The 72,089-nt window shown below is 33.1% G+C and overlaps 5 protein-coding genes and 1 non-coding gene across 9 annotated transcripts; 2 read left to right on the top strand and 4 right to left on the bottom strand.

Annotated features, from left to right (window-relative positions):
- Nucleotides 1-3,463: 3,463 nt before the first annotated feature.
- Nucleotides 3,464-7,518, top strand: LOC115712277 (MACPF domain-containing protein NSL1). The gene is made up of 7 exons (XM_030640541.2): nt 3,464-3,999; nt 4,579-4,817; nt 5,362-5,557; nt 5,893-5,973; nt 6,063-6,246; nt 6,428-6,594; nt 6,701-7,518. Exons 1-7 carry the CDS (start codon nt 3,745-3,747, stop codon nt 7,391-7,393), a joined length of 1,815 nt encoding a protein of 604 aa, XP_030496401.2. The 5' UTR covers nt 3,464-3,744; the 3' UTR covers nt 7,394-7,518.
- A 2,376-nt stretch (nt 7,519-9,894) lies between these two features.
- LOC115712297 (cleavage stimulating factor 64) lies at nt 9,895-15,046 on the bottom strand. 3 transcript variants are annotated; one of them, XM_030640566.2, is made up of 11 exons: nt 14,390-15,046; nt 14,152-14,230; nt 13,511-13,685; nt 13,249-13,282; nt 12,927-13,138; nt 12,763-12,840; nt 12,222-12,257; nt 11,869-12,132; nt 11,614-11,751; nt 10,865-11,209; nt 9,895-10,496 (listed from the first exon to the last, which is right to left on the bottom strand). In XM_030640566.2, exons 1-11 carry the CDS (start codon nt 14,421-14,423, stop codon nt 10,344-10,346), a joined length of 1,548 nt encoding a protein of 515 aa, XP_030496426.2. In that variant the 5' UTR covers nt 14,424-15,046; the 3' UTR covers nt 9,895-10,343. The 3 variants fall into 3 exon arrangements, with proteins under 3 accessions (XP_030496426.2, XP_030496420.2, XP_060962450.1); XM_030640560.2 differs by having other exon boundaries at nt 11,614-12,132; XM_061106467.1 differs by lacking the exon at nt 9,895-10,496 and having other exon boundaries at nt 10,957-11,187; nt 11,614-12,132.
- An 8,155-nt stretch (nt 15,047-23,201) lies between these two features.
- Nucleotides 23,202-27,006, bottom strand: LOC115712310 (NAC domain-containing protein 17). 2 transcript variants are annotated; one of them, XM_030640574.2, is made up of 5 exons: nt 26,365-27,006; nt 25,659-25,936; nt 25,248-25,562; nt 24,141-24,909; nt 23,202-23,858 (listed from the first exon to the last, which is right to left on the bottom strand). In XM_030640574.2, exons 1-5 carry the CDS (start codon nt 26,528-26,530, stop codon nt 23,473-23,475), a joined length of 1,914 nt encoding a protein of 637 aa, XP_030496434.1. In that variant the 5' UTR covers nt 26,531-27,006; the 3' UTR covers nt 23,202-23,472. The 2 variants fall into 2 exon arrangements, with proteins under 2 accessions (XP_030496434.1, XP_030496441.1); XM_030640581.2 differs by having other exon boundaries at nt 24,141-24,906.
- Nucleotides 27,007-33,810: 6,804 nt separating this feature from the next.
- LOC115712327 (uncharacterized) lies at nt 33,811-40,845 on the bottom strand. The gene is made up of 3 exons (XM_061106466.1): nt 37,881-40,845; nt 36,967-37,454; nt 33,811-36,861 (listed from the first exon to the last, which is right to left on the bottom strand). Exon 3 carries the CDS (start codon nt 35,096-35,098, stop codon nt 34,256-34,258), a length of 843 nt encoding a protein of 280 aa, XP_060962449.1. The 5' UTR covers nt 35,099-36,861; nt 36,967-37,454; nt 37,881-40,845; the 3' UTR covers nt 33,811-34,255.
- LOC115703445 (small nucleolar RNA R71) lies at nt 34,419-34,525 on the top strand. Its single transcript, XR_004009208.1, has one exon. It is a non-coding gene; the product is annotated as a small nucleolar RNA R71 (small nucleolar RNA).
- A 151-nt stretch (nt 40,846-40,996) lies between the features above and the next one.
- On the bottom strand, nt 40,997-44,519 carry LOC115712323 (NAC domain-containing protein 17). Its single transcript, XM_030640596.2, has 5 exons — nt 44,196-44,519; nt 43,519-43,796; nt 43,112-43,426; nt 41,951-42,716; nt 40,997-41,649 (listed from the first exon to the last, which is right to left on the bottom strand). Exons 1-5 carry the CDS (start codon nt 44,359-44,361, stop codon nt 41,267-41,269), a joined length of 1,908 nt encoding a protein of 635 aa, XP_030496456.1. The 5' UTR covers nt 44,362-44,519; the 3' UTR covers nt 40,997-41,266.
- Between the last annotated feature and the right edge of the window lie 27,570 nt (nt 44,520-72,089).

Raw genomic sequence — 72,089 nt, 5'->3', positions numbered from 1 at the left:
CTGGTTGATGATGCCACGTGTCGCGGGCTGATGCATTGGTACCGAGTATGTCAGAGAATATGGCGTTAGACAAGAAGGTGGTTGCCTTATAGTGGGGCATCACTCCACAGGCCTAATGTGAGAGACAAACCCCTGACATGGTGGGACCCTGTGTCTCTTTAATTTCCCGTGTCTGGATTACCCATTGAGAGCATCCAGGTAAATCTTGATGGACACTTCGCCTTCTACCATACAATCTTTCCCGAAGTTGTGCCTTGACTTCATAAGTGGGTGGACTTATTGACTTAACTGGGCCCAGGAATGGACTTGTTGTGGCTGATATTGGCCTTTGAAAAATACACACACCATTTATCTAGTAACGCAGATAACATTTACCCCCAAGCCTTCACGGCTCAAGAGTCGTGAAGGCTTGCAACCTCCTCCCAAATTCATTGTTGGATGCAGAACTATGAACAGGTGCAAACTCTAGAGATTCCAAAGTAGTAAGTGGCAGAAGCTTGCAATCCATTCATCTTCCTAGAATAAAGTACACATGTCATGGATCTTTTAGTCCGTGCATACCATGTGCCTTGAAAAAGTGCATGAAGCTTATGGATGCGAGATGACAGCGGGTTCATGTCCATAGAGTTTTCAAGGAGAATATCATCATTAGACGACCTAGATCCTGCACACGGCCTTAAATGCAACCCTTTTGTATTCTCGGACCGTTGGATCTTTTTTGTGTTTTATAAGATTTAATTTAGGCTATCAGATTAAAAGCACATGGACCACCATCTTGGGTATGAATGGAGCAAGCATCGACTAGTTACCATTATCTCCACTTTGAATTTTTGAGTTCAAAATTTCCAGAGAGAAAAAATCGCCCAAGAAAGGAAAAAACCCTACATCAATTTTGACATGTGCCAAATTTAGATCACATTATACATTACTATTGGAGTTAAATTTTATGAACATGAGCTAAAAAATACATATACACAATATTTATAGCACTCTATTTGAAATGCTCTAAGTTTAAGTGGACATATAACTACGAGAAATGCTAAAAGGTAACAGTAATGCCTACTGCCTAGTACCTTCCAAAGTGTAATATTATTATTGGTACAATTAATTAGCGAGTTCAATATAATTTATTATAATAACTTTTATAGTGTATCACTAATCAATCACAAGGCGCTATTAGTGCCTAATAGCAATGCTCATATAGCTACCATTGGATAACAAAAATAAACTTCCTTCCTAAATCCAACGACTAAAATAGTTACAGTTACATTATTTTCCTATCAAGGAATCCATCTACCCTTACTTTCAGTGGACATATAACTACGAGAAATGCTAAAAGCTACCAGTGGTACTACACCTTTTCAAGTTACAATATCACTATTTGTAAAATAGTATTGTAAGTTCGTGTGTGTTGTGTTGGCTCGACCCATATTTAATAGTGCTTTTTAAAAAACAGGTCGGGTCGTGCAGTGCCACAAAAAAATATGAGTCGTGCCAATATTCTTAAAGGGTAGGCCCAACACGATCTGTAGGCTTGGTATTTTTTGTGTTGTGCTCGGATTCGTGTCATGCTTTGTTCTTGTCGGTCCGTATTTCTTAAATAGGTCAGTCTCTTTTCATATCTGAGTTTAAATTTGTGCTTTACTTTTTCATATTTTTTAGGTAAATTACCCTATATACTAATTTTAACTTTTTTGTTTTAAAAAAATTACAGTTTGTGTTGCTCAAGTAGTTTCTATGTGAGTTGTTATGTGAATTTTGGTTGCAATTTAAGTTGCTCCGTTGATTGCTATGTGTATTTCCGTAAAAAATATAAAAAAAAATCGCTTTGAAATGTAAAAGTAAAAAAATTTCATTTTTTTACAATTACTAATATTAATATATTTCAAAAATTTAGTTATATTTATATAATTTTTATAATATTTTACAGATAATCATATAAAAAAATTATTAAGATCATTAGAATTTAAATATTTATTTATAAATACTTAAATTTTTATATCACACCCTATAAATAAATTGACATAATTTTTTTTTTCATGTTTTAATAGTTTTAATTATAAAATTATAATATTCAATATTATTTTTAAGTTGTATTATTATTTTAATTTAGTTTTAATTGATAAAATTCATATTTTATTATTATTAATAATAAATTATATGGTTTTTTAATATGTCGTCTTGTGTTTTTTAGCTTTGTCACGTGTCGTGTTTTTCGGTCTAGTTTATTTGTACTTTTTCTGCTTCTCGTGTCGTATCGTATTTAATGATATATTTTTCGTATCGTATTGTGCTAATTATTAATATCATGTTGTGTCGTGCTCAAATTTATATTATTTTTCGTACCTAATTATACTCGCACTTTCTGAACTCGTACCGTATAAAAAAGTTCAATCTGTATTTACAACACTAATCATAGCTTATATAAAATATTCCTCACCAATCAAGCCTTGTGCTAGGCATTAGTCAAACATTGGATAACAAAAATAAATTTTCTTCCTAAATCCAAGGACTAAAATACGGTTGACTTACTTGTTAAACCCAATATAATTTGCCATTCAATTATATATCATAATTTGGTACTAAGTAATGCTAAATACTTTTTATAGGTAACATTTAATATTTCTTAAAAACTATAGGAGAAATACTAAAAGACATTCTTACGTGTCAATATCGTTATTAGTCTAATTAAGTATCGGTATGGTCGACCTTAAACGTAAGCGAGCTAGGCATGCGTCTCAGGCCCCCGTGCCTGAAATTATGAAAAAAAATTATCAATATAGATGAAATATTAAATAAAAAAAAAAATATAACAAAAATTATTTAGTATAGTAATAAGGATTTTACTTTAAACTACAAAGATCAAAGAATCAATTCTTAATTTCTACTTTCCTATTTTCATTTTGATAATAGTTAGTTATATATAGATTAATTAGGATTTTTGTCCCCTAAATTTTGACATGTACAAAACTATGTCTCCTGAATTATTCTAGTGGTTAAAAATTCTGCCTGAACTATTGGGATTATCAAATTCAAAGACTTTTGTCTAATTTCTTTCAATTTTAGTAATTTAATGATTATTTATGTATTAAATCATGCTCCTCAGACTTTAATATTTATCAAATTATATCCATCGTAGTTTGACATGTGCCCTCCGTGAACTTTCATCTATGTTAGACTTTTCTTATTAAAATTACACAAAAAAATTTCAATCCAATAATCTCAATAGTTCAGAAGAATTTTTAACGACCAGAAAAATTCAGGAGTCATGAATCCTAATTAGCCTTTTATATATAGGCTTTAAGATCGGTCTTTAAGAATCAGCTTCCATATTACTCCAAGATAATATGTTCAGAAAATACTAGACACTACTCATACCAATATGAATACTGAGTTATACGAGACTAATACTTAAAAAAAAATAAATAAATAAATAAATAAAAAAATACAAAACATAGGTACCTTTTAACATTTATGAATAAATACAAAAGAAAAGCAAAACCGGCACTAGTCTTCTTCTTGGGGTTGGGTAGGTTGAGTGAGTCAGTCTCAGTCTCAGTCACACATTTGAATATTTAAAGCTTAAAGCTTTTTCATGGAAGGAGACGACCAGACCATTTCAAATCCAATGGGTCTTCGCTATCATTATTTATTACATTATTTCAAATCCAATGGCTCTTCACTTTCACTTTCACTTTCACTTTCACTTTCAGTAAGAACAACAACAACAAGAAGAAGAATAATATGGCCTTTACTCCACAATCAGCTGCCGAGAAAGCTGTTTCCGTTATAGGCTCCGGCTACGATATCTCTACCGATATCAAATTCTCTTCTTGTAAATTGGGTCCTTCCGGCTCCAGATTGATCGACCTCGACCTAACCCACACAAGAGACCTCCTTGTTCCTTCTGGGATTCTTCTTCCCCATGTTCCCACCTCCATCAGCTGTGATAAAGGGGAACGCACCAGATTTTGTTCCCATGTTCTTTCTTTTAATCAGGTCATTTTCCTATTATCTTTCCTAAATTTCATGTTTGTCAAATTATGTTAGGCAGATGAAGAAGAATGATCATATTGTTGTTTTTCATAGCAAATTTTGATTAAAAAAACCTTTGATCTTTCTGTGCAAAAACCAACTTGTTACATGTATTTTCACATTAGCTTAAGCAACTTTTGAAAAATTGATTGAATTGTTGGTTTGTTCTATTGTTCATTTTCTTCTTCAGATCATTTTTTATATTATTGCTTCAAATGAGAGAGAGTGAATATTGTGTTGCCCATATACAAGTAGTAAAGTTTACAATTCATTCTCACTTGGTCAAACAATATATAATTTTAAGAGTACTTTTATCACTACCACAACATGTCTATTACACCAATTCAAAATTAAAATGTTATGATCTTGTTAATAGAAGGATGATACAAGGAGTCTTGTTACTTATATGAGAGGATGCAAATGTTATATTTTTGTTTATAACAGTTCTGTTAAAACTAAACAAAAAGTGTTAGATAAACACTTATATAATAGGTAAGATATATATTGTTTAACAATCCATGTTTTATATGTTTTATGTTTCAGATGTCAGAGCAAATGAATAAGGAGTTGTCTTTACCTGGAAAAATTCCTTGTGGGATGTTTAATGCTGCATTTGGCTTCAGGGGATGCTGGGAAAAGGATGCAGCCTCCGCAAAGAGTCTTGCTTTCGATGGTTGGTTCTACTCTCTTTACAATATTGAGCTAGCAAGGTCCAACATTGCACTATCGAAACAAATCAAACAAGAAGTACCCAGTTCTTGGGACCCTGCCGCCCTTGCTGAGTAAGAGATTTTAACTGAAAGAATGGATTTTTTTTTTATGTGTTATGATAAAATGCAGTTTGTTCATGTTAATTACTAAATGATCATCATTGAATGTGAATGTGAATGCCAATGCCATTTCTTATGCTTAAAGTGGAATTTGTGCATGTAAATCTCTAACACTGAGGTGTAGACTCTTTAAGTTAAGAACAAGTCTCGGAAACATGTTCTGGAAAGCTTTGTAATCATTCATTTCAAATTTCACCAACGGAGAACTAGAGATTATTATGGATTAGAAAGAAGCTCGTAAAAAAAGATTAAATTTTTAGTGAAAACCGAAACCATGTGAAACATGATAGCTTTGTTAATGATAAGTGGATATAAACTATTATGGAACGGACGTTGTTGTGTGTTTAGTTGCCTATTTTGTTTCCTTATCTCACATTGTCCGACAACCACCGTGATTTATAATCAATTTTACCTTTGAAAGCACAGGCTCTTATTTGTAGATGCTACCAGAATTTTCTAGTTTTTGTTAACTTTTGATGACGATATGTTTTTCTAGGTTCATTGAAAAGTACGGTACTCATGTTGTTGTTGGGGTAAAGATGGGAGGCAAGGATGTAGTTCATGTAAAACAACTACAAAACTCACAACTTCAGACCAATGAAGTGCAGAAATTGTTGAAAGAATTAGCCGATGAAAGGTTTTCTGAAAATGTGGATAAACAGCCGGCTAATGAACTATCCGGAAAAATTAAGGTAATTAGAATCTCAAAATCTGCTTCACCAACACTAGTGGGTAAAATCATCACATAATAGTTCTTGACTCTTACAAAATTTTGGTTGGTTTCTAACAGAAGTTCAGAATTTTCGTTTATTAAGTTATTTCTTGTCATGAACTTGTGTCTTCACTGTTTAGGCTCAATAATTTACCTCAATATTGAATGTCATGATGCTAAAATCTGAGTAGAGCCTTCTTAACCCTTTTCCTTTTCTTCCCCATACTGTTCTGCGTGTTTCCATGAAACGGGAAGCGTTCGAAAATAGTGAGGGCAAAGGCTATATTTTTAAAAGTTTATTATTCAACATTTCAGGAAGAGTGGTCGATGCCGTTGGATTTTCACAACTCATTTGCTGCCTCATTTAGGCCACCTGCCATCACATCAATAAAAGATGTAAGCTCTTTGCCAAATCCCTTTGTGATGTTTTTGATAATGCAGTTTATGTTGAACGGATTAAGACTTATTTACTCAATTTCATGCAGGACATAATGAGCATAAGTATTCGAAAGGGAGGCATTGACGTCGGTCAAGATCATAAAACATGGCTTTCAACTGTATCACAATCACCTAATGTAATATCAATGACTTTTGTGCCAATAACTTCACTCCTAGGTGGCGTTCCGGGAAATGGATTTCTAAGCCACGCAGTTAATCTATATCTTAGATGTCAGTATTCAACCTGCAAACTTTCGGTTTGGTTCTTTATTACTGAACTTGCTAGTGATTAAGTTTTGTGTTTTTACAATGAGAATCCTTTATTGTATTAAAATTGGGGTACTTCATGAGTATTTACTATTGGGTACTCATAAGAATCTTACTCTTTTGTATGTTTTGATGCATAATGCAGATAAGCCACCAATAGAGGAACTGCATCAATTCTTGGAATTTCAGTTACCGCGTCAATGGGCACCTGTGTATGGCGATTTGCCTCTCACTCTTAGGCACAGAAAACTTGCATCCCCATCTCTTCAATTCACTTTTATGGGCCCCAAGCTTTATGTTAACACTATGAAGGTAATATCTAAATTCAGCACATCAATTTTTCGGTTCTCTTTCTGTTTAGATTCCAGACTCTACAGGAGGCCTGCAGTTTTAAATATTAGTTTTCACGAATTTTAAGGTTGATTCAAGAAGACGACCAGTCACAGGACTCCGGTTATACTTAGAAGGTAAGAAAAGTGACCATCTAGCAATCCACCTCCAGCATCTCTGTACACTTCCCGATAACCTCCATATCTCAGACGATCATGGTTACGAGTCCACCAATGAACCTGTGGAGCGAGGATACTATGAACCTGTTAAGTGGAGCATTTTCTCACATGTTTGCACTGCCCCGATACAATGTAATGGCGCCTGTATTGACGAGTCTGCTTCAATTGTTACAAAAGCTTGGTTTGCAGTTAAAGTTGTTGGAATGAAGAAAGTCTTGTTCCTGAGGCTTGGATTTTCAACAGTGGCATCGGCCAAAATTCGTCGATCAGAATGGGAAGGGTCTTCAAACTCATCCAGAAGATCAGGATTTCTCTCACAGCTGATTAGCACAAGATTCAGTTCTGCATTAAATACACCCGAGAAGCCGGTGAGAGTGGACTTAAGTTTAGCTGTGTATCCTGATGGTCCTCCTAAACCTGCTAAGGCACCCAAAATGGCAAACTTTGTAGATACTAAGGAAATGGTGAGAGGTCCAAATGACCCACCTGGATATTGGGTTATCACTGGAGCAAAGCTGTGTGTTGAGGGTGGTAGGATTTCAATCAAAGTAAAGTACTCATTATTGACCATACTATCAGAGGACTCAATGTTGTTTATGTAAAACAAAACCAAATTCTATTGTTCCTGTAAATTTTATGGTGTACATTTACATTATTTAAATTCATTTACAGATATATAAATTGGCTCAAGAAGACTTGTAACTTTGAAATCTAGTTTTTTTTTTTTTAATTCTTTCTCATATAATCTGATATGAAGATTTACTCTTTAACCTCAGCCACTATAAACAAATAGGGACAATAATTTAGGTCATGATACGATAATACGACATGAATTTAATAAGAATTATTACAGGTTTAGTGTACTCCCATATCGAATGGTGTTGTGAAAGTATAAGCAAAACAAATTCACAAACACAATGTGATCTTACAAAGATTTCGATTCAGAAATCTCTAAAAACTAGATGATGAAAAATAGCACAATAGATCAAACAGATCTACTTTATTGATCAATCTCAAATCTCAATATCACAACAACCTCTCTTTGAAAAAGAATGAAAATTGATGTATAACTAAGCCTAAATTAGAGGAAACAAAACATGTCATCATGTCATACTTTTTTTAATTCACTTATATATTTCGTGTCAAATGTGTTAGATGTATCAACCTGTTTTTGACCTACATTTAATTTTCTCAATACTAATACAACCCGTAGGATTTGTGTTGACTCATTTTGATTTGTTTTACTATAACTGAAATTAAAGTTATAGAGTGATAGATTTAGAGTTATATTATAAAAGTTATATATATCTATGTATATGTAATTTTTTTTACAATAAATATCAATTTCAGCTCCTAAACTTTTAACAATATTGATTTTGCCCTAAAAAATATACAGCTTGTCAAAAAAATTTCCTGAACTTTTATATTTACATAAATTTAATCTTTATATTAGGTTCAATCTCATTAAATGCTAATGCATCTTTGTAAATTAACAATTTTGTCTCTTAAATTTTGACAACTATCAAATTGTACCCTCTCAAAATAAAAATGAGAAAAATTTAATATTTTTTTAAGTAAATCCTAAAAAATTAATTTAGATCTTTTAAAAAAAATTATTTTGAATAATTAAGAAAATTAAAAAAGAAATTTAAATTTTATAACTAATTAAGCGATTTAAAAATTATTTATTTTTTATTAAAAAAATGCATATAGTTATAAAAAAAAATATATTAAAAATTTAATTTTTGTAAAAATTAAATTTTACAAGAACAAGTTTGAGTCTATTTTTTTTTTATCTCCAAACATTTAAATTTATTTAAGTAAACATAATATTTTTTTAGTTTAATTTCTAATTTTTTTAAAAAATTATATTTATATATATTTATTGAAATTTTAATTATTTTTCTTTATCTTGATTTTTTTTTCAAAAAATTTTAGTTTGTTTAAATTATTTATTGAATTTTCAATAATTTTAATTTGTTTTTAAGTTAATGTTTATAAATAAAATAAAATTATTTTTTTTTAAGAATAATTTAGATTTTTTTAAGTAAACTTAAATTTTTTTAATTAATTTAATATTTTTATCAGGTTTTTTAATAATTTTATTAATTTCTTTTTAGAATATTATAATTTTTAAAATTACTTTTTTTTAATAAATAGGGGCAAAATATTGTATTAGTCAAAGTTCAGGGGATAAAAATATCAAATTTTAACAGTAAAAAATAAAATCTAACAGAAAATACATAATTATGTAACTTTTTTATTTTAGGGAGCAGGTAGTGTCAAAAATTTAGAAAATAAAAATATTAATTATTCTTTTTTAATGTTTATTTTGTTTATTTATAGTGAAAATAAAATATAAATTTGCAATAATATTTAATTACTCATTATTTTAATTTTCGTCCCACTAATATATTATGTGTTTATGTGCAATTAAAATATCATTGTCCCTTCAAGCTTTTAGAGAAATGATAGCAAGTTTCTATAACAAATTGCATGCTACTAATGATGACAATAGATTGCAGTCTAGTACAAAGATTTCACAACTATGATTGCTTTTACTATTAGAATTCTCGCTCAAATGATTTCCCTAATCTGTGATGCTCATGGATTAGTTGTACATGCTCTTTGAATGAATAAATAACTTGTTTAGCTAGATATGAATATCCTTATTTTTTGTTGGGTGTATAGTATTATATTGATTATCCTAGTAAAAATAATATTAATTTAAACATAAGATGTATAGTATTCATAACTAGTCTCTATGACGTTATTATATTTGTAATGAATTTATTCATTGCAAAAGAAAAAAAAAAAATTAATTTTCTTAAAATATTTTTAATTTCTTTTCAAGAAAAATTAAATATAATTTCTTTTTTAACTCGAATGATTAAATATATAATTATATTATTATAATTAATATTTTTTTTTAAAAAAAAAAAAAACACATCAAATTGGTGTTAAGCGAGTTATGTAAGCCATGTGCCTAAACTCTTTCTATATGTATACTTGATTGAGTAGTTACACGTTGCTAAAACAGGAAGTCTGTTATTGGACAATTATTCATTAAAAGACAAACAAAAATAAATAAATAACACATAACTAGACATTTCAGACTTTAATTATTCATTTTGTCTCATTCAATAACACACAAAGAGTCCAACAAACAAAAAAAAGAAAAAAAACACAAAGTAAAACTAAAACTTGGAAATCAAACTATGAGAAAATAAAATTTCAAAGAACTGACAACTAGAGATTACACAAAAATTTTCCTATTCCTCTTTAAAAACAAAAAATAAAAACTATCCAGAAACTATGTTAATCACAAGCTTCTTTCTCTTTCTCTAACCAACATAATAATCAATTGGCATTTTAGATTATGAAATTTATCTCTGCTACTATTAATTTTACAAGAAACTGGAGTGGGATTTAATCAACTACAAAGCTTTATTACCTCCAGTAAATGAATTGAGGCCTCCTCTATTTGTTTACCATCATCATAATCATCGTCGATAATCAACAAATGTTGTTTATTTTTCTAATTGAATCCTGCTAAGACGGCTGTAATTGTTGGCGCCGTAGCAATTCTTGTAGCTGAACCACTTGTTGTTGCTGTTCTGGCGGTAATGAAAGCAACTGCTCGGGCGTGATGTTCAGAACTTGTTGTAATAAGGCAGCCTCTTCCCCTGATGGAAGCTGCTGCGGCTAAAGAAGAAGAAAAACAAAAGTTATGATGTCAGATCTGACCATATAACACAATCTTATAACCAACTCCTATGCCTCTTAAAATCTGTTTCGGTACAAAATCCATCTACATTTATCTTCTAACACCAACGATAAATAATGTTATTGTTATGTTCTATAATCTATCCCATTTCGAAAAGGAATGCCTATGAAACTCTTAAGACACTTTAAGCAAAATCAGAATTCCAAATGGGATATTAGAGAGGAAAAACAATAACAGAACAACACATTATTTAATGGTGTTTTGAGACCCATCAAATTAACAGCACAGAAAAGTAGAACAAAACGCGGGATGACTAAATTAGTGACAGACTAAAAGGAGAGATTACCTGAGATATTTGTTTTCCTAAGTGCTGAGCATCGTCTGAAATAGGAACAGCATTTGCAAGTATTGAAGCAGCTGCTGAAACTTGGGATGGTGTAGATCCATTGACATTTTTATTCGAATTCAAGTTTGTAAATGGTACAGTCCCATCATCTAGTTTCCTAATTTTTGAAGGGTGGTTTATCAAGTCCATTGGCTCGGAAGGCATACTCCTTTTTTCCACTATCCCCAGAGGCAAATTTTGATTAATATTACCTCTGCGGGCCCAAGTTGCATCGGCGGAAACTTGAGCAGACCTATCAACATTACTAATCGGCTGTGAAATACCTGATGATATTGAGGGTCCAGGCTGTTAACATAGAGGAAGTCAGATTACACTTATATTAGTTATAATTAAAATAACTAGAGAATTTTAACCACCCAAGAACTGAAAGGCCGTAGCTCCTTGCCATCACTACTAGTATGCCGTATTTGTTTAGCCAATACCAAATATAATTCTCACTATAAACAAAATACTAGATAACACCGAGAATATAAAAAACAATGGAAGCAGACTCAGCTCAACTAGCTCTCGACATTCTACCAAACAATGCAAATAGGTCCTTCTCCCGTTGCCACCCACAAAGCCCGCCAAAATGAAAAATGAAAATGCAACTAGACAATAGTTTGAAGATAAAGTAGCTTCCAACGAAATAAATTAATCATTTCATTATTTACATGCAAATAATAAGGAAAAGTAGCAAAATAAAGCACCTGATAGCCTCCATCCGGTAATGATTGACGTGGTAGAAGCGATGGCTGTATGTTAGCAATTGACTGAACCATTTGAATATTCTGCCCCAAATTTGAAGTTACAACTTGTCCTGGATTTTTAAGAGAATGCCGCTGCATCTGTGGATTCAAAGAGGAGCTTGTAACCTGAATTGTTGGTCGAATAGAAAGACTACTTGAAGAGCGGGATTGAAGAGGAGGAAAAGGTGAAACTAATGATTGCCCAGGCAATACGACCTGTTGAAAAGCCTGCTCGTTTGTATTCTGGGGAAGCTGGACTCGATGCTGTATAGGAAGTAGTGGAGGTCCAGAAAACTGGCTATGAATTGAAGTTTGAAGCCCTGCGGAAACTTGACCTTGAACTTTAGGCATCAAATTAGAGTGCATATTATTCATCGCTATAGGGGGTAACAGCGAGTGAGGTTGAACGGCTGGTAGTTGACCAGCCTGGCTATCTTGAAAAGGTGTCTGCGAAACTTGCCTGAGATTTGGTGCCTGCAACTGCAAATTTAAAATGAAACATCATTTCTTACATACTTACAGTTAATGACTGAACATGCTAAGAAAATAATTTAGGGCTTGAAACAAACCATTTGTGTCGTCACCATTCCTAGGATGATCTGGGCCTGCAAAGAAAGAAAATGATTTATTTTTTAAGTTTGTACATTGTGAATAATAGACATAACAAGAAAAAACAGCTTGAATCTGCAAAATCATTTTCATATAACTAACATCACCATGACACTTTATCAAGAAATCATTAATAAATAATTAACAAAAAAGGAAACAGCTACCGCCCCAAGTGTAAATTGTTATCGTTTAACATAGATTAATGAAATGGGAGCAATAAATATATTCAGAGTATACCTTTGGAGGGGAACTTTTGGAAATTAAATTTCAATTTCCTTGACACCCAAGCCATTGCTAATCATTCGTTCTATAATTCCTAAATCATACTACTAACAAACTCTCCTCAAAGAAAAAAAATAACTAAAAAGGAAGAACAAACAACCATAACCATAAGGACTTTAAAGTGAGAGTTTTATCAAAGAGTGAGACGAAACAATATCTTATTAACCATCCTATTAGACAAGAAAGTAATCAATTCATTAGAAAACAAAAAACAAGTACCTGGAATAGAGCTTTTGCCAGCTGTGGTCTTGCAATCAACAGCTGATGAGCTAATTCCTTGTTTTGTGTAGCCATTAACTGCCAAAAACATGAGCAATTTTTTCTTTAGGAAAAAAAAAACAGAGATTAGACATTAGAGATTAAGACTTTGCTCAGATGCCAACCTTCATATCAGATATAATTTCATACAGCTGACTCCTTGACATTTTAGCCAGGTGAAGACTTAAGGGGTCATTAGCCAATGCCAACTGGCCTTGTGAACCACCTAGCACTCCCGCCATAACAGATGCAGCGGATATAGCTAAATGGAGACCGATTGGTTGATGTTGAACAGAGTCCCCTTGAATTGAGGGACCCCCGACTGGTTTCGGAAGATCTTTTATTTATCCATAAGAAAAAAACATAGCATTGTTTCAGGGTATTGGTAACACAATAACTCAAATCAATAACAGAAAAGGAAAAAAAAGATAAACATATAAAACTAACCGGCGCTAGGAGCCAGTCCAGGTCCTCCACGACCCTGCAGTGAAAAACATTGGTTCAAGTTTACAACAAGACAACATTTAAACAAATCTAAAAAGTACAGTATCTGTAGCATTCAAGATTAAGTTAGGCACAAAAGAGATTAATCAAATGTGGTATATCATGTAGATTGTCCAGATATAGGAGCAGGAGTAGCAAGCAAGTGACATCAAGAATTTGAAGGCAAAGAAGACAGAGTTTGCAGCTAGGACAGTTCACACTTCACCTGTTCTCGGGTTCTGTCAGTGCCTTTGTCGTTTTCAGCAAAATCAACTCGCAACTGACGGCCGTTGATCTCATAACCCTGAAGATTACGCCGAGCACTCAAAGCTGTCTCTTCATCCTTGTACTCACAAAACCCATAACCCTTCGGCTTTCCAGTCTCTCTATCAATAACTAATCTGAATCAAAAGGAGACAAAGGAAAAATTCAGACAAAGTAAGACCCTCAAATCTATGGGTTTGAAACTAGTACCCAGATTGGTTGGACTTCTAAAAGATACTTTTGGACTTTAGAAGCTCCGAAAGCCTTACTATTGCTGGTTGGGTAGCTATGTGAGTTTCAGCTTTTAGTTGTAAAAAGCTCTTTAACGCTTTGGTAGCTTTATCAGGAATGAACCCGAGCCAAACAAGGTCTTAAACTTGATCATATAAGAAAAACTATTTTGAAACATTCAATGGAAATCAATAAACAAACAAAAGAACTCCCAATTCCCAATCTCAATTTCCTTAATTCATATAAACAAGTGAAATTTTCGTGGCAATTATGGTTCAAATAAAACATAAGATGCTAAACCTATAGTAGCTATAATCAAACAATTCAAAACCTAGGGTTCTCGAAGCATAGTTTGAGTACTGAAAAACACACCTGAAAGACACAACAGGTCCAACCTCCTGACAAATTTCTATAAGCTGCTCCTCGGTCGCATCATAAGGTATATTACCCACTGTAATCACACAAAACACGTATCCCTAAAATCAGAACCAAACAACCAAAAACGGAAAAACTCTAGAAATTTCAAAAACCTAAAATCAAACTCATTATATTATGAATCCTCTACATTTGTGGAGAAACAAACAGAAGCATAAATCGAGAGAGAAAGTACCGAAAACGCAGCGATGCTGAGAAGAAGAAGCCATGAATCAAGAGGAGATGATGATGATGATGAAGAAGAAGGTGAAGCAGTGCTTCATCTTCTTCCTCCTAAGCATGCCAGTCCCAAGTCCAAGTGGAAACGTGTGGTTTGTGGAATGAAATGAGAGAAAAGGTATTTGGTTGAGTATCCGTTAATGGAGTTTGGAGTTAGAGAAAATCGAAAGTGAGAGAGAGAGAAAGGGTTCCTTCCTTCTTCTTCGTAAGGTTAAAGAGAAAAAGAGAGAAAGAGAGTTGCCTCTTGTTTTAAGCCACTAATTCAATCCAAATGCCTAAATTTTTCTTAGGCCAACCCAACAACTCCAACGGCAAACCCAATTTCAGTGTTAGTTTAGTTTTTCTTTTTCTTGAAAAATGCGTTTATAAATATAATAGTAGATATTTCTACTATGCCCGTAATATTGTTGGCAAACGCCCATTTGGCCATATTATAGACCGTATAATTACAGTTTCTAGCTATACAAGAAAAATTACAATTAGTCATAAAATTAGAGAGGAGCTTGCAATGACGCACATAGTTCTCAATCCCCAAATAGAGTCATCCCCTTTTCAATACCAAAGGAGAAATGCTAAAAGGGACATGGTGTCTAGTATCTTTTTATGTTTTAATATTGTTATTAGTGCAAATAAATATCGGACATATATAGTTTAATATAATATTCTAAGACAACATATTTAGAGACACTACTGTGTCCAATAGTACTGCTCAATAAGGGTATTATTTAAGAGTGTCAATGGAGCGGGTCAAATCTAATCCGGCTATGATTCGACCTGATCCGAACCATGTAATAATCCGCTCCGCCCAGCCCTGCCCCGCCTTGATGCACCAGTTACTCGAATCGAATCGAATCAAATCCGACCCGCCTTATACGGATCGGATCTGATCCGACTCCTCTTCTTTTAAAAAAAGAAATAATAATTTTATATCTAAATTTATAATTTTTCTTTCCTAAATTTATTTTTTAAGAACTAATAATGCATCATTTTTTATATATATATATTTATTTTATTTCTCTAAATCAATAAAAAAAAATATCAATTTTTTATCGCATAAAATATAAAAATGAAAAAACCTCTTGTTTATTTTAAAAATTTTGTATAAACTCACAATCAACTCTCATTTAAAAAAAAAATAATAATTTTAACATCAAAATTTTTCAAAATCCAAACTAAATAATTTTTTTTTTCCAGATTTTTCTTCATAGAGTACTAGTTAGTGAATTTAATATAATTTAGAAAATCCGAATAATATCAAGCTATTTTATTGTTAAGTGACGGTTTCAAGTTTCAACTTGCAAGAAATAATTCTAGGCTCTATAGTCTATATATTCCTATTTTTGTTTTTTCATAATACAAAACAAATAAATAAAAAAAAAAACATAACATTTTCCAAGCTAATACAAAAGGAGCCTACGGAAGAGACTCCTTTTGTATTAAGTCATCTCCCTCTTTTATTAATTGTAATTTTTTTAATGTTAACAGAACTTGTAATTTTTTTAATATTAACAGAACTTGTAATTTTATTGCCCATAATGTGGCTAAATAGGGTTTTTCCCACCAGTTGTACGGTTCCATTTTGATCTCCTCCGTACCAAAAGAATTTTTTTGTAATGACCGAAAGGATTAACAGTTTCCTGAATATGCTTATTTAAAAAAAAAATAGTAAATATATAAAAAGATTATCAGAACTTAATAAGAAAATTAGCAAGAGAAAGGAAAATTTAATTGGAATTTGGCTTGTTTGGGAATTACTTTAGGACAAGAGCTTTAATCTTTCTTTTAAAATATATTAGAAACGATTTTATAAAAAATATATATATTCAAAACAAATCGGGTCAGATCCGATCCATGAAAAAATTAAGCAGGGCAGAGTGAATTTGATCCAAGATCCAATAAGTATCCGAAGGTTTCGGATCAGATCACTGATCCAACCCGAATAATTGGATCTTTTTGCCATGCCTAGTATTATTTTGAGCATTGTTATTGGGCATCAGTAGTGCCTAGCACCTTCTAAACGTGTTGGTTTACGATTGGCTAGTGATACTCATTGAAATTTATTACATTAAACTATATAGGACTCGATACTTAGTTAGACCAATAGCAATATTGACATGTAGGAGGGTGTTAGACATCAAGGGTCCCTTTTAGCAATTTTCTTATCTCCAATAGTAAAACTCATATTTAGTGTTAAATCAACACATTATATTGTATAGTATTATATCGAATTATATTTTCAAATAAATAATGCTTTAAGCTAATTTTGCTAATTATTATTATTTATATAATCATGCCTATATATTAATAAGCATACAATATAACAAAAGAGAATTATGTGTATATATAATTAAATTGAGATAATACATATATATTTTGTGATATATGAGTATTATTTTTTTAAAAAAAAAAAAAACGTCTATTCCCTTTTAGTGTTAGAAATAATATTAAATTTTAAAAATAATACTATTATATCATTAATTAAAAAGTAAGACTAAAAATAATTTTTTAATATCAATAACTAATAACTATATTTTTGAAATCCTTTAAAAAATACAAAAATTATTTTGTAATCTTTAACATCACATTCAATTAATAATTAATAATTAATAATTCTTTTTTGTACAAAATAACTTAATTGTGTAATTTTAAATAATTACTTTTTAAAAATAATTAAATATTTTTCTAGCAACAAATAATCAAATAATATTTTAATTTCTAAAAAATAATTTATCTATAATTTATAAAAAAATAAAGACTTAGAATAGTCACAATAAAAAAAATCTCATGTATTGAGGCTGCAACTTAAGAAAGTCACAGTGCGACCTTCTATATTTTGTGATAAAGTAAATTGTAAGTTGTGACAACATTCTCAACTGTTGGGTTTTATGCCCTAAATAAAACTCATTTCATATAATCAGATTTACTTATTAATAAAGATCAGAAATAACATTTTATGTTGCATGGTTCACATAATTTATTTCATGATTATGTGTATATAATGTATGAATTTTTTTTAAGTCCAGAACATATGAGTTGGTTAAAGATTATAGTGTTGTCAGCACAGTGGAATATAATCTTTATTATATGTTCAAAAGTTTATTCCCTGATTTGTCAGAACACTGGATTTAGACTGACGTGGTATAATCAGCGATAGGTATTCTTACACCTTGGAAAAGTGTTATGTCCTTTCTAGGACATTTGCAAAGTTTACCAGTATCGGATGTATGGAGTATACATCGGAAGGGACCGATATTGAACTTTGATTAGATATGTTAAAATTTACCGTAATATCTATTCAATTCAATATCACCTGTTGATCCTAGATCAAATGATCTCAATCCTGATATGGTTAGGTTCAATCTCAAGAGTGTTATTCGTATTCTTTGATTTGTTAAGTTAAGCCTACTTTTGGGTTAGGGTGATACTTACATTTTGGGAGCACGGTAGTGCAATTGAGTGGGAGCGCTAACATAAATATGGAATCTATAGCTTCTATTTGGCAAATAGAAGTAAAGGATGATTTCCTTCGAGCTTAACCAAACGAAAATAAATGGTGGAGATCTCATTTCACTTAGTTGAAATATCATTTATACAGGGTTAAGTGTTTTAAGGATAAAATACATTGTAGGGTGTTACGGTAATTTAATCCCTTTACAGTGTAAATCATCTATATAGAGGATCATTGATCACATTAGGGTTATAACAATGGATAACTAATGACGTGTCTATATCGTGGAACATATAGAGCGTTCTATATGACTGAAAGTGCAATTCCAAGTTCTAAGTGTGGATTCAATGAGGAATTAATAAGTTAGGGAATTTACTTGGTAAATTCGGTTCGACTTATTGGAAGCTCGGTCATATAGACCCATGGTCCCTATACTAGTTGAGACCATACTACTTGTAAGACTCAGTTAATTGATTTTAATTAATCAATTATAATTCTAAAAGTTAGACTATGTCTACTTTATGAATTCTCACAGTTTAAGGATGAAATCGTAAAGAAAAGGGTTTCTAGGTTTAATTATTAATTAAGAGACTTTGTATGTCTAATTAATATTTATTTTAAATGACAATATTATTTAATAATCTATTTTAGTTATTAAATAATTAGTTTTGGCATTTAAATGATTAGAATTGGAAAAATGGCATTTTTGGAGAAATAGAAATAAAATTGAGGAAACTGCAAAATCCAAGTGAGGCCCATATCACCCTATGGACGGCCACCTATTTGTGATTTTCCCAATTATTATTTTCATTTTTAATTGCCATGTAATTGCTAATCAAAACCTAGCAATAATAGGAAAGTGGTGGATCACACTAAATAAGGCAGTTAATTGATTACACAGTAAAAGAGGAAACTGTTTTATTTGGAAAGTTGTGCTCTCCCTTCTCCCTATATATAGCAGCCTTTGTTCTCTTCTCTTGCATATCATTGTATGCTAAAAGCCACGAAATTCAAGAGAGAAAAAGAGAGAAAATTTCAAAATCCTTGTGAGATGAGTAGTGCCCACACACATCAAGTGGTATCTCAATCATAGTATGTAAGACTATGGAATTTCTGCATCAAAGAAGGGGAAAAGAAGATCCAGGTTCAGATCTTGGTGATGCTCGGCTACAGAAAGGAATCAAGGGCTAGAGATCTGAACGGAAGGAGTCATATTATTCTGCTGCACCCACTGTAAGGTTTTCTAACTTTATATGTGTTTATTTTCATTGTTTTAGAATTCATATTAGGTTGTTAATCCAACATACTTGTTAGTAAATCTAGATCCTGGTAAAATAATTTCCAACATCAACATGATTTTCAAATTTTAAATATAATAATAAAGAGAAATTTTAAAAAAGATTTAGTGTTATTATTTCTAAAAACAACTTATAATATGTTTTCTGGAGATAAAAATTTAGAATGATATAGATAATTAATCATCAACATTTAAGTTATTTCTTCTTTTTTAACTATATTCAAACCACAATATTAAAAGTTACAAAAAAATATATTCTTTATTATTATTTTATTTTTAAATAAAATAAATAAATTTTTAAATTTTATGAACATATCAATAATAATATACAACTCATTAATTTGTATGTACACTGCCTAAAATTTTTTAAAAGAAAAACTTAAATTCAAAATAAAGAATACAACTTATTTAAAATTTATTTAAATAGAATAATTAGTATTTTTATCATTCTATATGGATGATTAAAAATTTCTCCCTACATAATCATAATCTTTATGTTAGATTTTACTTATTTTTACTATTAAAATATCGAATAATTAGAATTTTTGTCTTGAACTATAACTATTATCATATTATGTCTCTTTATATATATATTTTTAATCTTTGTATTAATTCTTAATTTTTTTAATTGAAAATTCAATAAATCTTAAAAAAAAAATATTTAAAATTCCTTCTTTAAAAAATTAAGTTCACTTAAACAAATCAGATTTAAATTTCTTCATATTTACCTTTAATCATTTTCATATTCTTTACATACTAAATTGTTATTCTCAAAACATAAGAAATGAAAGTGCAAATTTTTTATCTAAATCAATTAATATATTTTAGGTTGGATTAATATTTAATTAATTTTTTTAAGAAAAGGCATAATTTAGTAGTGGTCAATGTTCATGAGAAAATTAATTAATTTATAATGACACATGAACTGTGAAACGATAAAAAAGAACAAAAGTACTATATTTCTATAAATAAAAAAGTTCACAAAAATTTGTCAACATGATGTATATTTTAGAGGATACAATTTAATAGTGTTATAAATTTCGTAGATAAAATATTAATTATTCTTTTTATATAGTTGTGTTTAAATATTTTTACGAGCCACACGTGCGGAGCACGTGAGACTCCACTAGTACAATACATAATACGAACAAGTCTCAAAAATGTAATATTTTAACACTATATGTTTTACATTCCAATTACAACACTAAAACGTAGTATTAATTATTATATTATTTTATTAATATAATATAAGTTTTGATTATAAATAAATTGTTTAATTATTAGTTTTATTGTATAAAGTGGTTATTAAATTATTGTAAAGTAAAAAAAAAATGCAGTGTAGAGTGTTCCACTATTATTAATGGGACATTGTACTCCCACATATATAGGGTAGTATTTAGTATTTAATTAGAGTAATATTATGTCAAAACTCTACTATTTTCATAATTTTACAATCTCATTTGAGAAGCTCTTAGCACTAAAAAAAGTTTCAAATCTAACCTCAGTATTATAAATTATACTAAAAAGTATTCCTTATTATTATATTAATTTATTTAATTATTTTTTGCTTTAAAAAAATATTTAATTATTTTAGCACTAAATTTTTTCTAATTATAACCCAAAAGGTATTACTTAATTATTAAAAAGTAGAAAAACAAAAAGAAAAGAAATGTAGCGCTCTACTGTTCCCATTATTATTAGTAGGACAGTGTAGATTCTCATGAAAATGGGATAAGTTTTGCACTTTGGTAAGAGCATTTTGTGAAAAAAATCACATTGGATATAACATTTGCAGTTGAGTTGGAGATGGCGTCTTTTAACACCACTATTCCCCTACATGGTTAATGTGAGTAATTTGTGTCGTTTATATTATACTTAAAAAGTTTGGTATAAGGTTTAGACTTAATGAGAATGATAAACTTAAATTAAATTGTAATGACGAAAGAGGCGTTTGTTATAAAAATAGTGTTGGGATGTGAGGATATTTGAAATGAATCCCTTATTTGGTACATTTTTTATGTGGAAATGTGGTGGGCCACAGATTTTTAGTAGATAATATAAATATTTTTATACACTTGAGTTTCATATTCTCCACAAGTGATTCTTTTACCCACAATGTGAGGGATTTTATGTTTCTAAGTGGGTTTCACTTTTTAAATTAAAATAATGGTAATGTTAATTTCCTCCAACACCTCCAAGTCTACTCCCTTCAACTCTATTCTCTTCAACTCAAACTCATATAAACTCTTTAAAAAAAAAAACTCAAACTCGCATAACAAACACTCTCAATAGGTATCATTGAGAACCCTTCAAAAAAAAATCAAAGACCATCGTTGTTTGACAACATATGTAATCCATCACACCGTATGATGATGCTCTTGTTCATATAACTCGTATTTCTTTAGGAAAAAGCAGTTAATATGCATAAGTTGATCCTTAGACAAACTTTCTTCTATTTTAAAATCGCTTGAATATCTTGTTCTCAATTTCTTGTACTATCAAATTATTTTTATTATCTATTTAAATACGCTATAAACTGATACATTAAGATATAATCTAAGATTAACTAGTAAAGAATACTTGCTAAAGCCAAATGATTAAACCCTTGGTTATATGACATTACTTCTCTTCTTAACAAAAATTGAACAAAACCTTTGCTTTTTTGACACAAGGTTAGGTAAATTTATGTAAAAGAAGTAAATTTTGTTTGTTATTTATCTTAATTCTTCTATAAAGACCTAAAAGCTTGAAAATTTTGCTTTTCTGTTCTTTTTTAGTCCATATCAACACCAATAAATTCAATCCAATCCAAGTAAAATCTATTTCGAGTCAAATTGAGTTGAATTAATTTTTTAAGTTTAGTTATTAAAAAGGTGATAATCTCAATTTAAAAGAAGTAAAAAATACAATTAAATCAAAATTATAAATGATTATTATTATTATTATTATTATTATTATTATTATTATTATTATTATTATTATTATTATTTTGAAAGCTACAAATTATTATTACATAATAGTGAACATTAATTACTATGCATATTATATGTTTTAATCAAGTATGCTAGATTACTTTATATTTATAATAAATTTCAATTAATTAAAAAAACAAAAGCACTAAAAAATGATATCCAATTTCCTTTTTCCTTTCTAATTGGAATTTTGAGTACCCTGCTTTAAAGGAATAATAATAATAATAATAATAATAATAATAATAATAATAATAATAATAATAATAATAATAATAATAATAATAATAATAATAATAATAATAATAAAAGGCAAGTCAAACCTGATGGCTCACTATCTTAACATCACTTTCTTATGACATTTCAGAGACCAATGACTTTGTCTAATAATAATACTAAAAATAAAAACAAATCAGATCAGATTCCATGTACCTAGTTATATTATAAACCAACATTAACACATATATATTTATAATAAAGAAATTTGTATCCAAAATGTTAAAAATTGTTGCACCAATCCAAATGCCTAATATTTCTAAAACAAATGAACACTAATTAGAATTTGCCATACGACTGACTCTTCAGTTAGTGTGCAGCAGCCTGTGCAAGCTGACGATCACCAACAGAGAGTCAAGTGGCTCGAACGAACAGCCTCGGAGTCATTGTACAAAAACTCAACAGATACCTAATCTTTCTAACAAAATTGAACCTCAATTACAATTTGCCATATGACTCTTCAGTTAGTCTGCAGCCTTTGCAAGCTGATGATCAACAACAGAGAGTCAAGTGGCTCGAACAAACAGCTTCGGACAAAAACTTAAAATTCTTGCACGAACAGATACCTTATCTTTCTGACTCTCTGATGATCAACAACAGAGAGTCCAGTGGCTCGTAAACAGCTTCTCACTCTTCGAACAAAATATGCACTAAAACATTATACACAATGACATAACACAACATTAAATCAATGTTATAGAATAAAACAATGGTCAGGTCATCATGTGTAAGATTGTTTTACCATATCTTCTGTGCAAGTATCATTACACTCTGACTCAAAGCATACCAAAAAGAGAGCTTTTGCACTAAGAATAATAGGTTAGTGATGAATACACTGAAAATTAAACATACATTTGTTCATAATTTCATATAAGACTAACTCAAAGACCCTATATATCAAACATAGATAACCCCTATTCACAATACGAACGTGTTGACCCTTACAGCCAAAATTCATATCCCCCCCCCCCCCCCTCATTCTTTGATCTTTTCCCAATAATATTAAGATCAATATCAGCCAAAAATGATACCCGCCCATATACATATCTTCATGAAGCAATACTACTACTATTGCTACTACTACTTCCCCATAGTTTCACAGTTCCAAGCACAACCCATAAAATGGCAATTATTACCACAAGAATAGGAAAGAAGATGAATCCTCTATTTCTGAGTGAACTCTTTACGGTTTCAGAATCACTACCTGCAGGAACAGTTGTTGCATTCACAGCAGCATTGATTCTCAACCTACTAAAGCTGGACATTCGTTCGAAAGCGCGATTCACCAATGCATTTTCGGCAGCAGAGGCAGGGGTAGTAGGTATGGACTCCACAAATGACCATAAAGTAGAAGAAAACCAACTATTGTTACCATTATTATCGTTGCCACTTTGGTTTTGAGTCGGTTGCAATGAAAATGTGGAAGTATCACAAACTACACCAAAGAATAACCAAAAATTAACAAAATTAAGCAATGCAAATATCATATAGCTAACAGAAATTCTCTTGGATACGTAGTTTTTTTTCTTAAAAAGTTCCAATCATTGATAAACCAATGATACATGAGAGAAGGGAAGATGTTTTAGAAGACAGCTTTTCAGCTGGCCTAAAATCCCAATTCCACATAGGTTCTGTGCCACAGGAATGGTGTTCAACAACCAAATACACAACTCAATAACATGTTTAATCATTTGAAGCTATGCAAAGATTTATATACCTGAAGACGGATCAGGGTGAGAGCCAGGATCAAACTCTGCAGAATTAAAGGCACTTCTCTCTTGATTATCTGGCTGGAACTGATACTGATGGTTCATCTGGTTTGCAATATCTTGATACAACAGATTATTAATTGGGTCTGTGCCTTCTAAATACATTTGATTATTTACTTGGCCTGTGCCTTCTAAACGCAACAGACTTGTATGTTGGTCTGAGCCTTGTAAATAATAAAGATTAGTATTTTGGTCAGCAACTTCAAAAAGTAGCTGACTAACAACCTCGTCTTCGCCAACTTGTTCAGAACTTCTTCGATACTGATACGAGTTTACCACATTTTGCTCTAGGGAATGAACGTATTGATGTGAAATCCTTGACTGATCATCATCAGCTCCTATATCATTCAAAAACATGGTGGCATCATGAAACAGGTCCAACTCAGATAATCCATCTACCTCCTCAAACTGAAAGTTCTCCAGTGGTTTCTCCGCATCTGTTGTAGTAGGTTCAGGACCAAAAAGGTCATCCATCTCAATAAAGTCTTCCACAGGTAGTACGTAAACCTCCTGTTCATAAATATTGGGAGAAAATGCAACCTCAGATGGCACATGAAATTGCAATTGAGAGATATCAGAATGTGTCTGCTCAAAGTTGGCCTGCACATTATTTTGTACACCGCTGACATGGAATGAATCAACAGGTTCTTCAAATGAAATTTCTCTGCTGAGTGAGTCCACCAAATTACTCTGCATATCATTGTTGCTCAAAACCTGCTAAATAAAATAAAATTTACTAGTGCCTGAATATATAAAAAGCTAGCAGACTGCAGCTTCTTATGCTCAAAGTAATTAACTAATTCAATTATTAAACCTCAATAGTGGAAGTAAGTTAAATTTCAATAAATTAAGTTATTGTGTCAGTATACCAGTTCAAAATTTTCTTTATCTACAACCTTGGCTTGTGCTAATTTTCCTTATTATGGTGCTGTTGGCTCTTGTTTTCCTTGTTAACAAATCCTTATCCTTTGTTTTGTTGCTCTTATTATAATATCAATAATAGAAGAAAAAAAAAATAAGGGATAGCATTAGTGGAAGTCAGCTCAATAACAAACCTGAGATTGTGGTGGGGTGTTGTTAGCATAATCTTTGACCTCTGGGAGGTCAAGCAAAGGCTCATCAGTCATTTGTTGCAAAAGCTCTTCAATTTCATCAGAGAGAGATTTTTGACTGTCAACTATTGTCTCCTGACTCTCAACATTTGACAGAGCCTCATCAACTCTTTCCACCGGAGTTTCCACAATGGCAGACCTGTTAAAATCTGGACAATCAGCATTCCATTCTTCTTCCCTGAAAGGTGCCCCATATTGCTCACCATTTTTAGGCCCAAGACCACTTTTTTTAAACACTTTGTAAAGTGCATAGTAGTCCTGCATTGCCAAAAAAAAAACAAAACAAGTGAATACTCATTACAAAATGTATGAAATACAAAAACAAAGGACTAAATGAATCAATCAAATTAATACCTGTAAATTCTGGCACCTTTTAAGCTCCTCCTCGTCCAAGGTATATTCGTGCATAACCCAATCCGTGCGCTCACCTTTAGGTGCGTGTCCTTTGTAAAAGACTAGAGTCTTCTTCACCCCAACAGATCGAGTAGTGCTTGTTATGGAGCGATTTTTCCCTGTTACTTTCCAATACCCGTGTTTCGTTCCTCGGTTTGACCTTGAACCATTAGGGTGCTTCCTGTCTCGTGGGCTGAAAAAGAACCACTGCCTGTCTCCAGTTTTCAGTATTGACATTCCTGCATATCAATTGAATTCTCACATCTCAGAATACCAATCAATTAATCTAAAATTGTAACAAGCAAACAGAACAATTATCATCCAAAATTTTAAACATAGGTACTAAACAAGTATTGTACTATCACATACCTCACAACAAGAACTCAAAACAACATACCCCTACAAAATAAGAAGCTCTCATATCGTTTTCTTAAAAACAATAATAAAAAAAAAAAAAAAACTGAACTTGGGACTTAAAAAAATTGATCTCACAAATTTAGTTCAAACCCTAAAACACACAACCAATCGACAGAAGAAGAACCTAAATTAAAAATATAACCGTTTGATCAAGTCGCAATTTTGATCTAAACAAAAGTCAATCGGAAAGTATCCGTTGAAGACCTAATCGATAAAAAAAAAAAAATCAAATTGCAAAAAAATCACACACCTGGTAATTCTTCTGGCTCGAACTTGTAGACATCAGTCTCGCCAATAACATTCACCCTCAATCTCTTACCACAAATTTTTCCTTTCAGATAATAAAGCACTAATTCCTCGTCGGTCGGATAAAACCTAAACCCAGGTGGACAATCTTGATCGTCGGAAAACGGCATAGCTGAATAGCTAAATGAAAATCACAATCCCTTGGTCTGATGACCGATCATAAAAAAAAACGATTATAGGTTTATGATCAAGAGAAGAAGAAGAAGAAGGAGGAGAAAAAGGAAGGTTCGGAGTATTTAGAGAGAGAAAGGGATTTTTTGAAAGCAGAGGAGAGAGAGAGAGAGAGAGTCGTGAGCATGAGTAGTACTGAAATTCTGTTAATTCATATTCGACAGCCTTTCTCAACAGTCAACAGTCAACGCCGAGCTCATGTGCTTTTACTCTATTTGATAAAATGTTCCCCTGCATTGGAACAATTTGATATAACTTATCACCCACCAGCGACCATCAAAGGGCATGCCTTGTTAGATTTTTTGATCGAACGAATAAATATCGAAGAAAATATGGAAGAAATTTCAAATTAAAAAGTCTGGAAATTGTTTGATGGCTCGTCAAATGACAATGGCTTGGGGCAAGCATAATTCTGATGTCTCCTGAAAACTATAAATTTCATTATGCATTAATGTTTCAGTTTCTAGTTTCAAACAATGAGACCGAAAGGCTTAAGATTAGCATAAATTGTAAATGACAAGGCAATACATTGCCTTAGCGATTCCTAATTGATTGTGAATCAAGTGTTTGGAGAAATTAAAATGACGAAATACTTGAAAAAAGTTTAGAAAAACTTGGAAAAGTTTGTTTATTATAAAATTGAGCAAATTTCAAGAGAAAAAAATTTGAACATTGACTCCTTGGCCAAATTGGCGTTGCAATCTGAATATGACAACCTCAACTTGGTTCCAATTGAGAAATTGCAAGAACAAGTAATTTCGAGATAGAAGAACAAGATATAGAAATGATTGATGTAAGTCCCACATGGATGACATCAATCTTGAACTATCTCTTAAATAGTCAACTTCTATCAGACAAAAACTAGGCAAGAAAAATTTTGTACAAAATATCGAGATACACGGTTGTCGAAAGAAAGTTATACTGAAGAGGATCAACAAGGATACACATGAGTTTGTAAAATATGGAAAAAAAATGTCAAAGATTCTCACATATGTCGAGAGTCCTCCTGCCTGAACCCCGCATGATGACCTCGCCTTATCCATTCCCTTATTGGGGGATAGATTTGATTAGATCATTACCAACGAGGCAAGGAGGTGCAAACTATGCAGTTGTTGCAGTTGATTTCTTCACCAAATGGACTAAGGTCGAACCATTAGTTATAATCACTTCAAAGAAAATCTTAGACTTGGTGATCAAAATTATAATGTGTCGATTCAGTATACCCATTAAGATAGTATCAAATAATGGGACCCAACTTAATAGCGATTTGTTCACTGAGTTTTGTGAGAAGAATAAAATCATCAAAAGTTTTTCATCAGTCTCGTGACCACATGCAAATAGGCAAGTCGAAGAAGTCAATAAGATCGTTAAAGATGCTATAAAAAGAAGCTCAGCGCACTAAAAGGAAGATTGGTGGATGAATTGTCACAGGTGCTTTAGGCCCCTCGAACCACTAAAAAAACTGTAAAGGATCATACTCCCTTTTCGCTAGAATTTGGCTCAAAAGTACTGCTTCACGTGGAAGTTAACATCTCGTCCCATAGGTGAGAATTCTATGATCAATATTGCGGATGAAAGAAAAACAAACTAAAAGTCTTATTGATTGAATGAATGGTCTGTACAAAGGGACATGTATATATACAATGGTAATATGCTGTAACAGACAGCCAAGAAGCCAGGAACCCAAGTAACAAACATAACGAAAATAACTACCCTAACTGTCAACTAACATAACAGAATGCCCAATAACTAGGAGCAGTAAACAGAGTAAATAGCAGTAGCAGAGTAGTGTAATTCTTGTTACCCCCCCCCCCCTCAAGATGGAGCATATATGTCATGTATGGCCATCTTGGACAAATGAGAATTGAGAGTAGTAGAGGGTAATGGTTTGGTGAAGGCATCGGCCAATTGAAGGTTGCTACTCACGGGAATGAGACGAATGGTAGAATTGGCAATCTTTTCACGAATGAAATGGCAATCAAGTTCAATGTGTTTAGTTCGTTCGTGAAAAGTGGGGTTGTTAGCAATGTGGATGGCAGATTGGTTGTCGCAATAGATGAAAGCCGATGTGGGTTGTTGGATGTGAAGATCTTTTAGGAGATATTGGATCCAAGTCATCTCACTAGTAGTGGCTGCCAGTGCTCGATATTCGGCCTCAGCAGAACTTTTAGAAACAGTGGGTTGTTTCTTTGTTTTCCATGAAATGAGGCAGTCGCCGATGAAGATGCAGAACCCGGTAGTAGATCGTCGAGTGATGGGGCAAGTAGCCCAGTCAGAATCCGAAAAACCGCGGAGATGTAGAGACGATGTTGGAGAGTAAAGAATGCCTTGGCCAGGGGATCCTTTCAAATATCGCAGCAGGTGATGGAGAGCTGATAAATGGGGTGTCCGAGGGCAGGACATAAACTGGCTGAGGGTGTTCACAGTAAAAGTTATGTCGGGACGAGAGAGTGTCAAGTAGAGAAGGCGTCCAATAAGTTGACGATAGTGAGATGGGTTGTCGAGAGGGTCGCCTTCTTTGTCATCAAGTCTTTGTCTTGGATCCATGGGGGCCTTAGCCGGTTTGCTACTGGTGTACCCGGTATCATGAAGAAGTTGCAAAGTGTATTTACGTTGTGAAAGAAAGAGACCGGTTGCAGCTCGAGCAATTTCAAAACCAAGGAAATACTTGAGGGGTCCTAAGGTTTTGAGTTTGAATCTTGCTTGAAGAGAGTCTTGTAAATGTTGTAAGGTGGGAAGGTTGGGGCCAGCAATGATAATGTCGTCGACATAGACGAGTAGAACTATAAATGTGTCATTAGAGCCTCGTGTGAAGAGGGTGTAATCGGCTTGGGACTGAGTAAACCCTTCTTGTAAAAGTGCATCAGTAAGCTTTTTATACCACTGCCGTGAGGATTGTCGAAGGCCGTAAATGGATTTGTGGAGTTTGCAAACAAGGTTGTTCCCAGTGATTGTAGATGGGATTGTGAGGCCTTGGGGAATTTGCATATAGACCTCCTCGTCTAAGTCTCCATTTAAAAAGGCGTTGTTGATGTCGAGTTGGAGAGTGTGCCATTGTTTAATGGTGACAATTGCAAGAAGGAGCTTGAAAGTAACCATCTTGGCTACGGGGGAGAATGTGTCAAAAAAATCCAAACCTTCTTGTTGTGTGTAACCTTGGGCAACTAAACGGGCTTTGAGACGTTCTACACTTCCATCACTGTTATATTTGATCTTGTAAACCCAACGGCACCCTATAGCACGTTTGTTTGGTGGAAGAGGTACCACGGTCCATGTGTTGTTGGTGATAAGAGCCAAGAGTTCATTATCCATAGCTTGTAACCAACGTTTGAATTGAATTGCTTGCTTGTAATTTTGTGGTTCGAATTCGACTGTAACAGCAAGAATAAAGGATTTGTAAGTTTTTGAAAGTTTAGAATAAGACATAAATTTGGATATGGGATAAGCAGTAGTAGTTTTATCCTGAATTAAATTGTAGCACTCAAAATCCTTTAAGTAGCTCGGTGGACGAGGGATGCGAGTAGATCGTCTTGGTATAGCAGTAGGTGGTGTGTCAAGATCCTGCTGGTTTGTAGGTGCAGAAAGGGCTGTGTCATGCGATCTGCTTGATGGTGCAGCAGGTTGCGATTCGAGATCCTGCTGCTGGTGTGAAGTTTCAGTATCTGCAACTTCATTAGTTTCTGGCCTTTCATCAAGTTCCTCCTGCAAAGTCGGGTTAGGAGAAAAAATGCAAGAGTCTTGTGTAGGATAGTCATTAATATGAGTGTGAGTGACATGTGTATGAGGAAGAACAAGTAGAGAAAAAGGATCTATAGTACTGTTAGTAGTGTTTAGTTTGTGAAAGGGGTAAACATTCTCATGAAAAATTACATTGCGTGAAATGAATATTTGTTTGGATTGTAAATCATACAATTTATAACCCTTTATACCTCTCGGATAACCAAGGAAGACACATGCTCTTGCCCTTGGTTCGAATTTGGTTCTGTGTGAAGTTATAGTAGAGGCAAATGCTAGACAACCGAAGCACTTTAAATTGTCATATTCTGGGGGCTTACCAAACAACACTTCATAAGGGGATTGCTTTTGTAGATTCGGTGTGGGGATTCGATTAATCAAAAAAACTGCAGTGAGAAGACATTCGGTCCAGTATTGAATGGGTACTTTCGATTGAAAAAATAGAGCTCTAGCAACGTTAAGGAGATGTTGATGCTTTCTCTCAGCAACCGCGTTTTGTTCGGGCGTTTCTATGCAAGTGAAATCATGTAAAATACCATGTTTTGCAAATAAATCTTTGAAGGAGAGCTCAGGTGCATTGTCAGACCTGAATCGTTTGAAAATGCAATGGAATTGAGTTTGAATATAAGCAATAAATTCAGGTATTATGGTAAGAACATCAGACTTTTGTTTGAGAAGATAAACCCAAGTAAATCTTGAGTGATCATCAACCAAAGTTAAAAAATATCTATGGTTAGAATGTGAAGTAATATGATAAGGGCCCCAAACATCACAATGTATAAGATCAAAACAATGAGGAGAAAAATTTGCATTATTTGGAAAAGGGAGCCTTTTTTGTATGGCTAAAGGGCATATGTAACAAGGTTCAGCAGTATGCAGATTCTTAGTGTTACAATGTAAAGAATCTTGAAGTAAATCTAAGTATTTATTTGATAAATGGCCTAATCGCTTGTGCCATATTTCAGCGGAAGCAAAAGCATTGATAGAAACGGGTGTGGTATCCAAGATGTAGAGACCATTTTCCGAATCACCTTTGCCAATCATCCTCTTGGTGCGTGTTTCCTGTATGTAAAATTTATCAGTGAAGAACTTTATTTTGTAATCATTATCCTCAGTTAGACAACTAACAGATATGATGTTGAATTTGAAGTTAGGAACATACAATACATTATGAAGTATGAGATGATTATTAAGAGAAACATTACCACTTTTATACACCATGAGATGTTCATTGTTTGGCAAAATTAGTTTGGTAGGACAAACAGTGTGTATATTTTGGAAAGAATTGATATCTGAACAAATGTGTCTAGTGGCACCCGAATCAATTATCCAAGAATTAGTTTTAGGCAAAGGGGAACAGTTTGTAAGAACCATACCTGACTTACCTGTTGATGTACTAGGATCGGCAGGAGGCAGATTGTTGGTTTGAGCAGCAAGAAGAGACAGCAACTGTTGGTACTGAGTTGGAGTTAGTTGCGGCAATAAGGTGTTATTTTCACTGTCTTTCTTTGGAACCGACTTCATTAGAAGTCTGTAGCTGATTTGCTGCAGCTTCTTTGGGTTTATTATTTTTGTTGTACCCCGGTGGATAGCCGTGTATTTTGTAGCATTTTTCTATGGTGTGTCCATGCATATTGCAATGTGTGCAGAATGGTCTTCCTCGTTTTGGTGGCTGAGTTTTTGTTGGTTCAGATTTTCCCGAGGTTCTTTCTCCTTGAAAAGCAAAGGCTAAGTTGCCATTTGGATCTGCAGAAGTATTCTGCCTTCCCCTTTGATTTTCTTCCTGTGAAACTAGATGAAAAACACGATTAATCTCGGGTAAAGGTTCCATCACAAGAATGTTACCTCTCACTTGAGCATAAAGATCGGACAACCCCATGAGGAACGACATTATGTATTCCATATTATGATGGTCTTGCAATTTCTTGACTCCTCCACATGAGCATCCATTGCAAGTGCAACTCGGCCTAAAATTGGATAATTGCTCCAAAACAGTTTTGAGCTTTGTGAAATACATGCTTACTGTTTGATTCTCTTGCCTTAAGTTCATCAAATCTTTCCTGAGATTATAAATGTGAGCCCCGTTTCTTTGTTGGAATCTAACTCTGAGGTCATTCCAAATTGCAGCAGCCGATTCATCATACAAAATACTAGATGAAATCTCTTTAGAAACCGAATTAATGATCCAAGAAATTACAATGTTATTGTTACGAATCCAAGCATTGTAAAGAATATGATTAGATATAGGAGGTTTAGAAATTGAACCGTTCAAGAAGCCCAATTTGTTTTTGACAGAAATTGCAAGTTCCATTGCTCTACTCCAAGCAACATAGTTATCCTGTCCAGTGAGTGGCTGAGACACCAAGACATTCCCAGGATTGTCACCATGGTGCAAGAAGTACGGATCCGAAGGATCTTCAATTTGGTTTCTTGATCTTAGCAGCTGCGTATTAACTCCTTCGTCAGCCATCAGACTTTGATTTTCGCCATTGTTGGTCTGATTTGAAGCTTGGTCTACTGCTGCTATGGTTTCTTGATCATTTGTTGACATGATCGAGGACGATAAAGGAGGACAGAAGAAATGGGGAAGAGGTAATCAAAAGGAGAAGAAGATGTCGATGAAGAATTCTGTGAAGAAATGAATTCCTCAATACAGACCTTTGATCGTCGCCGGAGAAGAAAGATACACGGCGAGAAGAAAAGAGGATTTAGGATCGAAAGGAAGCATAGCTTCCTTGCTCTGATACCATATTGCGGATGAAAGAAAAACAAACTAAAAGTCTTATTGATTGAATGAATGGTCTGTACAAAGGGACATGTATATATACAATGGTAATATGCTGTAACAGACAGCCAAGAAGCCAGGAACCCAAGTAACAAACATAACGGAAATAACTACCCTAACTGTCAACTAACATAACAGAATGCCCAATAACTAGGAGCAGTAAACAGAGTAAATAGCAGTAGCAGAGTAGTGTAATTCTTGTTAATCAAGATAACTAAGAGTTACTCGAAGAATCTTCGGACTTGCTCAAAGAAAAGAGAGATGACTCACAAGTGCAAAAATGATGCATACCAACAAAGAAGCACAAGACATTTCAATAAGAGAGTTAAAGAAAGACTTTTTAAAATTTGAGAGTTAGTATTGCGACGAGTATTCTCCAATACACGAGATCTCGCAATAAGAGTATTTAACCCAAATCAGGATGGTCCATATGTAATAGAAGTTAGCACCCGAAGTTTATAAATTAGCATGGTTGAATGGCTCGTTAGTAAAAAAATACTTAGAACAACGAACATTTGCGACCATATTACCAATAATTTATTTGTTTATGTAATTTTAAGTTCTCAAAAATTATGTAAATTTAGAGTTATGTTGAATAAATGTAAAGACATTTATTTTTAGCAAGTAATCATAAAGTTGTAACTTTAAAATTACTTAGGGGTATAGGGATATGAGTTAACTAGACTTTTTTATAACTATATTATGATTCGAAATTAAATCCCAAAGTCCCAAAGTTTAAAAAGTTTTTACAAAAGAGAGAATATTTGGTTAAAATTGGTCTGGAACAATAAAAAATTGAATATAAAAGTCTTATTTAAAGCAAGAATAAAAATAACACTTGTTGTAAAATGAGACCATTAAGAAAAGTCTTGAAAACAACAGTAAACTTATGCGACCTGAGAAAAATAACGGCTTGCATATCTAAAAATGTTATAAACGAAACCTTTAAAGTAAGTTTTGATAAATAATACTTACGCTAAATGTTCATAGACGATTAACTATTTATTGAGCCAAAATGTTAAAATAACTAAAGAGTTGGTCATCTAAAACATTTAAGTTCATTTTCCTATTTGATGGTTTAACGAGTAGTGAAAATCGAGAATATTTATAAATAGACAATAATTTCAAAATCATTTGAAATTAACTAAGTGGGCCACTGATAATTGTTGTTGGAAATTCTCTCAATAATATCATAGACCTCATTATAGGACTTGGCAAGTAAAGCACCATTTGCCGAAGCATCAACCACCATGCGAGTATGAGCATTGAGACTGTTGTAAAATGTTTCCATTTGGATGCAATGAGGAATACCATGGTGAGGGCATTTTCGCAACAATTCCTTGAACCTCTCCCATGTCTCATACAAAGACTCATCTTCAAATTGTTGAAAGGAAGTTATTTCCTTCCGGAGCTTGGCATTCTTAGTGGGAGGAAAATACTTCATCAAAAACCGCTCCGCTAATTCTTGCCAAGTTGTGACTGACGCAGAAGGCAAGGAGTTCAACCAAGCTCGGGCTTGATCTCTCAAAGAATAGGGGAACAACTTTAATCTCAAGGCATCCTCCGTAACTCCGGGTAATTTGAAAGAATCACTCACCTCCATAAATAGACAAAGGTGAAGGTGAGGATCTTCGGTGGGTATGCCACTAAACTGTCTCACAGTTTGAAGCATCTGGAACATAACTGGCTTCAATTCAAACTGTGGAGCTTGAATTTCTGGCCTCACAATGCCCGGATTGAGCTCATTGAAAAGAGGTGCTGCATATTGTCGGATGACTTGATCTCTATCATCCGCCATGATCACTGCATTTTGACCATTATTAGGGGCCATTTCCCCTTGAGCTCGTCGTCCATCTCCTTGGTCATCCATCATTTCTATTTCCCCTTGAGCTCTATGTTGAGCTCTTCTTCTCTCTCTGAATGTGCGCTCAATTTCGTGATCAATAGGATATAGATCAATATTAACAAATTCTTGGTACTCGTTCATATAAAATTTTCACCTGCCAATGCACAAGAGTCACCAAAAATGAGTACAAAATAATAGACTAAATTGCAAGCTAATTGACAATTATAACAAAATATATTTACAGTCCCCGGCAATAGCGCCAAAAACTTGTTGTGTAAAAAAATTGGATACGCAAGTGTACGTAGTCACAAACAAGTAATACAGTGATAAGTAATGAGTATCGTCTCCACAAGGACTGTAAAAATAAAATTTCTATTGCAAAAGTTAATTACCAAGCAAAAATGCCTAAAAAGCAAAATGAAATGAGTAATGAATCAAGTAAATAAACGAGAAAACAAGTAAATTAACTCAAAAGTGGATGCAAGATGAAAATAAAATTGAGTTGTAAGCTTTTGAAATGTGAAAGGCTTGAACTATTGAATCCCCCTATGTTTAGCAAAAACTGTGCGTTTTGCTGCAGCAAAAAGTTAGCAAATCTTTAGCAAAAATCCCAAGTTAACAAGAACTCCATTAAAGTGCATAAAACTCTTTCAAATTTTATGCAATCAATCCTTGGACCTGTTCAAACATATTCCTATGCCAAGCAAGCTCAAGAATACCATTTCAAGCATAAAACTCAATTGTTACACAAGGATATAACATATTCCTATGTTATTTCAAATCTAATCTGAAAAAAAGATTAAGAACTTGTGTCATTCAAGCTAAGTCCATTATATTTAACCTTTCCAGAATTAAATATAATTCAATAATCAAGCTATTGGTGGCCAAACAATATCAAGAAACTAGCAATACACACATTTGAATGAACATGAGAATTTTTACTAAATATTTGCATAAGAAAATTACTCAACTAAACATAGGGTTCTTCAACAATTCAAACCATTAAAAAGTTTAGCTCATAGCTAACTTGAGAACCACCATTACAAGATAAAATTTAGACATGGAGTTTGAATGTTAAGTTAAAGAAAATAAAAGAGAGAAGAAAGAAATAGCAAACAATAATAGAGGAGTTTTCCAAAAGGATGGATGTTGAATCTTGTTGTGCTTCTCCTCTTTTCTCCTTCTTCTTCCTCTTCTTTCAATCTTCTTTTTTTTTTCTCAGCCAAAAGCTCCTCACGTCCAGCCCCCTTTCTTTTCTCTAAATGGAGGCCTACTTTTCTTTGCAATCTCCATAGGTTTAGTACCTTTTTGCCCCAAATAAACCCTACACATGGCATGTTGATAGCCTCTCCGTGTAATAGCTCCAGCCACCACTCTTATATTGCCACGTCATCTCCACAAAGGCCACCTCTTTTAATGAAATGTAACTCACCCTTTTTCTAAGAAAATAAAACACATCAGCCACTAACCTGTTTGCTGCAGCAAAAACTTCATAGAATTTCAGCAAAATTAAGAACATGATTAACTTGCTATTTTCTTTGCCAATTTATGCACAAGAGTTATTGATTTTTACTAACAACTTCAAATTACACACACAAACATAAAACAGTGAAACTTTTACAAATTAAGAGACAAACATAACTTAAATGACACACAATTACATAAAAAAAATGCTTAAAGTGATATCAAATAACTCTTTACCCAAGAGTTATCACAAGGGTTGCTTTAGATTTGAGAGTCTTCAAGTTGAGATTTTCCTTTTCAAAGAGAGAGATCCTCTCAAAAGTAGAATTTCGCTTGATAACAAAAGTGTACTTCTGATCCTTATACTCTTGCAAAAGATGGTTAATACGAGAAGAATGTTGAGTATGCAAAGAAAAGCTCTTGCGAACCATTAGAGAAGCCTGAATTTTAAGGAAAAAGACAAGGATTAAAACTTCCTACGAATAAAAAACAGAATGGATATTACATCATTTTGTCAAAAAAAAAAGGAAGAAGAAGAACCTTACCATCTACATTAAGCTCTCACTTCTATCCATAAGCTCGGAGATGTTCCTATGATTGAGCGATCCCCAATCACCTTTCTCCAAACTATGGAAGAAACGAGCTTGTCTGGTAAGATGCTCAGAAACAAGTTTTGCTCCTGCAATGCCACCTGAAGGATCCAAGTGAAGAGTTGAGTCTAGGAGATGAACTTCGGGCTTCGAAGCATAAAAAATAACGATTTTTTTAGCATTAAGGATTTCCTTTCCTTTTTCAAGTTTTTTGAGAGCCTCTTCCACATTAAAAATTTGTTACGAGCTAGAATCAGGAAGGTTTTTAGCAAGTAAAGGGTTTCGATCCCTGGGAATGGTTTCAGAAGGAGGATTAGACTTTTGTTTTTTTAGAACTACACTTGAATCTGAGATTTCATCTCCATCTTTCTTGTTTTGTTTCTTTCTTCTCTTCACAAGAAGGTTAGTCAGGCTCTGAAGAAGTTTTGCGAAGTTCACCATTTCTACAAAATCAATAAATAAAAAATGAGTAAAGTTGGAAATAAAATAAGTAAACCACACAAAAGAACAATCGAAAAAGTCTCACCTAGGCTACTATCTAAAAAGTTAGTTGAGAGTGGGCCAGTTCGAGTATTAATATACTCCCTAAAGTAAGTAATTTCACAAATATCTAATGTGTTAATTGGGCTAAGATTCTAAGTTTTTACCCAGTACGCATTTGGGTTATATTGGTCGGGGATACCATAATACGAGTTATTGACAGTAACTTGGATATGGTATTTGGACTACCAACTATCAAACCTATGGACGATGATATCAACACAATTTTCAAATAAAAAAGTTGTATTGGCTATCAGAAAATTTAACTAGAAAATTTTGTTCAGCCTTGAGAACAGTTAGGGACCATCCATAAAAATAATTTATTGTACCTCGGGGAGCCCCTTCAAGAGTTTGGGCAGCTTCTCGAGAAATGTTGGCTTTGATAAATGCAGCTCGTGCAACACGAACTTGATCTTCTTCCTTAGGGGGACCCTTACCAATGACCAGGAAATTTTTTTTTGTTCTTTGACAACCATTGTCGATTGATTCTTTCCAAGCAGTCCACAAGCTACTAAGTTTGGTTCACAGAGGAGAAAGCTTAATGCCCTTATTCCGAATGATAAATTCACTAAAATTTGGTGACGTCACGACACCATTTCGAATGGGGTAGCTTTTAGCATCATCGTTGTTAAAAGAAAAAAGGGGGTGAGATTGATACAAATGCAAGGAAATCAGCACATGACAGATAAAGAAAGTGAATTATGAATCTTACGAGGTTTTTAAAAAGTTATATATGAACAAGGATGAAGTATTGTTGTCTAGAAGAATTGGTCCATAAATTCCTTATTATTATGGAGGTCAATGATAATTTTGTGATCACTCGTGTAAATTTCGAGGTTGAAAAAGCCTCCAAAATAATTTTTCCTCGCGAGGGTCGCCTTGAGGGTATACATACAAGTGATCTGCTAAGGCCCAGAACCATCCCATCCCACCATGTGATATAAGGTTCTAAGAGAAGCCAAACCCCTATATCCATTACGAATTAGTTAGAGTGCAGAAATTCTAACATAGTCACAAAAGTCTTTGAAGTAGCTTTTTTTCAGAGGAAGAATAGCCCCAACACGTATGTGTTCAGCACTCCAAGCCCCAATTTTTACAAAACACTCATACTACACTCCGAGTCATTTGTAAGGCGACCAGGTGGAAAGCCACTCTTCTCGTCTTTTTCAACCGATCGACATACAAAGTCGTCACCTTTTTTAATGCCACATGGTTATAAAAAAGGCCTGACGTACGGAGCTATAGAGGTTAATTTCGATTCAAAAAATTCGACCTTGAATTATACTGTGGGATCTTGAGGCAGTTTAGGTTTGCGAATTTCGGGAGGGGCCATGATTTGAAAATTTAAAGTACCTGGTGAAAAAAGTAATGTTAACAAAAGGTAAAAACAAATATTTGGTCAAAGGGTTTTTAGTAAGATGAATAGGCTTAAGCCAGACAACTTTTCACAGATAAGAATGTTTACCCTTGGTTATTTCATTTATGAATCGTCTAAATCGAGCAGAAACATATAGTCTATTTAATCTCTCAATATGTTCAAGAATTTTCACATCATTATCTTTGAGTTTTGTTTTAGGGATTTTGGAGTTTGGTTAAAGGGTAACGTGAAAGAAAAGCGAATTTTGTGATAAAAAAAATTCAGGATTTTCAAGATATGGATCAAACAGATTCATTTTTTTTTTTAAAACTAGAAATAAAATCCAAAATTATAAAGATCCTAAAAATCGCCTAATACTTTAAGGTTAAAAAAACCCTACTAAAAAATCTCAAGTTCATAAAACAATATAAATAACGAGATGAAAAGTCAAATGAAGAAAACATACCCATTATCCTAATGCAGCATAAAATTATGTATTTATAACTCATTTTCTAAAAATGCATAAAGGAGACATAGCTTTATTTATATAACTTTTGAAAAAATTTATTAAAGCTATAATTTTTGGTTTCATTTTTTAAAATAATATATATTTTTTTAACTAAAAATACTTTTTTTAAATATTTGATTTTTTTTATATAAATTTAATCACACCAAAATTATAATAACATTTTCTAACGCTACAAACTACTTGTTCAACATCACTTAATGGAACTTTGTAATTTAATATTGAATTTGAAAATTTATTGGTTACAAGATGTACATAAAATATGATATAAATTAGGGCCTTTTTTATTTTTACACTTCAAAACAATTTTATTTTTTTTACATTTTTACGGAATTCTACATAAAAACTCTTATTGCAACTAGCACTACAACTTAAATTGCAACAAAAAATCGTATAAAAACTCCTATTGCAACTAGCGCTGCAACCACTTTAGAAACCCTAACCGTAAATTTTTTTTTTAAAAAAAAAGTAAAAAAAATAATATATAGAATAATTCCCCTATAAATTACAATAATAATTTTATAGATAAAGAAGCTCATGTATTCGGTCACACATCTCGATTTGTTGTGTTTGACTTAAACTTAGCAATTACATAAAATTTTAGTAATTTGATAAATGTGCAAGAATAAAAACCAATTCAATTAAATTACATAGATGTAATAATCCAATATCCATTTTCCTTTTTAATTGGAGTTTTGAGTACCCCTGCTTTAAAGGAATAAAATTAATAATAATAGTAAAAAAAAGGCAAGTCAAACCTGATGGCTCACTATCTTAACATCACTTTCTTATATCATTTCAGAGACCAATGACTTAGTCAAATAATAATAATAATAATAATAATAATAATAATAATAATAATAATAATAATAATTAAAACAGATCAGTTCAGATTGCAAGTACCTAGTTATGTATGTCAACAAAATATAAACCAACACTAACACATATTATATTATTTATAATAAAGAAATTTGTATCCAAAAAGTTGAAAATTGTTGCACCAATCCAAATGCCTAATCTTTCTAAAACAAATGAGCACTAATTAGAATTTGCCATATGACTGACTCTTCAGTTAGTCTGCAGCAGCCTTTGGAAGCTGATGATCACCAACAGAGAGTCAAGTGGCTCGAACGAACAGCCTCGGAGTCATTGTACAAAAACTCAACAGAGACCTAATCTTTCTAACAAAATTGAACCTCAATTACAATTTGCCATATGACTCTTCAGTTAGTCTGCAGCCTTTGCAAGCTGATGATCAACAACAGAGAGTCAAGTGGCTCGAACAAACAGCTTCGGACAAAAACTTAAAATTCTTGCACGAACAGATACCTAATCTTTCTGACTCTCTGATGATCAACAACAGAGAGTCCAGTGGCTCGTAAACAGCTTCTCACTCTTTGAACAAAATATGCACTAAAACATTATACAGAATGACATAACACAACATTAAATCAAAGTTATAGAATAAAACAATGGTCAGGTCATCGTGTGTACCATATCTTGTCTGCAAGTATCATTACACTCTGACTCAAAGCATAGCAAAAAGAGAGAAAAAAGAGAGCTTTTGCACAAAAGAATAATAGGTTAGTGATGAATATACTAAAAATTAAACATGCATTTGTTCATAATTTCATATAAGACTAACTCAAACACCCTTATATATCATACATATATAACCCCTATTAACAATAGGAACGTGTTGACCCTTACAACCAAAATTCATATATAAATCTGTGCCCCCCTTCTCTCTCTCTCTCTCTTATTCTTTGACATTTTCTTATTAATTTTAAGATCAATATCAGTCAAAATTGTCCTCCCCCATATACACATTTTCATGAAGCAATACTAGTACTATTGCTACTACTACCCCATAGTTTCACAGTTCCTAGCACAACCCATAAAATGGCAATTACTACCACAAGAATAGGAAAGAAGATGAATCCTCTATTTCGGGGTGGACTCTTTACGCTTTCAGAATCACTACCTGCGGGAACGGTTGTTGCATTCACAGCAGCATTGATTCTCAACCTGCTAAAGCTGGACATTCGTTCAAAAGCCCGATTCACCAATGCATTTTCGGCAGCAGAGGCAGGAGTAGTAGGTATGGACTCCACAAATGACCATAAAGTAGAAGAGAACCAACTATTGTTACCACTATTATCATTGCCACTTTGGTTTTGAGTCGGTTGCAATGAAAATGTGGAAGTATCACAAACTACACCAAAAGAATAAACCAAAAATTAACAAAATTAAGCAATGCAAAATCATATCATATAGCTAACAGAAATTCTCTTGAATACCATTTTTTTTTCTTAAAAGGTTCCAATCATTGAAACCAATGATACATGAGAGAAGGGAAGTTGTTTTAGAAGAGGGCTTTTAAAGCTGGCCCAAAATCCCAATTCCACATAGATTTTGTGCCACGGGAATGGTGTTCAACAACTAAATACACAGCTCAGTTAACGTGTTAAGTCATTCGAAGCTGTGCAAAGAAAATATCTGCAAAGATTATATACCTGAAGACGAATTAGGGTGAGAGCCAGCATCAAACTCTGCAGAAGTAAAGACACTTCTCTCTTGATTATCTGGCTGGAACTGATACTGATGGTTCATCTGGTTTGCAATATCTTGATACAGTAGATTATTAATTGGGTCTGTGCCTTCTAAATACATGTGATTATTTACTTGGCTTGTGCCTTCTAAATGCAACAGACTTGTATGTTGGTCTGAGCCTTGTAAATAATAAAGATTAGTATTTTGGTCAGCAACTTCAAAAAGTAACTGACTAACAGCCTCGTCTTCGCCAACTTGTTCAGAATTTCTTCGATACTGATACGAGTTTACCACATTTTGCTCTAGGGAATGTACGTATTGATGTGAAATCCTTGACCGATCATCATCAACTCCCATATCATTCAAAAACATGGTGGCATCATGAAACAGGTCCAACTCAGATAATCCATCTACCTCCTCAAACTGAAAGTTTTCCAGTGGTTTCTCCGCATCTGTTGTAGTAGGTTCAGGACCGAAAAGATCATCCATCTCAATAAAATCTTCCACAGGTAGTACGTAAACCTCTTGTTCATGAATATTGGGAGAAAATGCAACCTCAGATGGCACATGAAATTGCAATTGAGAGATATCAGACTGTGTGTGCTCAAAGTTGGCCTCCACATTATGTTGTACACCGCTAGCATGGAGTGAATCGACAGGTTCTTCAAATGAAATTTCTCTACTGTGTGAGTCCACCAAATTACTCTGCATATCATTGTTGCTCAGAACCTGCAAAATAAAATAAAATTTATCAGTGTCTGAATATATAAAAAGCTAACAGACTACATCTTCTTTTTTTTTTTTTAAATAAGACTACAGCTTCTTGTACTCAAAGTAATTAACTAATTCAATTTATTAAACCTCAATAGCGGAATAGTAAGTTAAATTTCAATAAATTAAGTTCTTGTGTCGGTATTCCAGTTTAAAATTTTCTTTATCTACAACCTTGGCTTGTGCTAATTTTCGTTGTTAACAAATCCTTATTCTTTGTTTTGTTGCTCTTGTTATAATATCAATAAAAGTTAAATAAACCAATAATGCAGAACAAACAATTATTTTATCATTTAAGTAGAAGAAAAAAAAAATAAGGGATAGCATTAGTGGAAGTCAGCTCAATAACAAACCTGAGATTGTGGTGGAGTGTTGTCAGCATAATCTTTGACCTCTGGCAGGTCAAGCAAAGGCTCATCAGTCATTTGTTGCAAAAGCTCTTCAATTTCATCAGAGAGAGATTTTTGACTGTCAACTATTGTCTCCTGACTCTCAACATTTGACAGAACCCCATCAACTCTTTCCACTGGAGTTTCCACAATGGCAGACCTGTTAAAATCTGGACAATCAGCATTCCATTCTTCTTCCCTGAAAGGTGCCCCATATTGCTCACCATTTTTAGGCCCAAGACCACTTTTTTTAAACACTTTGTAAAGTGCATAGTAGTCCTGCATTACCGAAAAACAAAACAAGTGAATACTCATTACAAAATGTATCAAAACCAAAAACAAAGGACTAAATAAATCAATCAAATTAATACCTGCAAATTCTGGCACCTTTTAAGCTCCTCCTCGTCCAAGGTATATTCGTGCATAACCCAGTCCGTGCGCTCACCTTGAGGTGCATGTCCTTTGTAAAAGACTAGAGTCTTCTTCACCCCAACAGATCGAGTATTGGTTGTTATGGAGCGATTTTTCCCTGTTGCTTTCCAATACCCGTGTTTCGTTCCTCGGTTTGACCTTGCACCATTAGGGTGCTTCCTGTCTCGCGGGCTGAAAAAGAACCACTGCCTGTCTCCAGTTTTCAGTATTGACATTCCTGCATATCAATTGAATTCTCACATGTCAGAATACCAATCAATTAATCTAAAATTGTAACAAACAAACCAAACAATTATCAATAACATGTTGAAAGTCTCATATAATAACTTCATAGACCTAAACAAGTATTGTCCTATCACATACCTCACAACAAGGACTCAAAACAACATATCATAAATAAGAAGCTCTCATATCGTTTTCTTAAACAATAATAAAAAAAACTGAACTTGGGACTTAACAAAACTGATTGCAGAAATTTAGTTAAAACCCTTTGACAGAACAAGACCCTAAATTAAAAACCCATCAACCAAATATACAACCCTTAAATCAAGTCGCAATTTTGATCTAAACAAAAGTCAAATCGGGAAGTAGCAGTTGAAGCTATAAAATCACACACCTGGTAATTCTTCTGGCTCGAATTTGTAGACATCAGTCTCGCCAATAACATTCAACCTCAATTTCTTACCACAAATTTTTCTTTTCAGATAATAAAGCACCAATTCCTCGTCGGTCGGATAAAACCTAAACCCAGGTGGACAATCATGATCGTCGGAAAACACCATCGCTCAAAACCCAAAAGAAAATCACAATCCCTTTGTTAGGTTCGTGATCAAAGGGAAATTTGAAATAAATAATGGAGGTGAAAGAGAAGAAGAAGTACGTGATTTAGAGAGAGAAAGGGATTTTTCTGAAAACAGAGGAGAGAGAGAGAAGAGTGTCTGTATCGTAACTACTGAAATTCTGTTATTTATATTCGACCGCCTTTCTCAATAGTCAACGGTCAACGGCGAGCCCGTGCTTTTACTGTATTGGATCATTTTCACCCGTTTTTTCTTACAGTATTGCTATTCGTATCGGGTGGTGGTGTCGAGCAACTTTACTAACGTGTCATTTGTAATTAGTTAGCAATATTTTTTAAAAATTATTATATTAACCAATAATGATATTGAATAACGGTATTCATCGAACCATTCACATTGCACAAACTACTCACACCCAGTGACGACTAAAATTTTTGATCAGCTTAATTGTTATAAAAATATTTATTATTTACTTTACATTAATATTATAATTATTTTGTAAGGACTTTTTACTATTTTGTTATATAATTATTTAACTAAATAGAAGATATTTAATATTTTTTAACACTAACTTTTTTTTATTGGCACTATTATTAGTGTGTCCATCTCTGCTCACACCGCATCACACCGTATAAAAAATACAGTTTGAAATCTTTTATGGTATGGTTGCAATTTGCATTTTTTCCAAACCGCGTGATGTGGTGCGGTTTGTAGTTTTGAATTTAATAATGTGATTCAAACTTCACCGCATTACATATTACAAAATTACTAATTTTTACAATATAATTTGATGATTAATATATATGTTATGATGTTAAAATTTTAATAAGATTTTCTTTTTTGTATTGTTAAAATTTTATAGATAAATTTTTGAATTTTTATTATAATGTTCGATAATTATGGTAGCGTAAATCGCTAAAATCACACCGTACTACACCGTATTTTTACGGTATAATTTTTACAATTTTAAGATCTCACGGTGCAGTTGCGGTTTGAGAAATTATAAAAACCGCACATGCGGTTTGGTTTAGAAAAATGTCACAACCTGTAACACCTACACCACAAACACGCCTATTAATATGTAAGAGAGTCCTAAGCACTGGTGTCTTATAGTATTTTTTTTATTATTATCATTTTATTTCATTTTAAATTTTAAGATATGTCTTAAGCAAATTTTTTTTGCAAAAAAGTATATTAAAAAAAATATACATTTTGAGCCTACATTTTACAAAAGGATTTTTTTTTTATTATTAACAAAAAAAAAAATAACAATATTACAAAAATACTTCAAGCTGACCAAAGAAATAAAAATACAGTTTAAATAAAAAAAATTACACAAATACCACTTACACATACCTTTAACCTAGGATTCATGCTTCCTGGGCAACTATCGTGCAACTACGCAATAATCTAACGCAATCAAAACGAAAATTCAACCTCAAAGAAAACCACCATTAATTATGGCGATTTCATTGAGAAGACGACCAGAATCAATCAAAACGTGGGCTGTTTCAAATTCATAAAAAAAATGTAGGAAAACTACTATGAAACTAAATTCAACCAGAAATCCAGTTTAATTTGCATAAAACTAATGTCCTGACTTCAATTTTTAGATCCATGAAATGCAGATTTTAAGAAGTGAACTGGAGTTCTCAAATAATCCAAAAAAATTACATCAATACTATAGTAAAATATTTATCATTGTATATTTTCGTTGTTTTCCAAATTTCTATTGGTGCATTTGTTCATATTAAATCATGAAGAGACATGTAGATAGAGTTACATACGTGGAAATACTGTTATGATTTTTAATTTTTCATAACAATTGCATTGCAGTTGCAAAAATATTTTGCTAACAGTTATTTCGTTTGATTGAAACTCTCGTCTGACGCAACCTTCGGCCAACCAATAAGCAACTTTCGTCTGATTGAAACCTTCGTTTGATGCAACCTTCGGCCAACCACCCAGCAACCTTCGTCTGATTGAAACCTTCGTCTGATGCAACCTTCGGCCAACCACCCAACAACCACCATGCAACCATCGTCTGATTGTGTAAGTGATAGTGTAAGAGGTATATTAGTAATTAAAAGTACATAAAATATATAAATATTATCCACACCACCGTATTTTTATAAATAAAATATTAATTTATATTTTTTATATAACAATTCTTAAATTTTAATCCTGTAATAAAATTTTAATAATTAAATAAATATTGTGTTTCGTCATACAAAATTATAATAATTAATAATAAATATTAAATAGGGTTGAGTGCATGTCTCCCAACAACACTCATATATCCAAAATATATATGTACTAAAATATCATAAAACAAAATTGAGCACCCATTATTATTATTATTAAAAGGTTGGCTACATTATATATAGCTTCATGATGCATAATAATTAGATGTTTAGCTAAAAAAAATTAAAATAAATATGTTTAAAGTTAATTACTAATTTATTGTTTACTTTTTTTCTTTTAATAGTATTATCACTAAGCTACATCGCCATTTAGAGGTAGAATGAACTTATATATATTATTTATTTTGTCTGATTTCCTTGTATTTTTTTTTTTCAATAATAAAATTTTGTTAAAATCCCAAAAATATATACAAATATAAAAAATAAAAACATTCAAGTTTCCAACCCACAATAAATTCATTCATTTATTAAAGAGTAAATAATAATCATTATTAGGATAGTACTTTATATTTATTTTTGGGAAAGAAATGTATTTGGGTAGTACATACAATAACAATACAAGACTATGTAATAAAGTAGTATTAGTAAATACTAAAATAGTTATTGTTACAATTTTAGATAGTTCCCAATCCCAAGTCTATATATATACTCCATACTCCATATGACCCCAATAGATTCAGCCACGTGTTAAGTATTTTCCAATGAATCACGTCCACGTGTTAAGTATTTTCCAATTAATCACGTCTCCTTACGATATTTTTTTTTTATTTATTTATTATAAAAAAGATAATGTTATAAGAAATAGAAGTGCTAAAAGTATTGCTGATCCTTAGTATATTTGTATGTGTTAACGTCGCTATTAGTTTAACTAAGTATCGAATTATATATAGTATGATGTAATAATTTTTAGAAAATATCGCTAATCAATTAAAAGACATAATATCCAATAATAATACCCTAAAAGAAACTAATGTGAATGACTATAATATTTTGATGGATACAATTAAATTTATTTCAACCAATCATATTTATTTTTGGCGAGAATGACTATTTTAAAAAATAATATCACATGTTTTGGTACATAATTTTTGAAAAAAGTTGTAGTACACTCTTTAAAAAAAAGTATTTTGATAAATCTTCTATTTATTTTGACATAATTTTTAGTATGAGTGAAATTCGATCACTGAACATTTATAAATTATAACTGTATAAAATTAATCATATGATTTTGAGCAATTTTTAGCAATCTGGCAGGTTTTTGGTAGTTTTGATTTAACTATTTTTTTTTTCAAAAAACAAAACAGACCGCCATGTCAAAAAAACCGTAACCAAAACTGATTATTGAATTCGGTGATGGCGTGCCTCCGAAAATTCAATTACGATCTAGTCAGTTTTAATTTTTTAGATTTTATGAACACGTCTAGTTTTTAGATTTTTTTTTTATGATCGTATATATTGTAGTTATTTAATAATACTTGTAAATTTTTAAAAATATTAAATAGTTTATAGTGCTGAAAATAGAGATCAAACAATTATTTACCACACATATAAAAAAATAATCACACATATAACTAAATATTTAAATTTATTTTCCACATTATTAACTACTCCAAAAAAATTTCCATAATTTTTACACACATGATTATTATTAGTCTTCCTCTCAAAAAACAAAAAAGATTATTTATGGACCATATATTATGGATAGTCTCTAGTCTATATGGTCCATCTCCATATAGCCCATCTATCTTAATTAATTCCTACTCCATGAACCATCATATACATGGACCATAGTCCATAGCTACAAAACAAACCACCTAACTTCAAAGAAAGTCTCCCTATTAAGAAAACCAAACTATGTCATAAAATTGAGTGAGTGATGTTATCATAGTGATGTTAATTGTCCAATAAATGTATTCCACCTGTTATTATCATAAATAAATGTGTGTGAACTTATAAATAAATAGAATTAAAGTAAAAAAATTAAAATACAAAAAAAATATTAATATAACAACAATAATTATAAACAATATTTAATATTATATCATTTAAAAATTATTTTTAAATAAATATAATATGAGTTTTTTTGTTGTTAAATCTCTCAACTATCATTCTACTTGCACTTAATTCTCTAAGCTCAAATTTTAATGATAAAACTCTCCAAACTACTAAACTGGTAGTAAGTTAACTGTGAAAAATAAATAACACATTAAATTCGCTATAAGTTCAGTAATTTAGAGAATTTTATTGCCAAAATTTGAACTTAAAAAATTAAATACAAGTAAAACGACAATCAATAAAAATATATTATCTTATGATTTTATTACCGTCATACTTTTTTTGGTCATTAAGTGTCAATTCAAAAACATGTGGCGATATATTATTACACTGTGTTACATGTTTTTGAATTGACACTTACTTAATGAGCTTAATTGACACTTAACAACTAAATAAGGGTAATACTCCAACAAAATCGATAAAGTACTTTTGCCACTATTTTTTAATTAAAAATATATGTGTAACAATTATAAATATTAATAAAGTGTCTACAAATATCCCAAGAATATATAACAATTTACCTAATCCAATGTAACTATTGAGAATAATTAAGGAGCAAATAAAAAACTATGATTCTGGGTTTAAATATAGGAGGATATTTCTTCCCATAAATTATTAGTATGTATAGTCAAGGATAGAAGGCTCTTTATCCTGCATTGCATCTCTCAAAAATATATGAGAAATGAGAATTATGTGTTACCCCATTGCACTTTTAAAGAAAAGTGAATACAAGTAAGCCCTACAATGTTTGTTGTATAATTTCAAAAATATAAATCATTCAAATTGAAAACATATGTGTTAGCATTAATCGTAAATTGTATGTAATCAACCTTGAATTTAAGGTCCTTCTCAAAAAAAATAAAAAAAAACCCTTTAATTTAAGGGTGTTAGATTATAATTGTAAATTATTAATGAAAAACTATATTTTTGCAAATGTCAATAATATTACTAAATTACAGTAAAATCACAAGTGTAATAGTCTGCAACAACAGAATGCAATCCTATTACTGCATAATACAGATTTACAGAATCAAACTATAACTAAAAATTAAAAAATACAGAATATAAAAACTTTACACAAGAAAATTGTATGTGGTATCAGTGTTCTTCCAAACAATACGGTGTTGGGTTTTATGCCCTAAATAAAACTCTTTACAATCTGATTAGTTATCTAAGAAATTTGAAGTGATTGATGTTTGCATGAATTCTACATGCTAATGGTTTAATATGTTTATTACATTTACACACAAAATCAGTTAAATCCAGATCATATGTTTATTCACAATTACAGTATCGTCAACACAGTGGAATGTGATTGTGATCATATGAATTAAAAGACTTGGTCCCTGTTTCATCAGTGTTATTGGATTTACACTAATGTGATAATCAGCGATGATGTGTACTTACACTTGGAGTAAGTGCTATGTTCTTTTCAGGACATTAGTAAAGTATACTAGTTTCGAATGTATGGAGTATACATTGGACTGGACCGATATTGCAACTAAGTTAAGATATTACAAACTTACCGTTATACATATCTTTCCAAGTCAATATCAGTAGTTGATCTTAAGATTAAAAGAATCTAAATCCTGATATGCTTAGGCTCAACTCAGGAGTGCTATTCATGTTCTTTGATTTATTAGTTAAGCCTACTTTTGGGTCAGGGTGATACGTATATTTTGGGAACATGATAGTATGATTGAGTGGGAGTGTTGAACATAAATATGGAATCTATAGCTTCTATTGGTGTATAGAAGTCAAGTGATGATTCCCTTCGAGCTTAGCAAATAGAAGTAAATGGATGAGCTCTTGTTTAACTGACTAATTATTAGATCACTAAACACCATTTACAGGTAGCTAAGTGTTTTAAGGGGCAAAATACATTGAGGGGTGAGAACGGTAAAGAAATCCCATCTCGATGTAGATTATCTATATAGAGGATCTTTAAATCACAATAAGATTATAACAATGGTTAAATGAGATAGTATATTGATATCGTGGAACATACAATATGCTCTATATAAGTCTGAGAGTGCAATTCTAAGTTCTAAAAGTGGATTCAACGAAGAATTAATAAGTAGAAATTTACTTGGTAAATTTGGTTCACTTATTGGAAGCTCAACATATAGATCCATGGTCCCCATTCTAGTTGAGAATATTCTGCTTGTAAGACTCATTAATTGATTCGTGATTGATCAATTATAATTCTAAAGTTAGACTATGTCTAATTTTATGAATTTTCACTAAGCAGGGGTGAAATTGTAAAGAAAAGAGTTTCTAGGTTTATTTATTTATTAATGGACTTTATATGTCTAATTAATAATTAAATTAAATGACAATATTATTTAATAATCTATTTTAGTTATTAAATAATTAGTTTTGGCATTTAAAAGGTTAGAATTGGAAAATTAGTGTTTTTGAGAAAATATAGATAAAATTTGATAAAACTGCAAAATCAAGTGGGGCCCACTATAACACCATGGCCGACCACTTATTGATGGTTTTTCAAATTAATATTTTCATTATTTTAATGCCAAATAATTCCTAACCTAAACCTAGTGGTTGCCTATAAATAGAAAGTGATGGCTCAGTCAAATTATAAGTTTTCATATCATCTTCTGACAGAAATTTCTCTCTTCAGAAAAACTGAGCCTTCCCCACTTTCTATACCTGGCCGAAATCCCTATTCTCTTTTCCCTTCATCAATTTCGAACCCAAGTGAGAGAGTAAGTGCCCACACACAGCAAACAGTAACTCAATCATAGATTGGAAGACTGTGAAGGATCAAACTTGAAGAAGAAAGACATTCGGGCTCAGATCTTGATTATACTCTGCTACAGAAAGGATACAAGGGTTAGAGATCTGAGTGGAAGGAGACATTAATTCCGCTGCATCAATGTAAGGTTTTCTTAACTTTATATGTGTTTAATTTATCGTTTTAGAAAGTTCATATTTAGGGTGTTTAAACAACATACTTGTGAGTAGATCTAAGATCCTGGTAAAATAAATTTCCAACAACTGGCCTCAGAACCATGGTAGTTGATTTACTTGTAAGAAATTTGGACTTTAAAACGATTGTTTGTTTGTTTTTGGATGGTATCATGTTGTATTGAGTGTTATTTGATGATTGATTGATGTTTGTGAATTTTCGTGAAAAATAATTGCGATTCTGTTTCTGGAATTATTTTATTGGATAGTATGGAAAAAATTAAGCAAGTTACCTTTTTTACAGAACTCAATTTCGATTTAATTTGAATTAGTTATGATTTTTTGAAAATTCAAAAAAATCGGAGTTGTGCTGAAATTTTCCTGCGATCGCGAAAACTGTCCGTACAACTCACAATTTTTTCATTTTTCTTCGTTTTTTCATGCTTTTTCATGGAATTAACTTCCGATTTTTTTGTGTAGTTTTGTGTTTATAGATTTACTATTCCTAATTCAATTCTAATTATCATTTTGAATTAATTTAATATTTTTTAAATTTAATTCAAGATATTAGTGTAATTTGAATTTGAAATTAGTAAATATCTATCTTTTTGCTTAATAATCTATCTTATTTTTAAATTTGATTATATCTTATCTTATTTTTAAATTTAAGGTCAGATTTTAACTATTTTAAAAATTAATTTTTTTTTAAATATTTTGACCTTATTTAAATTTAAAATAAGATAATTATAATCATGTAATTTTAAATAGATGTAAGATATTTTGCTAACTTTTAAATTTTATTATTTTATTTATTTAAATTAAATTTAAAATCTGAAAAAGATATTTAATTTATCTTTTCTAATTTTATTTAATTTTTATTTATAAAATAACATTTAATTTTTAAAAGTAGTTAGCAAATTTTTGAAATGATATTTAGGTTGGTTGAAACCTAATTTTTCAAAATAGTAGGTTTAATTTTAAATATTTATTTTTTAAATAATTTCGAAATTTAAATTTATATTTTTTTATTTTCGAAATTAAAAATATATTTTTAAAAATTTTATTTTTCGAAAATTAAATTACTTTTTTTTTATTTAATTATTTATTTTTTGAAATTATTTATTTAAAATTAAATAAATCCTACTTCCAACTATCCAGCTAACCTTGTTGCAGGAGTATGTGGTTTTAGCATGTGTGTAAGTTTTTCAAAACCTATTATTAGTTGATTGCAAATAGCCATGGTTACTTTTTGCCAGATCTAATGATTTGATGGCTCCCTTGGTCAAGTTAATAATTTGTAACAGGTAAATTTTACAATCTTCTTTCATCTGTGTATGACCTAGCAACATGATAGGATCCATCCAAAGTGTGCCTGTGTGAGCCTATATGTTTATTTTGTTTCAATATAGATGCATATAGGTTGTTGCTAAATAAAATGTCACACCATGATAGATTTTATTTAGGTCCATCTAGTTATTGGACCTATTCAATTAATAACAGTTATTTATTTTAAGGTTAAATTCCTCTCTTTTGGGCCTTGTGTGAGAGTTGGGAGCCATAGAAGTGGGTACGACATACTGAACCCAGCACCCCCTCACATGAACTACCCCAATTGTGAAGGCCCATTTGCGTGATTTAAATAACTGTACTAGGTTAATTATATTAGTTTGACCTAATAAAATTGAATTAGCAACATAATTAACTTTTAAAATATATGAAATTTATTTTCATTTTAATATTTTAAAGTTAATTTTAAGAAAAACACTTTTAGTTTAGATATTATTTCTAGACAAACTATTTGTATTTTTCTTGTATTTAATTAAATATAGAATTTTAACTAACTAAGATTTTTTCTAGAACTTATTTAATTAAATATTCCTATTTAAGTTATAAATCAGTTATATCAACTGATTTTTCATATCTAACTTAAATTTGAATATTTTATTTAAATTTGAAATTAAGTTGAGGAATCCTAGGCATTAGTTATTTAAGATTCTTAAGATATTTTTTAAGTTAATATCTTTTCGAATATTAACTTAAAATGGAATATTTTAGATATTTTTTAGGTTAATATCTTTTCGAATATTAACTTAAAAAGATATCTTCAAATTAAGTGGTTATAACTTAATTTTTGATATTTAATTAAATCTAAATTTGAAATTATTTAAGTTTTAGAATTTTTCTATATAACTTAAATTAGATATTTTTTAAATTTTTGAAAAGATACTTAGTCAAATAAGATGTTTTCTAGATAGTAATTTCTAGACTACTCATTATTTCTAATATTTAAATAGAAAAATAATATACTTTGTAAAATTAATTATTTAAATAATTAATTTTGGTTCAATTTTATTAAGTATATTTTTCCTAGTATTAAACTTGAAACAAATAATTAAGCCTTCTCTACACTTAATTATTATTTCTTGAATTTAATACATTTAATTAACTTGAAAAATCTAAATATCTAAGTTGATTTTCATCATGATACTTAAATATTTATTGATTTTTCATGACACTTAATTAAATAGAAAATTATTTTTTAGGTTGAAATTTAATTTTTCAACTTAAACTTAAATAATTTTCAATATATATTTTTTCTTTATTTTCTTAATCAATTTCGAAAATTGCATTTTATTTATGCAATATTTTTCGAATTTATTTTGAAAAATAGATTGAGTTGTAAATTAATTATTTATTTTAATTAATTCTTGGACCAACTACAATCAATGATTTTTTCATTTAATTGATTAATTTAAAATAATGAATTTAAAAAATATATATATATATATATATATATATTATTAGAAATTGAATTAACTAGTCAAAAGAAAATCTAGATAGGTGATATTTTTGCTTGAAGTATTTCTTTTCTATTTTTATTATTTTTTCAAAAATTGTATAGTTTTTTTTTTTATATACTTTAAATTTTCGAACTCAATAAATATATTCTCAAAGGAAATTTTTAAGTTGCTAATTATTTAATTTAATTCAACTTAAATTAATTTCCTTAATATTTATATTTAAGATTATTACTAAGATGGAAATAATTAATTTTATTTCAATCACCATCTAAGTATAATTTTATAAATATTATATTAAATTCTTCCTTTAGAATTTCAATTCTAAATTTTGAATTTAATGAGAATTTATTTATTAGAATAATAAAGAAAATACATTTTAAAGAATGAGCTTTATTATTATTAAGATATTCGATCTCCATTGTGGGTTTTACATCGCGTTTGTTTTCGTGAGTAATCCTCCCTAATGGAGGAACGTTCATTAGCAATTTCGCACCATTTAATCTCGCATGATAAGTGGTTTGTAAGTGTTTTATATGGTATAGATCACCCTAATGGTGGCGACCATATTTGACTTGCAAATTGCGAAACAATGGTAGAAGCTCATAAGATAGAATAGCCTTGACTCTCGCCTAAACGGGACAACGCTGGATTCCAATCTTGATCGAATAAAAGGTTGCTAGAATGTTTAACATTTTAGATGAGCTGACAACTCTATTCAATGGATGGTAGCTTTGACTCTCGCCTAAACGGGACACTGATATCAGTTTGTTGAAAAACCTTGGAAATTATTTAGGATTGAATTTTTAAGTATTTTCTCATATCATTCCTACTTGCTATGTGCTTATAATTTCTGAATTGATTTTGTGTTAAACCATTATTAATTTCTATTTGTTGATTTCTATTATTTTGTAGTATCCTGTTTTATCAAAATGAATCCCATGTTATCACTGTTGACTGAAAATAAGCTGAATGGATCTAACTTTAATAAGTGGAATGAGAACATTAATATTGCTCTCATAGGAGAAAGTGCCTTGTTTGTTTTAACTGAGCCGTCACCTGAAGTGCCTGGGGACAATGCTTCTAAAGCTGTGAAAGAAAAGTATGAGCGTTGGCAGAAAGCAAATAACAAAGCTCTATACTTTATGCTTTCTAGCATGGTTGACACCCTCAAAACTCGGTTTTCTAAAATTGAGAAGGCTGCTGAAGTTATGACGAAGTTAAATGAGCTATTCGGTAAGGCATCACTTCAGTCACGCTTTGACGCGACTAAGAAGTACATTAATGCACGGATGGAATCTCATCAAAACGTGCGTGACCATGTTCTCCTAATGTCAAGTTATTTCTAAGAAGCCCAGGATCATGGTGCTGAAATGGATAGTGCTACTCAAGTAAGTCTTATCTTGAATAGTCTAACTCCAGCATTTCTACCATACACTTCAAATTATGTCATGAATAAGAAGGAAATTGACTTTCATGAATTAGTCAATGACCTTCAAACTTATGAAAATTTGATTGGAGGACCCAAGAAGAAAGGGAGTAAACCTCATAATCCTGGAAATGGTAATGGGACGATGAAACCTGAAGCAAATGTTGCCTCTGCTTCAAAGCCCAAATCGAAGAAGAAGTGGAACAACACCAAGAAGCGAACAAAAGCCATGAAGAATAAAAAGGCTGCTCCTTCTGGTGATGCTACACTTAAAGGAAAGTGTTTCTACTGCAATGAGAAAGGTCATTGGAAACCCCAATGTCCTAAACTTCTTGCAAAGAAACAAGGTATTTCCATTTATAAACTTTAAGAATTTTAGTGAATTGTTATCCAATTGGATTTATGATTCTGGACTAACTTTGTTTATTTGTTTTCTTCTTCTTATAGGCCAAGCTACTTGAACTCAGATGAGTTGGATCAGAAAGCTGGACCAAAGGGTGAAATCGTCCAGATGAAGATGAAACTCTTCAATTTTTTTTTTAAATTAATTGTTTTAGTTTAAAAACAATTTGAATTTCAAATTTAAGTTAGGGATATTTATCCCTGTTTCTCTCATATTGTTGCAATACTTTTTTTTTTTAATAAAGTTTCTAATTTTCGAAATTTACTATTGCAAATTATGAGATTGAGATTCATTTAATTTATCTTCATCAATTATTACCACATTATATTTGTATGTTTGTATGTGTAAGTGTTTTTATTATTGATGCAAATTCTATAATATTTACAACTCTTCATAGAGTTATATTAAATAAACACTAGAAACTATTTCTACGTTTATTAATAATTGTTAATTCTCATACAATTATTAAGAATTTGTTTAATAAAATGATTTTATGATCTGATAGGGGTGGAGAAAAGTTAAGAAAACTATGCAGTTCAACGATCTTTTATATCTAATGAACTTTGGATAGTATTCAACTCCACATAAACTCTATCACACTTAGAGAATCATGATCTTTACAACCTTTAGGAATGGATCATAATCTCTATATACTTAGGGGTGGAGGTTATCCACAAGTACCCTATATGTATATTCTTAGGGGTGGAGTCTATTCCACAATTCCCTATGTAACACATATTTTCTTTAAACATGGAAGTAATATAATGAGTCAGCTATTGTCAATATAAATTCTTGATCTTGATTGTATGTTCCATTTCATTAACTGTTGTAAGTAAAAGTTTGATACCTTTGAAAGTTCTTTGTTAAAGTTTCACACTACCTTAATTGAGTGGGAGAATTTTAAAATTCTATACCCATCTTCATTAGGTTGACACTTGTGATAGGTACTTAAGAACTCTACTAAAAAGCAAATCTAACCATTCACATGGATATGAATAGCTTATCAGAATTATGAGAATAAGATAAAGAACTCTAGTTCAGTCCATTCGAATGACTTGAACCAAGAATTCTTAATCCTCATAAAATTTGATGGTATCTTAATCTTGATTACTTTATCTCTGGCATGTATTTTTCACTTCAAATACTAGTCTGCTATGTTGATGACTTAGTCTTAACTTAAAGTTTCAGACTAATACAAAAGTCACAACTAGGTAACTCTCCAAACAATCAGAGGTTAAAAGTATTATTTAACCAGACATTTGCTATTGAGTGGGAGCTATCTGAGATGTAATCAAATAGGGAACATTAGAAGATATTCAAGAAAGATTTATGAAAGTTATCTATATGTTAGATATTAAGGAACTGTGTATCAGTTGTCCTTGTATCTCACCATCTAATTTTCGAGACCTATGAGATGGTATTTACTTTGGGGGTGGACGAATTATTGTATAATAATTCAAGCTCTACCAGAGAAGAATTATAACTTTGTGTATTCGAAATCCAAGAAAGTTATATCACTGAAGATAAGTCTATACTGTATTATCTCAATTACATATTTTAAAATATGAGAGATATGTCTTCTGTTAATTCAGATGTACTTTTAAAACAGTAAAGATTTCAGTATCCCTTGATAAGTAAAGCATATAGTAAAGGATGTTTCATAAGAGTACTTATGAACAAGTTCCAGAAGTTTGGGTGGATTCAAATATACTACACTTGATCTGAAGATCAAGACATCAGATTGACCTATTTGCGCAGTTTGTTTTGTATTAGTGCAAGTGGGAGTTTGTTGGGTTTTATGCCCTAAATAAAACTCTTTACAATCTGATTAGTTATCAATATAAGAAATTTGAAGTGATTGATGTTTGCATGAATTCTACATGCTAATGGTTTAATATGTTTAATATGTTTATTACATTTACACACAAAATCAGTTAAATCCAGATCATATGTTTATTCACAATTACAGTATCGTCAACACAGTGGAATGTGATTGTGATCATATGAATCAAAAGACTTGGTCCCTGTTTCATCAGTGTTATTAGATTTACACTAATGTGATAATCAACGATGATGTGTACTTACACTTGGAGTAAGTGTTATGTGTTGGGTTTTATGCCCTAAATAAAACTCATTTCAATATAATCAGATTTACTTATTAATATAGATCAGAAATAACATTTAATGTTGCATGGTTCACATGATTTATTTCATGATTATATGTACATAATGTATAAATTCATTTGAAACCCTTTTCACATACTTGATCCTGTTTATTGTGCCGTCAACACATTGGAAAGTAAACATGACTATGTGAATAAAGTTTCCTAGATTTATCAGACATAGGGTTTTACTGATATGATAATCTACAACAAGAGTTTACTTGTATTTGGAGAAATACTATGTTCTTTCCAGAACATTGGTTCAGGTAAAGCTCAGGTTGGATGCATGGAGTATGCATCGGAAGGGACCGATGTTGAACTTTGACTTAGATTTAATTAAACTTACCGTAAAATCTATTCAAGTCAATATCGCCTAGTTGATCCTAGATCAAATGATCTTAATCTTGTTATGATTAGGCTCAATCTTGAAAGGCTATTCGTGTTCCTTGAATTGTTAGTTAAGCCTACTTTTAGGTCAGGGTGATACGTACTTTTTGGGAACACGGTAGTGCAATTGAGTGGGAGCGCTAGCATAAACATGGAATCTATAGCTTCTATCTGGCGAATAGTAAGCAAAGGATGATCTCCTTCGAGCTTGACCAAACGAAAATAAATGGTGGAGATCTCATTTCACATAAGCTGAAATATCATTTATACGGGGTCAAGTGTTTTAAGGATAAAATACATAGTAGGGTGTTACGGTAATTTAATCCCTTTACAGTGTAGATCATTCATATAGAGGATCATTGATCCCATTAGGATTATAACAATGGATAACTAATGATGTGTCTATATGGTGGAACATATAGAGCATTCTATATACTGAGAGTGCAATTCTAAGTTCTATGCGTGGATTCAACGAAGAATTAATAAGTTAGTGAATTTTAGTGCTAAATTCTTGATCTACTTATTGGAAGCTCGGTTATATAGACCCATGGTCCCCCCACTAGTTGAGATAATATTGCTTGTAAGACTCATGTAATTGGTTTTGATTAATCAATTATAATTCTCAAACTAGACTATGTCTATTTGTGAATTTTTCACTAAGTAAGGGCGAAATTGTAAAGAAAGAGTTTATAGGGGCATATTTGTTAATTATGATACTTTGTATGGTTCAATTAATAAATATGATAAATGACAATATTATTTAATAATTATTTATAGTTATTAAATAGTTAGAATTGGCATTTAAATGGTTGAATTAGGAAATTGGCATTTTTGAGAAAATCAGATACAAAAGGTGTTAAAATTGCAAAATTGCAAAAAGCAAGGCCCAATCCACTAAGTGTATGGCCGACCACCTTAGTAGGTTTTTTAAGTTGATTTTTTCATTATTTTAATGCCATATAATTCAAATCTAACCCTAGTGGAATGCTATAAATAGATAGTGAAGGCTTCAGGAAAAACACTACTTCTGATTCAGAAAACCTGAGCCTTCTCTCTCCCTATCTTTGGCTGACCCTTCTCTTTCTCCTTCCCTCTTCAATTTCGAAAATCTTAGTGTGAGAGTAGTGCCCACACACATCAAGCAATACCTCAATCATAGTGAGGAAGATCGTGAAGAAAGATCATCAGCAAAGGAGTTTCAGCATCAAAGATTCAGAGAAAGAGATCCAGGTTCAGATATTGATAATGCTCTGCTACAGAAAGGAATCAAGGGCTAGATATCTGAACGGAAGGAGTCATTATATTCCGCTGCACCCAATGTAAGGTTTCTTAAACTTTATATGTGTTTAATTTATCGTTTTAGAAAGTTCTTATTTAGGATGTTAATAAACATACTTGTGAGTAGATCTAAGATCCTGGTAAAATAATTTCCAACATTATGTTCTTTCCAGGACATTAGTAAAGTATACTAGTTTCGAATGTATGGAGTATACATTAGACTGGACCGATATTGCAACTAAGTTAAGATATTACAAACTTACCGTTATACATATCTTTCCAAGTCAATATCAGTAGTTGATCTTAAGATTAAAAGAATCTAAATCCTAATATGCTTAGGCTCAACTCAAGAGTGCTATTCATGTTCTTTGATTTATTAGTTAAGCCTACTTTTGGGTCAGGGTGATACGTATATTTTGGGAACATGATAGTATGATTGAGTGGGAGTGCTGAACATAAATATGGAATCTATAGCTTCTACTGGTGTATAGAAGTCAAGTGATGATTTCCTTCGAGCTTAGCAAATAGAAGTAAATGGATGAGCTCTTGTTTAACTGACTAATTATTAGATCACTAAACACCATTTACAGGTAGCTAAGTGTTTTAAGGGGCAAAATACATTGAGGGGTGAGAACGGTAAAGAAATCCCATCTCGATGTAGATCATCTATATAGAGGATCTTTAAATCACAATAAGATTATAACAATGGTTAAATGAGATAGTATATTGATATCTTGGAACATACAATATGCTCCATATAAGTCTGAGAGTGCAATTCTAAGTTCTAAGAGTGGTTTCAACGAAGAATTAATAAGTAGAAATTTACTTGGTAAATTTGGTTCACTTATTGGAAGCTCAGCATATAGATCCATGGTCCCCATTCTAGTTGAGAATATTCTGCTTGTAAGACTCATTAATTGATTCGTGATTGATCAATTATAATTCTAAAGTTAGACTATGTCTAATTTTATGAATTTTCACTAAGCAGGGGTGAAATTGTAAAGAAAAGAGTTTCTAGGTTTATTTATTTATTAATGGACTTTATATGTCTAATTAATAATTAAATTAAATGACAATATTATTTAATAATCTATTTTAGTTATTAAATAATTAGTTTTGGCATTTAAAAGGTTAGAATTAGAAAATTGGCGTTTTTGAGAAAATAGAGATAAAATTTGATAAAACTGCAAAATCAAGTGGGGCCCACTATAACACCATGGCCGGCCACTTATTGATGGTTTTTCAAATTAATATTTTCATTATTTTAATGCCAAATAATTCCTAACCTAAACCTAGTGGTTGCCTATAAATAGAAAGTGATGGCTCAGTCAAATTATAAGTTTTCATATCATCTTCGGACAGAAATTTCTCTCTTCAGAAAAACTGGCTCAGTCAACATGAATTTCTTAAACAATGAATTAAACACGTATAAAGTTCTAGAAAATCTTACATTGGTGGTAGTGGAATATTATGGCTCCTTCCGTTCAGATCTCTAACCCTTGTTCATTTCTGTCGCAGAGTATTAACAAGATCTGAATCTGGATCTCCTTCAGGTCTTAGAATTCGTCACAATCTTCCACACTATGATTGAGTACTCACTTGGTATGAGTGGGAAAGATACTCTTCACTACAGGGACTTCGAAATTTTGAAGAGAGAAGAGATCGAAATAGAGAGGAGCCTCTTTATTTTCAATTTTCTATCATAATAGACTAATGAATGGTTCTCATGTTATATGGAATTACAAAAGATAAAATAATGGCTAAGAAATCCCTTAAGTGGTCGGCTATGTAATAGGCCCCACTAATTTCAATTTTACCATTTATTTAATAACTTATCTTTTTCTTTTATAAATGCTATTTTTTAATTTTAATCATATAAATGTCAAATCTATTTATTTAGTAATTATAATTAATTATCAAATAAAATTGTCAATGAACTTATTTATTTATTTATTTATTTTGCAATGAATAAATTTATTAAAAATATAATAACGTCATTCAGGCTAGTTATGAATACTACACATCTAATGTTCATAAAATAAATACTATTCTTGCCAAGATAATCAAAATAATACTATACAGATAACAAAAAATAAGAATATTCATAGCCAGCCAAACAAGTTAATTATTCATCCGAAGAGCATGCACAACTAATCCATGAGCAACACAGATTAGGGACACTCTTAAAAATCTGAATAACAAACTTGTAAAAACTTTAAATAATGATCTTAAAATCATTTGAACGGGAACTCTGATAGTAAAAGCAATCATAGTTGTAAAATCTTTGTAACAGACTCCAATCCATTGTCATCATCAGCGGCATTCAATTTGTTATAAAAACTCGCTATCATTTCTCTAAAAGTTTGAAGGGACAATAATGTTTTAACTGCACATAAACAAACAATATATTAGTAGGGCCAAAATTAAAATAACGAGTAATTAAATATTATTACAAATTTATATTTTATTTTTACTACAAATAAACAAAATAAATATTAATAGAAAAAAGAATCATAAAAAGTACTAACAATAATCACTATAAAGAAAATATTTCAAACTGAAAAATTATAAAGAAATGAGAAATAATTTATCTTGTCAAATGCAATTAGTGTCTGAAGTAGATCCACGAGTACTAATTCAATCATTAAAATAACTATTATAACTTAAAAAATATCAATAACTTTATAACTTAAATAACCAAAAATTTGAAATTAAATCTTAAATCATATTGTAATAATCTAATCTAACTATTTTATATGAAAAGATCTAATGATAGGAAAAAAATTGTTTCAAAAAAATTATATGATAAATTTTTTTAACATGATTGAGAAATATGATTAATGATTTAACTAATTTATTAATTAGACCTTACAAAATCTCTTAATTATCAAATAAACCCTAAAATTTCTTTTTCTCTATTAAGCTCTTGCTTAGTGAAAATTTATAAATAAGACATTGTTTAATTTAGAATTCTAATTGGTTAATTAAAATCAATTAACTGAGTCTACAAGTCAATATCATCTCAACTAGTGTGGGAACCATGAACCTATATAATCAAGTTTTCAATAAGTAGTTTTAGAATTTACTAAGTAAATTTCCTATCTTATTCCTCTTAATTTCGCTATAGATTTAGAATTGCACTCTTAATTATATAGAACACTCTATATGTTTCAACTATAGATACACTTGTTATAAATATTAATAATTATGTGGATGTCCAAATCTTTTATTTATTACCATTAATTGTAATCAATATTCCTCTTTTCCTTAGTTTCCCTTTTTCTTAGTTTCTTAATATCTCACTCTTGTATTTGTATAAATAGGGGTTCACCCCATTGGAATAAACAACTCAGAAATTCTCATTCACTTTCTCTTTCTCTCTTCATCTTCTTCTTCTTTCTTCTCATCTATTTTATATTATTTTATAACACGTTATCAGCACGAGTCTCTGCCCAAGCTTCAAGCATAAGTCTCTGCCCAAGCTTCAAGCATGAGTCTCTGCCCATGTCCCAATGTAAGTATCTTGTTAAAGTTCTTGAATTGTTTCAAAGTCAAAATACACTAAATATATATTTATATATATACTCCTCTGACTGAAACAATTTCAAGAATCATTTGGTTTCCTTTTTCTTTTAATCTATATATCTATATATTATATATGTATGTATATGTTTTTATATATTTATTATTGATTTCATATATATATATATTATGTTCTTATCATTCATAATATTTACAATATATGTGTGCCTATGATATGATAGAGAAAATCTATATAAATTATACATATATGTTATAGTGAGATTTCTCTCACCTAGAAACTCGAGACCAGACTCCTATTTAAAGGACACGTGTATTCAGATTTCCAATGAGAGCTGAAATGTCCGTGAGAGACTTCTCGAAGTTTAGACCTCGCCTAGGATAAAACCAGCGAGATACTGCGAGTACGACCTAAGTCAAACCACGTAACCGTAATTCACATTATGCAGGGTAGATCCAACTCGCATGTGTCAGAACATGTGCGAGTATCCCCTCTATATTTCTGCGAAAGCATAGAGACCAACTCTCTATGATGCAATTTGGTCCCAACGACCCAATAGCCCTGACAAACCGATATAAATTCGCATGTCTAGGTTCAACCAGCTCAACATGCGATGTCTACAAGAGGCGGTTACCTAAGGGCGCAGACGTTCCAAACGTACTGATGACCCTGCGAGCTCAACAAACGGAACATGAACAGTCAACCCGCAGATGCGGAAGACGCATACGTTGATGGACTTAGTAACTGTCACACATTTATTAATGTTAACGTTGTTTGGGTTTAATTATTGCAATTCAATATGTAAATAATGGATTAACAATGAATGTGATCCTTATGTAACCGATTTGGACACCTACTTTGTATATAAAGGGGTGATCCACCATGAAAATGGCACCTACGAATCCTTTGCTACAGTGGACTAAGCAGATCAAAATCTGACTGAACCACTATAATTCTTTGTCTTATTGATATTTTACAGCCTTGTTGATTGTTCTTGCATTCCCAGTCGAGTACTCGCCATTCTAGGTCGAATACTCGCACTTGTCACTTCCCTGAAAATTCTCTTTTTATATTAATTAAATAATACATTTTGGTGTTGCGAAATTCACTCGACAACATTTGGCGCCGTCTGTGGGAATTCGACTAAAAGATTTCATTCACTTCAAAGAACACTATTCATCATGGCTGGAAATCACGCTAACGGAGCTAACAACGGGTCCATCAATATTGGAATGATGAGTGTACCACTGCCTGGAGCTGGAGTGCCACCTGTGGACGTCATCAACGGCGGAGTAGGGAGGAGCAATATCAGACCTCTCAACCTATTCCCAGAAATGACTAGCCCTCAAGTCGGGGACACGTCCACACCACCAGCAACCATGCATTTTCCCCCCGTCACTCCGGCGGTAGTATCCGAGGGAATGGTCCAGCTCACCACTGATCAATATGCTGCAATTCAGGATCAACTGCGGGCACTACAAGCCGAGGTAGATGGACAGAGTCGAGCTCGACGCCCTCCTCGAGTTCCCGCCATTCGCAACGATAACCCTCAGGTAACAACTTCTAGACGTCATACTAACCGTGTACGCAGGGAACGAAGAACTGACCCTGAAGCTCTGGACTTGAATCATCCGATGTCAAGAGATCAATCCGCAAGGTTTCCTAACCAGAGCGCACAAATTGACGAAGATCCTGAGCGCCGTAATCCTCGCAGTCGTCCATCGAGAGACAACGACGCAGAGTCAGCCTCTTCGTCATCGCATGGACGCACTCCGAGCAGGTATACAAGGTCCGGCTCTGTACAGACACAACAGGGAGGACGTTATCAAGTACACCGAGGTGATCTACGTGATCATCTCAATGCAGTTTTCAGGGCACGCTCCCGCGGCCCACATAATACTGAGACACTCCGTGATCCCCAGGCGGGCGATCAGGGTGTCAACGCAGATAATAACCCGCCTATCGCGCCGATCACGACTACTGGGATTAATATCCCAGCAAACCTTGCCGCAGTAGTTGCGAACCCTGCAGTCGCAGCGACTCCAGCCCCTGCGACAGGAAGAATCGACCAAAGCATGCTTCTGCAAGCTTTAAAGATGCTCGAGCAGCAGCGCAAGCCTATATATAAGCTGCATGGCACCTAGCCTTTTACTGCAGAGGTGCGGCAGGCTCAACTTCCGAAAGGGTTTCGTTTATCCGAATCCCTCAAGTATAAAGGTACTTCTAACCCGATAGACTATTTAGAAAAATTCAATACTATAATGGAAGTAGACCAGGTACCACAACTCGCGAAGTGCCGCATTCTTGCGGCAACACTCGAGGAAAATGCTCATGATTGGTTCACCCAGTTACCCGAGGCATCAATATCGACGTGGGAAACCTTCGTCGAGTTATTCCTCACGCATTTCCAGGCCACAATGACGTATAAACCACCTTATACGACTTTGGCCAACATCAAACAAGAACCTGGTGAGTCTTTACAAGACTATTTCAAACGTTTTAACGCGGAAGTAACAAAGGTCGAGAAGGCTCCCGAGTCTTCGCTTGTTTGTATGTTGATAACAGGTATCTTGCCGAGGACCGACTTTTGGAAGGAACTACAAGCTCGAAGGCCGGAGTCCTTGGTAGAGTTCTTCGCCATGTCCGAACCTCACAAAAGAATCGAGAACTCTCTGGCGGAGTTAGAGAAGGGGAAAGACAAACGTCGGTCACCCATACCGCGGTCACGATCTCGCAGTCCGCGAGGGAAAAACTCCAGGGGCCGAAGCCCGAGAAGACGTAGCCCGCGCAGACAGCGAAGTCCGAAGCTGGCTAAGTCACCCCCAAAGAAGGAGTCCTCACCTAAAAGGAAGGGAGGACCTCGCTTCGTCAATTATACCGAACTCCCAGTCCCTCGAGACCATATCTATGCGATTGAAGAAAGGAACAGAGTCTTTAAGAAGCCGCCCCCATCAGGGGGAATCGCGACCGGAAGGATCCTAAAAAATTCTGTAAGTATCACAAGGACATTGGTCACACTACTCTAGAATGTTGGGTCTTGCAGGATGAAATAGAGGAGCTGATCCGGAGAGGGAAGTTCGACAAGTATAAAAGGAGCGAGGAAAGTCATCCCCAAGCGGATGGCAAAGGAGAAACCCAGAACGCGAGTGGCTCCAGAACACCTCGCAATATCCTAACTATAATCGGAGGACCACACATCGCGGGCGACTCTCGCAAATCACAAGAACGGTATGCCAGAGAAGCCAAGGAGAAGCCCCTTACCAATGTGAATAATCTTGGTGAACGGCTTGAGAAGCTCTTTAAGAAAGAATGCGACGACATCATCTTTATGGAGAGCGATGCGAGATGGGTCCATCACCCGCATTCTGATGCACTGGTAATAGTCGCCAATATTGGTGGGGACAATGTCCATCGTATACTGGTTGACAATGGGAGTTCAGTGAATCTGCTGAATTTCCAAGCCTTCAAGCAAATGGGGTTGTAAGAGAAGGATTTGCGACCTATGACATCAAGCATCTATGGCTTTTCGGGAGATGTCATAGCAATTAAAGGAATGGTCAAGCTTCCAATCACTTTGGGAACTGCCCCAGTAACAGCCAAGTCGATGGCTGACTTCGCAGTAATCGACCAACACTCAGCGTATAACGCCGTAATTGGTCGACCAATCCTGAAGGAGATGAAGATCATAACCCCGATCTATCATCTGACGATGAAGTTCCCTACTCCCGCTGGAGTAGGTTCGGTGCGGGGAGTCCAATCCGACTCACGAGAATGTTATAACGCAGCCGTTAAACTCGCAGAAAAAAGGACGGTAAATGTTATCTACCTTTTGGAAGCACCACCTCCTCGCCAGGAGATCCTTAGGATCGAGGAGGTGCCGCACGTGGACAAACCAGACTTGGATCCAAGAATCCTCGATCACATCGCCGCAGCCCAAGCCGCGGAAGACACAATCGAGGTACCTATAGATCCTATAGATAATAACAAGGTTTTAAAAATTGGTTCTAAATTAAATATACAGCTGCGAGAACAATTAACGACCTTTTTAAAGCAAAATCTTGATATCTTTGCCTGGAAACATTCAGATATGGTCGGGATATCTCCGCAGGTCATGTGTCATCGCTTGAACATTGACCCCGAAGTGCGAGGTGTCCGGCAAAAGCGCCGCAAAATGGACCCTGCGAGGTACCAAGCGCTGAAAGAAGAAGTCGACCGCCTCCTTGCCTGCGGCTTTATACGGGAGTCATTTTACCCCAACTGGTTAGCAAACCCCGTACTTGTACCAAAGCCTAATGGCTCATGGCGCACATGCGTTGACTTTACGGATCTAAACAAAGCCTGTCCCAAAGACAACTTTCCTCTTCCTAGCATTGACCAGCTTGTCGATGCCACTGCAGGTCACGTGCTTTTGAGCTTCATGGATGCGTACTCGGGATACAATCAAATCCCGATGTATGAACCAGACCAAGAACATACCTCGTTCATTACTGATCGAGGATTATACTGTTACAAAGTAATGCCATTTGGTTTAATAAACGCAGGTGCGACTTATCAAAGGCTAGTGAATATGATGTTTGCAGATCTCATTGGAAAGACAATGGAGGTATATGTTGACGATATGCTCGTAAAATCGCAACATGCGAAGGATCATATTACCCACTTGCAGGCCATGTTCGACATATTGCGGCGATACAAGATGCGTCTAAATCCGCTGAAATGCGTCTTTGGGGTGGGCTCTGGGAAATTCCTTGGTTTTATGGTAAATCAGCGAGGAATAGAAGCCAATCCTGCGAAGATCAGGGCATTGGTGGAGATGCCATCACCGACCAAGCCAAAGGAAGTTCAAAGCCTCACAGGTAAAGTCCCAGCTTTAAACCGCTTTATATCCAGATCTTCTAATAAGTGCAAGGAGTTTTTTCAGATTTTGAAAGGCAACAAAAGGTTTCATTGGGACGAAAAATGCGAGCAAGCCTTTCAAGCTTTAAAAACGCATTTGGGGCAACCTCCGATCTTATCGAAGCCATTGTCCGGAGAAGTTTTGTCTATCTATTTGGCCGTCTCCGAATATGCGATTAGTTCAGTACTAATACGCGAGGACCAAGGACGCCAATACCCGGTGTATTACGTCAGTAAGCGATTACTAGACGCCGAGACGCGTTATCCTCAAATGGAGAAATTGGCTTTCGCCTTGATAATATCCTCAAGAAAATTGCGACCCTACTTCCAGGCTCACAGTATTGAAGTTTTGACAAACTTCCCCTTAAGACAAGTTTTAGCGAAACCAGAAGCATCGGGGAGATTGTTAAAGTGGGCGATGGAGTTGAGTCAGTTCGACATCAAGTATAAACCGAGAACTGCGATCAAGGGGCAAGCCTTGGCAGATTTTATACTTGAATTCCCAAGCACCGAGGTGGCAGTTGTAGAGGACAGAAATGACATTGCTATAGCAGGCAAAGAAGCCTGGACATTGTACGTCGATGGGGCCTCAAATAACGAAGGTTCTGGCAGTGGGATCTTGTTAATCAGTCCTAATAATTTCAAGGTACACGCTGCTTTACGTTTTGAATTTTCTGCATCTAACAATGAAGCCGAGTATGAGGCTTTAATCGCAGGATTGAAACTGGCCCTCGAGATGAAAGTCGAGTATCTACATGCTTTTAGCGACTCTCAAATCGTGGTATGCCAGGTGAATGGAGAATACCTAGCAAGAGGCGGAAGATTGGTTAAATACTTAGCCATCGTTCGTGAAATAATGCAGAAGTTCAAAAATGTAGTTGTATCTCGAGTACCGCGTGCTCAAAATGCCCACGCAGACGCATTGGCCCGTTTGGCCTCAACTAGAGAAGCCGAATTACTCGATGTGATTCCGGTAGACGTACTGGCTCACCCAACCATAGATCGAGAAGCAATCATGGAGATAGATGATATTCAGGAGATTACCTGGATGACTCCTATCCTCGCATATCTTGAAAAGGGGCTCCTACCCGATGATAAAGTAGAAGCGAGAAAATTGCGACAGCGAGCAGCCCGTTATGCAATATATGACCAAAGGTTGTATCGCAGAAGTTTTAGTCAACCACTTCTCAAATGTATCAGTGGAGAAGATTGCGGTTACATACTTCGTGAAGTACACGAGGGGATTTGTGGCAATCATACCGGAGGTAATTCCCTTGCTTTAAAAATTATGCGGCAAGGGTATTACTGGCCAACATTGCGACAAGATGCTCTCGCGTTTGCAAAAAGGTGTGATAGATGTCAACGAATAGCCGCTTACACACACCAACCTCCGAGTAACCTCCATTCTATCACAAGTCCCTGGCCCTTTGCAATATGAGGAATCGATTTAATCGGCGAGTTACCCAAGGGAAAAGACGGAGTCAAATACGCTGTAGTCGTAGTTGATTACTTCACAAAGTGGGCTGAAGCCAAAGCACTCGCAACCATCACTGCAACGAAATTGCGCGAGTTTGTCTATACCTCCATCATTTGTCGTTTTGGCATTCCGCATAAACTCATTTCAGACAATGGAAAACAGTTTGACTGTAAAGAGATGCGGCAGCTATGCGACGATTTAGGGATTAAAAAGGCTTTTTCCGCAGTTGCTTACCCGCAGAGTAACGGACAAACTGAAGCCATTAATAAAATAATCAAACACACCATAAAAGGGAAACTAGAAGATTGCAAAGGGGCTTGGCCCGACGAGTTATCGCAAGTCCTATGGTCTTATAATACGACCCCTCGATCTACAACTGGCGAAACACCCTTCTCACTTTCTTACGGGTGCGAGGCCATGTTGCCAGTTGAAGTTGGGGCAGGTTCCCTACGCAGGGATATTTTCAACATCTCGCAGAACAACGAAAATCAGCTATTCTGCCTTGATCTTTTGGAGGAAAAGCGTGATAAAGCGCACCTAAAAAATGCGGCTTACCAACAGCAAACTGCAAGATACTTTAACTCCAAAGTGAAGGTAAAAGCCCTGCGAGCAGGAGACTTGGTCCTTAGAAGAGTAATGCCAAACACCAAAAACCCGTCGCACGGGGTCTTCGGGGATAATTGGGAAGGACCATACCTCATCGCAGATAAAATTGGTGATGCAACGTATCGACTCGCAACACTCGATGGAACTGCGATTCCACGAGCATGGAATAGCGAGAGCTTGAAATTTTATTATCAATAGTATTCGCATTATTCGATTATGTTCATTCTTGTACTTATACTTAGATATTTTTCATTCAACAAGGAAAAATCCTAAGTATAGGGGGATATATATGCCCGAATGTACTATTGATTATATGAATGAAATTACTTGTTAAATTTTCAAAAATTTTACCAGCTTTGTAAATATTCGTACTTATTACACCAAGCTATAATTGAAGTCGCAAATATATATATAAAAAACGCGAGTACCCGTGTACTGCGTAAATATTAAAGGATAGCTATCCCCGCGAGGATATAAATTTGTCCAAAACAAAAAGAAAATTTGTCCAAGTACAAAAGCGCGAGTACCCTTGTACCGCATATAAAAAAAAAGAGAGAAGTAAAATTAAAAAACAACATAAATTAGAGGATAACTAAGCATCTGGAGCAGCAGGAGTAGTCTCATCCGGAGCAGTCTCATCCGCGACTTTGCTGATGACCTCGTTCTCGACTTCTTCAGCTTGTGCGCCCTCGACCTCGTCAAGAAGGTTCCCTCCCCCACCTTGAGTCTGAGTAGGCGACATGGCACGAAAAGCCTCAGCCATCTCAGCGGCTTCTGTTCCGAGAAGAGAAAAGTCGAAGTCTGGGACTTTGGAAAGAGTGGTATAGATATAATCAGACACTGCCTGATCATACTGCTTCTTCCCATTCTCCTTCTCAGTCTCCAAATCGCGGGCCATCTCCACGATCGTCGCCTGCGATTTCTTGACTTCAAGCTCCGCCTGTTCCTTCGCCTTACTGAGTTCTTCGAGCTCCTTCTCCTTGGCCTTGCTGAGTTCCTCGAGCTCTTTCTCCATCCTCGCCACTTCTTGCTTCAGCTTTTTTATGTTCTCCTGAAAAATGAGCGTTTTGCCTCTTCAGCGAGTCGGCTTCCTTCGAAGGAGTAGCAACAGCTTTTATGAACAGAGCCATCGATTGCGCGGCCAGTTCGGCAGATCGCGTAACAAGATCCTCATAAGGAATCTCAGTCAGGAACTTCTCTTGCATGGCTAGGAAGTCGCGAGCTCGAACAGGTGGATCAATTACGACTTTCTTCCCCTTGTCTTGTGTGGTCTTGGCCAGCTTCTTGGAAGAGTCTGCGACAAGTGTAGCCATCGCATCGCTCTTCCTCTTTTGGGCGACAACCGGCGAAGTCGTCGTTGTTCCACCCTTCGGTTTGATCTTCAGGACAGGGGCAGACTTCAGAAAAGTCATATCTGCGAATATAAATGAAAGATAAGTATAAGTCAAACCCTACCTGTCAGTTTATAACAAGAGATGAATTACCTGAAATTTGTCGAGGAGTTTGCTTAGAAAGACGCTTGTCTATTCGCTCTTGCTGCTTCTCG

The sequence above is a fragment of the Cannabis sativa genome, chromosome X, assembly GCF_029168945.1.
Source record: "Cannabis sativa cultivar Pink pepper isolate KNU-18-1 chromosome X, ASM2916894v1, whole genome shotgun sequence".
Classification (NCBI taxonomy): Eukaryota; Viridiplantae; Streptophyta; class Magnoliopsida; order Rosales; family Cannabaceae; genus Cannabis; species Cannabis sativa.
This window is presented reverse-complemented; position numbering and strand designations above follow the sequence as displayed.

Coding starts and splice junctions, on each gene's coding strand:
- LOC115712277 (XM_030640541.2), top strand. CDS start 3,745: ATGGCCTTTACTCCACAATCAGCTGCCGAGAAAGCTGTTTCCGTTATA. Junction 4,000..4,578: donor ATGTTCTTTCTTTTAATCAG/GTCATTTTCCTA, acceptor TTTATGTTTCAG/ATGTCAGAGCAAATGAATAA. Junction 5,974..6,062: donor CCATCACATCAATAAAAGAT/GTAAGCTCTTTG, acceptor AATTTCATGCAG/GACATAATGAGCATAAGTAT.
- LOC115712297 (XM_030640560.2), bottom strand. CDS start 14,423: ATGGCTTCTTCTTCTCAGCATCGCTGCGTTTTCG. Junction 13,686..14,151: donor GGACCTGTTGTGTCTTTCAG/GTGTGTTTTTCA, acceptor CTTTTGATTCAG/ATTAGTTATTGATAGAGAGA. Junction 11,210..11,613: donor TACCGGATGGAGGCTATCAG/GTGCTTTATTTT, acceptor CTATGTTAACAG/CCTGGACCCTCAATATCATC.
- LOC115712310 (XM_030640574.2), bottom strand. CDS start 26,530: ATGCCGTTTTCCGACGATCAAGATTGTCCACCTGGGTTTAGGTTTTAT. Junction 25,563..25,658: donor AAAGGTGCCAGAATTTACAG/GTATTAATTTGA, acceptor TTGGCAATGCAG/GACTACTATGCACTTTACAA. Junction 24,910..25,247: donor ACACCCCACCACAATCTCAG/GTTTGTTATTGA, acceptor TATTTTATTTAG/CAGGTTTTGAGCAACAATGA.
- LOC115712327 (XM_061106466.1), bottom strand. CDS start 35,098: ATGAACGAGTACCAAGAATTTGTTAATATTGATCTATATCCTATTGAT.
- LOC115712323 (XM_030640596.2), bottom strand. CDS start 44,361: ATGGTGTTTTCCGACGATCATGATTGTCCACCTGGGTTTAGGTTTTAT. Junction 42,717..43,111: donor ACACTCCACCACAATCTCAG/GTTTGTTATTGA, acceptor TTTATTTTGCAG/GTTCTGAGCAACAATGATAT. Junction 41,650..41,950: donor TCACCCTAATTCGTCTTCAG/GTATATAATCTT, acceptor CTTTTGGTGTAG/TTTGTGATACTTCCACATTT.